Raw genomic sequence first — 72,089 nt, 5'->3', positions numbered from 1 at the left:
ATGGTCTGTGCTTACTCAGTGGAATGAGTGTGCCTTGGCGGCTACTTTCAGAGAGGGTCTCTCTGATGCCATTAAGGATGTTATGGTGGGGTTCCCTGTGCCTGCGGGTCTGAATGAGTCCATGACAATGGCCATTCAGATCGATAGGCGTCTGCGGGAGCGCAAACCAGTGCACCATCTGGCGGTGTCCACTGAGAAGACGCCAGAAAGCATGCAGTGTGATAGAATTCTGTCCAGAAGCGAGAGGCAGAATTTTAGACGGAAAAATGGGTTGTGTTTCTATTGTGGGGATTCTACTCATGTTATATCAGCATGCTCTAAACGTACTAAAAAGCTTGATAAATCTGTTTCCATTGGCACTTTACAGTCTAAATTTATTTTGTCTGTGACCCTGATTTGCTCTTTGTCATCTATTACTACTGACGCCTATATCGACTCTGGCGCCGCTTTGAGTCTTATGGATTGGTCCTTTGCCAATCGTTGTGGGTATGATTTAGAGCCTTTGGAAACTCTTATTCCTCTGAAGGGGATTGACTCCACCCCATTGGCTAATAATAAACCACAATACTGGACACAAGTGACTATGTGTATTAATCCGGATCACCAGGAGACTATTCGTTTTCTAGTGCTGTATAATCTACATGAGGATTTGGTGCTGGGATTGCCATGGCTGCAGTCTCACAACCCAGTCCTTGACTGGAGAGCTATGTCTGTGTTGAGCTGGGGATGTAAGGGGACGCATGGGGACGTACCTTTGGTGTCCATTTCATCATCTATCCCCTCTGAAATCCCTGAGTTCCTGTCTGACTATCGTGACGTCTTTGAAGAACCCAAGCTTGGTTCACTACCTCCGCACCGTGAGTGCGATTGTGCTATAGATTTAATTCCGGGTAGTAAATACCCAAAGGGTCGTTTATTTAATCTGTCTGTGCCTGAACATACTGCTATGCGAGAATATATAAAGGAGTCCTTGGAAAAGGGACATATTCGTCCATCGTCATCTCCCTTAGGAGCCGGTTTTTTCTTTGTGTCAAAAAAAGACGGCTCTTTGAGACCATGTATTGATTATCGGCTTTTGAATAAAATCACGGTTAAATATCAATACCCATTGCCGTTGCTGACTGATTTGTTTGCTCGCATAAAGGGGGCCAAGTGGTTCTCTAAGATTGATCTCCGTGGGGCGTATAATTTGGTGCGGATCAGGCAGGGGGATGAGTGGAAAACCGCATTTAATACGCCCGAGGGCCACTTTGAGTATTTGGTGATGCCTTTTGGTCTTTCTAATGCCCCTTCAGTCTTCCAGTCCTTTATGCATGATATTTTCCGCGATTTTTTGGATAAATTTATGATAGTGTATCTGGATGATATTCTGATTTTTTCGGATGACTGGGACTCTCATGTCCGGCAAGTTAAGAGGGTTTTTCAGGTTTTGCGGTCTAATTCTCTGTGTGTCAAGGGTTCTAAGTGCGTTTTTGGGGTTCAGAGAATTTCCTTTTTGGGATATATTTTTTCTCCCTCTTCCATTGAGATGGATCCTGTCAAGGTTCAAGCTATTTGTGATTGGACGCAGCCCTCTTCTCTTAAAAGTCTTCAGAAATTTTTGGGCTTTGCCAACTTTTATCGTCGATTTATTTCTGGTTTTTCGGATGTCGTTAAGCCATTGACCGATTTGACTAGACAGGGTGCTGATGTTGCTAATTGGTCCCCTGATGCTGTGGAGGCCTTTCAGGAGCTTAAGCGCTGTTTTTCTTCTGCCCCTGTGTTGCGTCAGCCTGATGTGACTCTTCCTTTTCAGGTTGAGGTCGACGCTTCTGAGATCGGAGCTGGGGCAGTGTTGTCGCAGAAAAGTTCTGACTGCGCCGTGATGAGGCCTTGTGCCTTCTTTTCCCGTAAATTTTCGCCCGCTGAGCGGAATTATGATGTTGGGAATCGGGAGCTTTTGGCCATGAAGTGGGCGTTTGAGGAGTGGCGCCATTGGCTCGAGGGGGCCAGACATCAGGTGGTGGTATTGACTGACCACAAAAATTTGATTTATCTTGAGACCGCCAGGCGCCTGAATCCTAGACAGGCGCGCTGGTCATTATTTTTTTCTCGGTTTAATTTTGTGGTATCGTACCTACCAGGTTCTAAGAATGTTAAGGCGGATGCCCTTTCTAGGAGTTTTGAGCCTGATTCACCTGGCAACTCTGACCCCACAGGTATTCTTAAGGAGGGAGTTATCTTGTCAGCCGTTTCTCCAGACCTGCGGCGGGCCTTGCAGGAGTTTCAGGCGGATAGACCGGATCGTTGTCCGCCTGATAGGCTGTTTGTTCCTGATGATTGGACCAGTAAAGTCATCTCTGAGGTGCATTCTTCTGCGTTGGCAGGTCATCCTGGAATTTTTGGTACCAGGGATTTGGTGGCAAGATCCTTCTGGTGGCCTTCCCTGTCACGAGATGTGCGAGGCTTTGTGCAGTCTTGTGACGTTTGTGCTCGGGCCAAGCCTTGTTGTTCTCGGGCTAGTGGATTATTGTTGCCCTTGCCTATTCCTAAGAGGCCTTGGACACACATTTCGATGGATTTTATTTCAGATCTGCCTGTTTCTCAGAAGATGTCTGTCATCTGGGTGGTGTGTGACCGTTTTTCTAAGATGGTTCATTTGGTTCCCCTGCCCAAATTGCCTTCTTCTTCCGAGTTGGTGCCCCTGTTTTTTCAAAATGTTGTTCGTTTGCATGGTATTCCTGAGAATATCGTTTCTGACAGAGGAACCCAATTTGTGTCTAGATTTTGGCGGGCATTTTGTGCTAGGATGGGCATAGATTTGTCTTTTTCGTCTGCTTTTCACCCTCAGACTAATGGCCAGACCGAGCGGACTAATCAGACCCTGGAGACATATCTGAGGTGTTTTGTGTCTGCTGACCAGGATGATTGGGTTGCTTTTTTGCCATTGGCGGAGTTCGCCCTCAATAATCGGGCCAGCTCTGCCACCTTGGTTTCCCCGTTTTTCTGTAATTCGGGGTTCCATCCTCGATTTTCCTCCGGTCAGATGGAATCCTCGGATTGTCCTGGAGTGGATACGGTGGTGGAGAGATTGCATCATATCTGGGGGCAGGTGATGGACAATTTAAAGTTGTCCCAGGAGAAGACTCAGCTTTTTGCCAACCGTCACCGTCGTGTTGGTCCTCGGCTTTGTGTTGGAGATTTGGTGTGGTTGTCTTCTCGTTTTGTCCCTATGAGGGTCTCATCTCCTAAGTTTAAGCCTCGGTTCATCGGTCCGTATAAAATATTGGAGATTCTTAACCCTGTTTCCTTCCGTTTGGACCTCCCTGCATCCTTTTCTATTCATAACGTTTTTCATCGGTCGTTATTGCGCAGGTATGAGGCACCGGTTGTGCCTTCCGTTGAGCCTCCTGCTCCGGTGTTGGTTGAGGGTGAGTTGGAGTACGTTGTGGAAAAAATCCTAGACTCCCGTGTTTCCAGACGGAGACTCCAGTATCTGGTCAAGTGGAAGGGATATGGCCAGGAGGATAATTCTTGGGTCACTGCATCTGATGTTCATGCCTCTGATCTGGTTCGTGCCTTTCATAGGGCCCATCCTGATCGCCCTGGTGGTTCTGGTGAGGGTTCGGTGCCCCCTCCTTGAGGGGGGGGTACTGTTGTGAATTTGGATTCTGGGCTCCCCCGGTGGCTACTGGTGGAATTGAACTTGTGACATCATCTTCCCTGTTCACCTGTTCTGATTAGATCTGGGTGTCGCTATATGGCTTCTCTGTTAGATGCTTGCCGGTCAACAATGTTATCAGAAGCCTCTCTGTGCTTGTTCCTGCTCCCAGACATCTACTAGATAAGTTGGGCATTCGTCCATGTTTTGTTTTTGTATTTTGGTTCCAGTTCACAGCTGCAGTTTCGTTACTGTGTCTGGAAAGCTCTTGTTGATCAGGAATTGCCACTCTGGTATTATGAGTTAATGCCAGAGTCCTAAAGTAATTTCTGGATGTGTTTTGTTAGGGTTTTCTACTGACCATGAAAGTATGCTTTCTGTCTTCTGCTATCTAGAAAGCGGACCTCAAATTTGCTAAAACTATTTTCCTGCTGCGTTTGTTGTTTCATCTCATATCACCGCCAATATATGTGGGGGGCTTCTGTCTCCTTTTTTTTGGGCATTTCTCTAGAGGTGAGTCAGGTCTTATATTTCCCTCTGCTAGCATTATTTAGTTCTCCGGCCGGCGCTGGGCATATAGGGATAAAAAGTAGGACATGCTACCTGGCTACTTCTAGATGATGCGGTAGGTTTAGTTCATGGTCAGTATAGTTACATCTTCCAAGAGCTTGTTCCTATAGAGGCTTATGCTAGTTCTCTGGCCATGGAGATCATGACAGGGAATGTAGTGGTCTGGGTCAATGTACCAGCAGACTCATCTAGCACTGGCTGGGCAATGGGCAGGATGAGGAGGAAACACAGATATAGGTCCAAATAATAAAGTGGACTAAATGCAGTTCAAAATTGGTAACAGGACTAACCAGGTGGCATTGCTTTGTTCAGTGGAGGACAACTGTAATGAGAGGCTGACACAGTGAGTAGGCCCAAATAAGTAACTAGGCTAAATACAGTTCAAAAATGGTAACAGGACTAACCAGGTGGCATTGCTTTGTTCAGTGGAGGACAACTGTAATGAGAGGCTGACACAGTGAGTAGGCCCAAATAAGTAACTAGGCTAAATGCAGTTCAAAATTGGTAGCAATAGTAAACAGGCGGCACTGCTTTGTTCAGTGGAGGAGAACAGCAAGGAGCGGCAGACACCGTTAGTAGGCCCACCCAAACTAGTAGCCCAAATGCAGTTTAAAATTCTAAATACAGGTTGAAAGCCTGAAGAGTGAAGCTCAGGAGAAAAGCACAGGAGAACACCAAGGCGCGGCAGACACCGTTAGTAGGCCATGTATATACTAAGAGAAAAAGGTAGGCCTTATAAACGGGAGTCACCACTAGTAAAAATAAATAAATACAGCTTTATTAAACATATATGCAGGAAACAAAACACACTAAAAGCATTTAAAACAACAGAGGGATAAACAATACCCCCATGTTAACACAAAGCCTGTAATAAGGCAAAGAACCGCACCTCCCTATGCAGGGTATGATTCACATGTCAGTAGTACAATAATACCTGAATGGCACAAATATATGATTACACCCTGGCCAGTCTCAAAAGATAATCCTATAAAGCACCATAAATAAACAATACCATCAATGCCACAAGGGACGTATTAATATGCAGGGCAGATAGATACCCGTGTGGGGCGTAAAGGGCAAAATCACAGGTTTAGTACAAACTAATATAAACCAATATACCGGTGGGTATACTAACCCATATACATCTGGCATGCAACAAAACGCCTGGAATAGAAAACAGCCAAAGACTGTCATGTCCCCGGAGTGCCTATGTGATGCAGGGTCAGGCCAGGTGGCTACGACATGTGTGCCCTGTAAGAGAAAGAGGTGCGGACAGAGGCACCCAACGCGTGTCGCCACTGAGCAGTGGCTTCGTCAGGGGAGGAGGAGAACAGCAAGGAGCGGCAGACACCGTTAGTAGGCCCACCCAAACTAGTAGCCCAAATGCAGTTTAAAATTCTAAATACAGACCGAAAGCCTGAAGAGTGAAGCTCAGGAGAAAAGCACAGGAGAACACCAAGGCGCGGCAGACACCGTTAGTAGGCCCAACCAAACTAGTAGCCCAAATGCAGTTTATTATCTGATATAGGCCGAAAGCCTGAAGATTGAAGCTCAGCTTTGTAAAGTGGAGGAGAACACCAAGCAGCAGCAGACACCGTTACTAGGCCCCAACCAAACTAGTAGGCCAACTGCAGTGTTACATTAACAACTACTTAATGAGAGCCTGAAGGTTGAAGCTCAAGAAAACCAAACAGGAGAAAACCCCGGAGCGGCAGACACCGTAACTAGGCCCCAACCAAACTAGTAGGCCAACTGCAGTGTTACATTAACAACTACTTAATGAGAGCCTGAAGGTTGAAGCTCAGGCAAGTAAACCTGGAGAACACCTTGGAGCGGCAGACACCGTTAGTAGGCCCCACCCAAACTAGTAGCCCAAATGCAGTTTAATATTTAAAATGTAGGATGAAAGCCTGAAGATTGAAGCTCAGGAAAACCAAACAGGAGGAAACCCAGGAGCGGCAGACACCGTTACTAGGCCCCAACCAAACTAGTAGGCCAACTGCAGTGTTACATTAACAACTACTTAATGAGAGCCTGAAGGTTGAAGCTCAGGCAAGTAAACCTGGAGAACACCTTGGAGCGGCAGACACCGTTAGTAGGCCCCACCCAAACTAGTAGCCCAAATGCAGTTTAATATTTAAAATGTAGGACGAAAGCCTGAAGAATTAAGCTCAGGAAAACCAAACAGGAGAAAACCCAGGAGCGGCAGACACCGTTACTAGGCCCCAACCAAACTAGTAGGCCAACTGCAGTGTTACATTAACAACTGGTACTTAATGAGAGCCTGAAGAGTGAAGCTCAGGAGAAAAGCGCAGGAGGACACCAAGGCGCGGCAGACACCGTTACTAGGCCCACCCAAACTAGAAGCCCAAATGCAGTTTTAAATTCTAAATACAGGCCGAAAGCCTGAAGATTGCTCAACTTTTTCAGTGGAGGACAGCGGGATTGAGTGGTGCAGACAGACAAAGGTAGTATGTGTTAAATAAAAAAGTTGGCTCTATGCAGTTTTAAATTGGTTACAGGGGTACACAGGCAGCATTGGTGTGGTCGGCGGAGGATGATTGCAAGGTGGGACCGTAGACAGACTTCCTAGGCCTAAAATAAAAAAGTTGGCTCTATGCAGTTTTAAATTGGTTACAGGGGTACACAGGCAGCATTGGTGTGGTCGGCGGAGGACGATTGCAAGGTGGGACCGCAGACAGACTTCCTAGACCTAAAATAAAAAAGCAGGCTCTATGCAGTTTAAATTAGGATACAGGGGTACACAGGCAGCATTGGTGTGGTCGGCGGAGGACGATTGCAAGGTGGGACCGCAGACAGACTTCCTAGACCTAAAATAAAAAAGCAGGCTCTATGCAGTTTAAATTAGGCTACAGGGGTACACAGGCAGCATTGGTGTGGTTGGCGGAGGACGATTGCAAGGTGGGACCGCAGAAAGACTTCCTAGGCCTAAAATAAAAAAGATGGCTCTATGCAGTTTTAAAATGGTTACAGGGGTACACAGGCAGCATTGGTGTCATCAGCGGAGGACGATTGCACCGAGGGGCAGACACAGTTAATAGGGCCCAAAAAGTAATAGGCAAAATGCAGTTAAAAATTGGTTACAGGAGTACGCAGGCGGCCTAGCTTTGTTCAGTGGAGGACAACTGTAAGGAGAGTCAGACAGAGTTAGTAGGCCAAAATAATAAAGTGAGGTTAATGTCTGGCAAAAAAAAATTTCACAAATCAACAGGTGGCATACCTAGGTACAGGGGTGGGCTCCTCTGCTGACTTGCAGACAGTGGTAGCTGGCGCAAAGTATTAAGTGGTGTAAATGTAGGACAGGGCCCCTGAATATTTTTACTGGCATCAATCATGTCAACAAATGTCAACAAATTGGTATTGGCAGTGCCATTGAAGGATTTAACAGCACAGACTAAACAGTGGTGGAGTAGTGAGAGGTAATTTTGCAAGTGGTAGAGCAGTTTGAGCTTGGGGCGGAACACTCTCTCGTGGGCGGCGGTACTGGCCCAGGGCCCCTCATGTTACGACGGTGTGTCTGACGTTGGGTGTGCACCACCACCGCCAGAGACACTTCATTGTACTATGTAGGGACCCTGTGCCAGTGCCGTCGCCCAAAAGTGGGCACACCCACCTGTTCAGCCAAACGGCACTCGCACGGGTGCTTGCGCCAAGTGGTGCCCACGGCCCCGTGGGGGGAGTCAGCCCATTTAGGGACGTGTAAAAATGGCCTATAGTGGACATACAGCAGCTTGAAATGGAGAAATTGGAGCATTCAGTAAGACGAGTCCAAAAGCAAGATCTTTTTACAGGAAAGCTAGGTGTCAGCAGGGGAAGGTGGGGCAAAATAATTAGAAATCATGATTGGTTCATTTTATTGAAGGTTACAAGGTAGAAGGTGTATGTTAACTTGTTGTGAATATAAATCTCCCGTTTTATGTGTGGGTGAGTGCTGAATAAATCAGGCCCACTGTATTACAGTATAGTTTCTGTGGCAGAAAATGTCTGACAGATACCACAGACAGGACTGGCACAGATGCACAGATTTGGCAATATTATTCTCCCTTTTTTTATATGGGAGAAAGGAAGGAGCAACAGGATTTGTGCTTTGAAAAAAGCAGTTGGTTTGCACAGCGGCGTACAAACAGCAATGCAGCTGCCTTCTAGGGCAGCAAAATAAGCTACAGAGCTGATGAAGAAAAATCTAGCCTCCACTGTCCCTGCAAAGAAAAGGTGGTGTTGGACAGTGGAAATTGCTACAGCACAAGCGGTTTGGGGGTTAATGTACCCTGCCTAACACTATCCCTGCTTCTGACGAAGCGGCAGCAACCTCTCCCTATGCTCAGCTCGGCAGCAGTAAGATGGCGGTCGGCGGGAACGCCCCTTTATAACCCCTGTGACGCCGCAGAAAGCCAATCACTGTAACGCCCTTCTCTAAGATGGTGGGGACTGAGACCTATGTCATCACGCTGCCCACACTCTGCGTCCATCTTCATTGGCTGAGAAATGGCGCTGAATGCGTCATATGAACCGCGACTTTGGCGCGAAGATCGCGTACTGCATGGTTGATCCCACACTGGGATCGGGTCGGGCTTCATGAAACCCGACTTTGCCAAATGTCAGCGACTTATGAAAATGACCGATCCATTTCGCTCAACCCTAAAGCCAGTGCAAGAGGATGGTAAAGATGCACTGGTAAGAAAAACACATGTCCTGAAGCAACGCCTGCCAAAATAAGTAAATGGTAAGCACAGAAGTCACAATGCCATAGAGGTAATACCTCATTAAAATCAATGGGGTCAGACGCAATGGTCTGACACTGTGACTAAAGTGCTCGAATGCATACAGATAGGATTTTCATGTAAGCAAGAAAAACCCAAGGTGGACAATAATAGATACAAGTGGCTATATAATGATAATACCTTGGGACATGATGAAGGAGGATGCAGGCGTGCAAGCAGGATACAGGAGCCCCATGTTAAAGAAGTTGTCCACTACTTGGACAACTCCTTGTCATAGCCCACACTTGGCCCCAAATAAATTAAAAGCAAACTTATACTCACCTACCATGTGGGCGCCATTCCCGCGGTGTTGGCCCTCACTCTACCCGGGTCTCAAGTGCTGTTGTTGTGACACGTGACCCCAGCACCCAGTCAGCGCTGGCATCACTGTCTCCGCCTTCTGTCAATTGAACTTGAAGAGGAAGTCAAAGAGCAGCTGCTGCCCAGACTTCCTATACGTGTTCAATTAGTCTGAAGGTGGGGAAGTGACGCCATGTGTCACAACAAAAGCACAGGAGATCAAGGGAGAGCGAGTGCCGAAACCACGGTAACAGCACCGGCACGAGAGGTGAGTATAAGCATTTTTATGTTATTGTGGCCAAAAATTTAGGTCAAGAAGGGGTTGTCCTAGTAGTGCCTAGTAGTACCACTACTGCAGAACATACCGGAGATTACACTACAGTTATAAAAAGTGACTTACAGCTGATGTTCTTTCTGATGAAAACATTCACTTTTCCCGTCTTTTCCACCTGGCCCAGACCGACACAACTTCTCCAGCCAGGACTCAGCTGCAGAGGTTACAACAATGACACATATGATTTCTCTCTTTTCCAGCACCGGTCCCATCTATTCCCTGCCTGCACAAACTCCTCATCCTACTGATAATGCCACCTTTGACAGTCACAAAACTCTGAGTGCCCCAAAAACAATAATGCTTTTTAAGCGCCCACATAACATTTAATATTGTCCCGAGTCCCCAAAATGTACAGCTCCTCTATACACAGTATGAGTGACCCACAGCTCCACTATACACCGTATATTTCCCCTACAGCTCCCCTAAATACAGTATGAGTGGCCCACAGCTCCACTATACACAGTATTATGGGCCCACATGTTCCCTATGCACAGTATGATGAGTCCACAGCTCCTCTATGCACAGTATGAAGGTCCTACAGCTGCCCTATACATAGCAGGGTGGGTCCACAGCTGCCCTATACACAGTCTGATGGGCCCACTGCTCCATCAAACACAATATAATGACCCCCACAGTAGCCCCAATACTATATATTGGCCCTCACACTTTATATTAGCCTCTATAGTAGTCTCCAGTAGTCTGGACTACCCCTTTAAAGGAAGCCTGACAGGTGATGCAAGCTGCTCAAACTATGTGCAGCATGTATCATGCCCCAGCTGTAATATTTCACCAGGTATGTTTGTCTCGATAAAGCTGAGGCGTTTCAGAGAAAAACATACTAATAGCCGCTAGCCGCTGGGGAGCGATCAGCACTATGCACTAATCCTACAGACAGGTCCCTGGCGGCTTCTTCCCACCCGCAGACAGTGCGGCGCTGTGCACTAGTCCTACAGACAGGTCCCTGGCAGCTTCTCCCCACCCGCTGACAGTGCGGTGCTGTGCACTAGTCCTACAGACGGGTCCCTGGCGGCTTCTCCCCACCCGCTGACAGTGCGGCGCTGTGTACTAGTCCTACAGACAGATGCCTGGCAGCTTCTCCCCGCCCGGTGACAGTGCGATGCTGTGCACTAGTCCTACAGTCAGGTCCCTGGCGGCTTCTCCCCGCCGGTGACAGTGACTGACAAATGTCATCCTACGTGAGCGTATAACAGAGACACGTCAGTCACTGTCAGCAGCTGGAGAGAAGCCACCAGAGACCTGTCTGTAGGACTAGTGCACAGCGCTGCTCGCTCCCCAGCAGCTATTAGTATGATTTTCACTGAAATGTCGCAGCTTTTGGGTATGTGCAGAAGTTCAGGAATTGGCAGGCAGCAAATGTCCGTTTCCTCGGGTCTCGGTGCACGCATAGTGGACATGGCATTTCTTGGAATCCCATCCACTATGCTGTAACATCTGGAGGACGCTGCAGGTTGGACACTGCACAAGTACACAGTGTCCAACATGCAGCATTTACTGACCGTGGGAACAAACCTGGCTGGGACACTAGAGCCGCTGCAAGCGGTCTGTATCACTGGTCAGGAGATCTTTAATAACTTTATAATAATAATAATAAGTTGCTTACTATAGCAGTATTAAATATAACACAACTCATGTTGTGGATACTGTATGGGGGCTTGTTATACTCACAGGCTGGGCTTATAATAAGACCCCTGGCTGTAAGAATAATAAGCCCCCTACCTCCCTTTCAGCCCCCCAAACAGCACATATGATGTAGTGCATGTAGTGCAAAACAGTAAACACTAATAATAAGGCCCCTGCCCCGTCCTCCCTCCACCACTCCTTTAGCTCCCACCCTACCCCATCTTATCTAATCTTATCTTACATACAGCTCTATCAGTAGAAAAATAAAAAAGTTATAGCTCTCAGAATAATGCAAAAATAATATTTTTTTTAATAAAAGTTTTTATTGCGTAAAAGAACCAACAAGCAAAGAAACTGTATAAATGAGGCATAACTGTAATCGCACTGACCTGAAGAATAAACCTGCTTTATCAATTTACCACACGCAGAACGACATTAAAAAAATACTAATTCCTGAATTGTTGGTTTTTGTTCATTCTGCCTCACAAAAATCGGAATAGAAATCTATTAAAATATGTAATGTGCCAAATATGGTTCTAATAAAAACATCAACTTGTCCCACGAAAAACAAGCCATCAAATGAATCTGTCAGCAGAAATGTGGAAAAATTATATTTTAGTCTGTGACAGCAGCCAAACATAAAAACCCAATATAAATCTGCTATCGCTGTAATCGCACCGATCAGGAGAATAAAGTCATCTTGTCACTTATACTACACGAGGAATGGTGTAAAAAATAAATCAAGCCATTTCTTCGCCTACTGTTTTGTTCATTCTGCCTCCCACAGATCACAGTAGGGCTCAGCTCCCATTTATCCTGTGCACTGCACTGAGCCCTTACACCGGGGTTTTCGTGTAAAGCTCTGAAATACATCAGTCAGATGGAATCTATGATGGATGATTCCCTACAATGAGGCAGATGGAGGCACTGTGGACACTGTCTGGCCTATGATCCAGTGGTGTCCGTCTTTTTAAGTGTGCATAAAAGTGCCATCAGCCAAAGTTTTGTACACCTCTGAAAAGAAGTACTCCGCTTATTAGAGGCCAGATGAAGTCCAGAGTAATTCTGCTTCCTCTTTAAAGTGAATGGATCCCTCAGGGGTTTCATCTGAGTTACGTCACTCAGAGATTTAGATGGAAACACAAATGTAAGCGTAGAGCTCCGAATAAATGTGATCCCAAAAGTTATGTAAAATGTTCCCAACAAAAGCGTCAAATCAATCCACAAAAAAAGTCCCCACTCAGTTCCTTAATCTCTCAATGGAAATATAGGAGGCTACCACATTACTGGTAGTACAAAGGCTTTTGAAAAGCAAAATGGCTCCTCGTCACACAGAAGAAATCCAGCAAATTCTGCACTCCCAAATATAAAATGCCCCTTCCTTTCTGAGCTCTGTGGTCCCAAAAAAAATGATTTTGTAAATTTTGTTGGAAACATGAGAAATCTCTGGTCAACTTTTAACCTTTTTAACTTCCTAACAAAAAAAGTGTCCAAAATTGTGCTTATGTTAAGTAGACATGTGGGAAATGTAATTTATTAACTATTTTATATGACATAACTCTCTGATTTAAGGTCATCATGTGTATAATGGCACTGCTGATCACAGTATTACCTGTATACTACAGGTGCATCATACAAAATTAGAATATCATCAAAAAGTTAATTTTCTCCTAAAAGCTTGTCGGCAGAGGGAAGCATGAAGTGCTTTACAATTTCCTGGTAGACGGCTGCGCTGACTTTGGTCCTCATAAAACACAGTGGACCTATACCAGGAGATGACCAGTTTCCCAAAGCGATCATTGATTGTGGATACTTCACACTAGACCTTGGAAAGAAAAGGTCCCAGAGTCTGGAGGAAGAGTGGAAAGGCACTAAATCCAAGCTGCTTGGGCCACCACTCACCATATTTCCCCATCGCTCATGATAGCTCAATGAGTTGTAATGGAGGAGGGAGAAAAGTGTAACTATAGTCACCGGTAGCCTCCGGTAAATATAATTATTTTACATAGCAAAGCAATATAGCTTTAAATGCTATGATTTAAAAAAAAAACTGGCCTCCTCCACCCCTCAATAGCCAGCCATCACTCTCCATATTTCCCCGTCATCCAGGACAGCTCAATGAGTTGTTATGGAGGAGGGGGAAAAGTGTAACTATAGTCACCGGTAGCCACCGGTAAATATAATTAATTTACATAGCAAAGCAATGTAGCTTTAAATGCTATGATTTAAAAAAAAAAAAAACTGGCCTCCTCCACCCCTCAATAGCCAGCCATCACTCGCCATATTTCCCCGTCACCCAGAACAGCTCAATGAGTTGTTATGGAGGAGGGGGAAAAGTGTAACTATAGTCACCGGTAGCCTCCGGTAAATATAATTATTTTACATAGCAAAGCAATGTAGCTTTAAATGCTATTATTTAAAAAAAAAAAAAACAACTGGCCTCCTCCACCCCTTAATAGCCAGCCATCACTCACCATATTTCCCTGTCACCCAGAACAGCTCAATGAGTTGTTATGGAGGAGGGGGAAAAGTGTAACTATAGTCACCGGTAACCTCCGGTAAATATAATTATTTTACATAGCAAAGCAATGTAGCTTTAAATGCTATTATTAAAAAAAAAAACAACTGGCCTCCTCCACCCCTTAATAGCCAGCCATCACTCACCATATTTCCCCGTCATCCAGGACAGCTCAATGAGTTGTTATGGAGGAGGGGGTAAAGTGTAACTATAGTCACCGGTAGCCACCGGTAAATATAATTATTTTACATAGCAAAGCAATGTAGCTTTAAATGCTATGATTTAAAAAAAAAAAACTGGCCTCCTCCACCCCTTAATAGCCAGCCATCACTCACCATATTTCCCCGTCATCCAGGACAGCTCAATGAGTTGTTATGGAGGAGGGGGAAAAGTGTAACTATAGTCACCGGTAGCCACTGGTAAATATAATTATTTTACATAGCTAAGCAATATAGCTTTAAATGCTATGATTTAAAAAAAAAAAAAAAAACTGGCCTCCTCCACCCCTTAACCCCTTAATCCCATATGACGTACTATCCCGTCAAGGTGACCTGGGACTTAATTCCCAGTGACGGGATAGTACGTCATACGCGATCGGCCGCGCTCACGGGGGGAGCGCCGCCGATCGCGGCCGGGTGTCAGCTGCATATCGCAGCTGACATCCGGCACTATGTGCCAGGAGCGGTCACGGACTGTTGTACTGTTTGGGTACATCAGGGGCTCTGCAAATGCAACGTGACGCCTGCAGACCAATCCATTTAAGTCTGCATTCCAAATGGCGCTCCTTCCCTTCCGAGCTCTGTCATGCGCCCAAACAGTGGTTCCCCCCACATATGGGGTATCAGCGTACTCAGGACAAATTGGACAACAACTTTTGGGGTCCAATTTATCCTGATACCCTTGTGAAAATACAAAACTGGGGGCTAAAAAATCATTTTTGTGAAAAAAAAAAAAGAATTTTTATTTTCATGGCTCTGCGTTATAAACTGTAGTGAAACACTTGGGGGTTCAAAGTTCTCACAACATATCTAGATAAGTTCCTTAGGGGGTCTACTTTTCAAAATGGTGTCACTTGTGGGGGGGTTTAATGTTTAGGCAATTCAGGGGCTCTCCAAACGCAACATGGCATCCCTGTTGTGAATTCTGTTTTTGGCTCCCTCTGGTGGCTACTGGTGGTACTGGCTTACTTTTGTCTTTTATTTCCAGTGCACCTGTTCCCATCAGGAATTGGGAGTTTCCTATTTAGTCTGGCTTTTCAGTCATTCTAGTGCCAGCAATCAATGTTACCAGAGTACCTCTGTTGCTTGCTACCTGCTCCAAGTCTGCAATTCAGCTAAGTTGGATCTTCTGCATTTTTTGTGTTTATTTGTCCAGCACGCATTTATATACTCTTGCTGCTGGAAGCTCTAGTGATCTGAAATTACTACTCCGGTGTCATGAGTTGATATCGGAGTTAAAGTAATTTCAGGATGGCTTGTTAGGGTTTTGAGGTGACCGCGAAGTCCTCTTTTGTATTTTCTGCTATCTAGTCAGAGGGCCTCTCTTTGCTGAACCTATATTCATACTACGTATGTGTTTTCCTCTTACCTACCCGTTATTATATGTGGGGGGCTACTATCACTTTTGGGGTTTCCCTGGAGGCAAGCCAGGTCTGTGTATTCCTCTACTAGGGGTAGCTAGATCTCCGGCTGGTGCGAGACGTCTAGGGATAAAACGTAGGCACGCCCCCCGGCTATTATTAGTTGTGTGTTAGGTTCAGTATCGCGGTCATCTGAGATTCCATCATCCTAGAGCTAGTCCGTTTTTCCCTAAGTCCCTGCCATTGGGACTCATGATACATCCCATCTTAATTCCAGTCAATTTTGCATTGAAAAGTAAAATAGCGCTCCTTCCCTTCTGAGCTCTGCTATGTGCCCAAACAGTGGTTTACCCCCACATATGGGGTATCGTCGTACTCAGGACAAATTGCACAACAACTTTTGTGGTCTAATTTCTTCTCTTACCCTTGGGGAAATAAAAAAAATGGGGGCGAAAAGATCATTTTTGTGAAAAAATATGATTTTTTATTTTTACGGCTCTGCATTATAAACCTCTGTGAAGCACTTGTTGGGTCAAAGTGCTCAACACACATCTAGATAAGTTCCGTAAGGGGTCTACTTTCCAAAATGGTGTCACTTGTGGGGGGTTTCAATGTTTAGGCACATCATGGGCTCTCCAAACGCAACATGGCGTCCCATCTCAATTCCAGTCAATTTTGCATTGAAAAGTCAAATGGCGCTCCTTTCTTCCGAGCTCTGCCATGTGCCCAAACAGTGGTTTACCCCCACATATGGGGTATCAGCGTATTCAGCACAAATTGTGCTACAACTTTCGTGGTCTATTTTCTCCTGTTACCCTTGGTAAAATAAAACAAATTGGAGCTGAAATAAATTTTGTGTGAAAAAAAGTTAAATGTTCATTTTTATTTAAACATTCCAAAAATTCCTGTGAAACACCTGAAGGGTTAATAAACTTCTTGAAAGTGGTTTTGAGTACCTTGAGGGGTGCAGTTTTTAGAATGGTGTCACACTTGGGTATTTTCTATCATATAGACCCCTCAAAATGACTTCAAATGAGATGTGGTCCCTAAAAAAAAATGGTGTTGTAAAAATGAGAAATTGCTGGTCAACTTTTAACCCTTATAACTCCGTCACAAAAAAAAATTTTGGTTCCAAAATTGTGCTGATGTAAAGTAGACATGTGGGAAATGTTAGTTATTAAGTATTTTGCATGCCATATGTCTGTGATTTAAGGGCATAAAAATTCAAAGTTGGAAAATTGCAAAATTTTCAAACTTTTCACCAAATATTCGTTTTTTTCACAAATAAACGCAAGTTATAGCAAATAAATTTTTACCATTATCATGAAGAACAATATGTCATGAGAAAACAGTGTCAGAATCGCCAAGATCCGTTAAAGCGTTCCAGAGTTATAACCTCATAAAGGGACAGTGGTCAGAATTGTAAAAATTGGCCCGATCATTAAAGTGCAAACCACCCTCGGGCTTAAGGGGTTAATAGCCAGCCATCACTCACCATATTTCCCCGTCATCCAGGACAGCTCAATGAGTTGTTATGGAGGAGGGGGAAAAGTGTAACTATAGTCACCAGTAGCCTCCAGGAAATATAATTAATTTACATAGCAAAGCAATGTAGCTTTAAATGCTATGAATTTACAAAAAAAAAAAAACTGGCCTCCTCCACCCCTTAATAGCCAGCCATCACTCGCCATATTTCCCCATCACCCAGAACAGCTCAATGAGTTGTTATGGAGGAGGGGGAAAAGTGTAACTATGGTCACCGGTAGCCACCGGTAAATATAATTATTTTACATAGCAAAGCAATATAGCTTTAAATGCTATGATTAAAAAAAAAAAAAAAAACTGGCCTCCTCCCACCCCTTAATAGCCAGCCATCACTCACCATATTTCCCTGTCACCCAGAACAGCTCAATGAGTTGTTATGGAGGAGGGGGAAAAGTGTAACTATAGTCACCGGTAGCCACCGGTAAATATAATTATTTTACATAGCAAAGCAATATTGCTTTAAATGCTATGATTTAAAAAAAAAAAAAAAAAAAAAAAAAAAAAAACTGGCCTCCTTCCACCCCTTAATAGCCAGCCATCACTCACCATATTTCCCTGTCACCCAGAACAGCTCAATGAGTTGTTATGGAGGAGGGGGAAAAGTGTAACTATAGTCACCGGTAGCCACCGGTAAATATAATTATTTTACATAGCAAAGCAATATAGCTTTAAATGCTATGATTTAAAAAAAAAAAACAAAAAAAAAACTGGCCTCCTTCCACCCCTTAATAGCCAGCCATCACTCACCATATTTCCCTGTCACCCAGAACAGCTCAATGAGTTGTTATGGAGGAGGGGGAAAAGTGTAACTATAGTCACCGGTAGCCACCGGTAAATATAATTATTTTACATAGCAAAGCAATATAGCTTTAAATGCTATGATTTAAAAAAAAAAAAAAAAAAAACTGGCCTCCTTCCACCCCTTAATAGCCAGCCATCACTCACCATATTTCCCTGTCACCCAGAACAGCTCAATGAGCTGTTATGGAGGAGGGGGAAAAGTGTAACTATAGTCACCGGTAGCCACCGGTAAATATAATTATTTTACATAGCAAAGCAATATAGCTTTAAATGCTATGATTTAAAAAAAAAAAAAAAAAAAAAACTGGCCTCCTTCCACCCCTTAATAGCCAGCCATCACTCACCATATTTCCCTGTCACCCAGAACAGCTCAATGAGCTGTTATGGAGGAGGGGGAAAAGTGTAACTATAGTCACCGGTATCCACCGGTAAATATAATTATTTTACATAGCAAAGCAATATAGCTTTTAATGCTATGATTAAAAAAACAAAAAATTCTCCTCTCCAGCCTCTCATCTCCTCTCCTCCCTCTCATCTCCTCTCCTCCCCAGCCTCTCATCTCCTCTCCTCTCCAGCCTCTCAGCTTCTCTCCAGCCTCTCATCTCCTTTCCTCTCCAGCCTCTCATCCCCTCTCCAGCCTCTCATCTCCTCTCCAGCCTCTCATCTCCTCTCCTCCCCAGCCTCTTATCTCCTCTCCTCTCCAGCCTCTCATCTTCTCTCCAGCCTCGCATCTCCTCTCCTCTCCAGCCTCTCCTCTCCTCCCCTCTCCAACCTCTCCTCTCCTCCCCTCTCCAGCCTCTCCTTCCCTCTCCAACCTCTCCTCTCCTCTCCAGCCTCTCCTCTCCTCTCCAGCCTCACCTCTCATCTCCTCTCCAGCCTCTCATCTCCTCTCATCGCCTCTCCTCTCCAGCCTCTCATCTCCTCTCCAGCCTCTCATCTCCTCTCCAGCCTCTTATCTCCTCTCCAGCCTCTCATCTCCTCTCCTCTCCAGCCTCTCATCTCCTCTCATCTCCTCTCCTCCCTCTCATCTCCTCTCCTCTCCAGCCTCTCATCTCCTCTCCAGCCTCTCATCTCCTCTCCTCCCCAGCCTCTCATCTCCTCTCCTCTCCAGCCTCTCATCTTCTCTCCAGCCTCTCCTCTCCTCTCCTCTCCAGCCTCTCCTCTCCTCCCCTCTCCAACCTCTCCTCTCCTCCCCTCTCCAACCTCTCCTCCCCTCCAACCTCTCCTCTCCTCTCCAGCCTCTCCTCTCCTCTCCAGCCTCACCTCTCATCTCCTCTCCAGCCTCTCATCTCCTCTCATCTCCTATCCTCTCCAGCCTCTCATCTCCTCTCCAGCCTCTCATCTGCTCTCCAGCCTCTTATCTCCTCTCCTCTCCAGCCTCTCCTCTCCTCTCCAGCCTCTCATCTCCTCTCATCTCCTCTCCTCTCCAGCCTGTCATCTGTTCTCCTCTCCAGCCTCTCCTCTCCAGCTTCTCATCTCCTCTCCTCTCCAGCCTCTCATCTCCTCGCCTCTCCAGCCTCTTCTCTCCAGCCTCTCATCTCCTCTCCAGCCTCTCATCTCCTCTCATCTCCTCTCCTCTCCAGCCTCTCCTCTCCAGCCTCTCGTCTCCTCTCCAGCCTCTCATCTCCTATCATTACTTATCCTGTCCAGCCTCTCATCTACTCTCCTCTCCAGCCTCTCATCTCCTCTCCAGCCTCTCATCTCCTCTCCAGCCTCTCATCTCCTCTCCTCTCCAGCCTCTCATCTCCTCTCCTCTCCAGCCTCTCATCTCCTCTCCTCTCCAGCCTCTCATCTCCTCTTCAGCCTCTCATCTCCTCTCCTCTCCAGCCTCTGATCTCCTCTCCTATCCAGTCTCTCCTCTCCTTTCTAGCCTCTCATCTCCTCTCCTCTCCAGCCTCTCCTCTCCAGCCTCTCCTCTACTCTCCTCTCCAGCCTCTCATCTCCTCTCCTCTCCAGCCTCTAATCTCCTCTCCAGCCTCTCATCTCCTCTCCAGCCTCTCCTCTCCAGCCTCTCCTCTCCAATCCAGCCTCTCATCTCCTCTTCTCTCCAGCCTCTCATCTCCTCTCCTCTCCAGCCTCTCATCTCTTCTCATCTCCCCTCCTCCCTTTCATCTCCTCTCCTCTCCAGCCTCTCATCTCTTCTCTCCAGCCTCTCAGCTCCTCTCCAGCCTCTCATCGCTTCTCATCTCCAGCCTCTCATCTCCTCTCCTCCCCAGCCTCTCATCTCCTCTCCTCTCCAGCCTCTCATCTTCTCTCCAGCCTTTCATCTCCTCTCCTCTCCAGCCTCTCTTCTCTCCAGCCTATCCTCTCCTCCACTCTCCAGCCTCTCCTGTCCTCCCCTCTCCAGCCTCTCTTCTCCTCTCCAGCCTCTCATCTCCTCTCTTCTCCAGCCTCTCTTCTCATCTCCTCTCCTCTCCAGCCTCTCATCTCCTCTCATATCCTCTTCTCTCCAGCCTCTCATCTCCTCTCCAGCCTCTCATCTCCTCTCATCTCCTCTCCTCTCCAGCCTCTCATCTCCTCGCCTCTCCTCTCCAGCCTCTCATCTCCTCTCCAGCCTCTCATCTCCTATCATTACTTATCCTGTCCAGCCTCTCATCTCCTCTCCTCTCCAGCCTCTCATCTCCTCTCCTATCCAGTCTCTCCTCTCCTTTCTAGCCTCTCATCTCCTCTCCTCTCCAGCCTCTCCTCTCCAGCCTCTCCTCTACTCTCCTCTCCAGCCTCTCATCTCCTCTCCTCTCCAGCCTCTAATCTCCTCTCCTCTCCAGCCTCTCATCTCCTCTCCAGCCTCTCCTCTCCAGCCTCTCCTCTCCAGCCTCTCCTCTCCACTCCAGCCTCTCATCTCCTCTTCTCTCCAGCCTCTCATCTCCTCTCCTCTCCAGCCTCTCATCTCTTCTCATCTCCCCTCCTCCCTTTCATCTCCTCTCCTCTCCAGCCTCTCATCTCTTCTCTCCAGCCTCTCAGCTCCTCTCCAGCCTCTCATCGCTTCTCATCTCCAGCCTCTCATCTCCTCTCCTCCCCAGCCTCTCATCTCCTCTCCTCTCCAGCCTCTCATCTTCTCTCCAGCCTTTCATCTCCTCTCCTCTCCAGCCTCTCTTCTCTCCAGCCTATCCTCGCCTCCACTCTCCAGCCTCTCCTGTCCTCCCCTCTCCAGCCTCTCTTCTCCTCTCCAGCCTCTCATCTCCTCTCTTCACCAGCCTCTCTTCTCATCTCCTCTCCTCTCCAGCCTCTCATCTCCTCTCATATCCTCTTCTCTCCAGCCTCTCATCTCCTCTCCAGCCTCTCATCTCCTCTCCAGCCTCTCATCTCCTCTCCAGCCTCTCATCTCCTCTCCAGCCTCTCATCTCCTCTCCTCCTTAGCCTCTCATCTCCTCTCCCATCCAGCCTCTCGTTTCCTCTCCTCTCCAGCCTCTCATCTCCTCTCCTCTCCAACCTCACCTCTCATCTCTCCAGCCTCTACTCTCCTCTTCAGCCTCTCCTCTCTTCTCCACTCCAGCCTCTCATCTCCTCTCCAGCCTCTCATCTCCTCTCCAGCCTCTCATCTCCTCTCATCTCCTCTCCTCTCCAGCCTCTCATCTCCTCTCCTTTCAAGCCTCTCATCTCCTCTCCTGCCTCTCATTTCCTCTCCTCTCCAGCGTCTCCTTTACAGCCTCTCATCTCCTCTCCAGCCTCTCCTCTCCTGCCTCTCTTCTCCAGCTTCTCATCTTTTCTCCTCCCCAGCCTCTCATCTCCTCTCCAGCCTCTCATCTCTTCTCCAGCCTATCATTTCCTCTCCAGCCTCTCATCTCCTCTCCTCTCCAGCCTCTACTCTCCAGCCTTTCCTCTCCAGCCTCTCATCTCCTCTCCTCTCCAGCCTCTCATCTCCTCTCATCTTCTCTCCTCTCATCTCCAGCCTCTCATCTCCTCTCCAGCCTCTCATCTCCTCTCCTCTCCAGCCTCTCATCTCTCATCTCCTCTCCTCTCCAGCCTCTCATCTCATCTCCTCTCCAGCCTCTCATCTCTCATCTCCTCTCCTTTCCAGCCTCTCATCTCCTCTCCAGCCTCTCATCTCCTCTCCAGCCTCTCATCTCCTCTCCATCCTCTCATCTCCTCTCCTCTCCAGCCTCTCATCTACTCTCCTCCCTAGCCTCTCATCTCCTCTCCTCTCCAGCCTCTCATTTCCTCTCCTCTCCAGCCTCTCCTCTCATCTCCTCTCCTCTCCAGCCTCTCATCTCCTCTTGTCTCCTCTCCAGCCTCTCGTCTCCTCTCCAGCCTCTCGTCTCCTCTCCAGCCTCTCATCTCCTCTCCTCCCCAGCCTCTCATCTCCTCTCCCATCCAGCCTCTCATCTCCTCTCCTCTACAGCCTCTCATCTCCTCTCCTCTCCAGCCTCTACTCTCATCTCTCCAGCCTCTAATCTCCTCTCTAGCCTCTCCTCTCCTCTCCAGCCTCTCATCTGCTCTCCAGCCTCTCATCTCCTCTCCTCTCCAGCCTCTCATCTCCTCTCCTCTTCAGCCTCTCATCTCCTCTCAAGCCATTCATTTCCTCTCCTCTCCAGCCTCTCCTCTCCAGCCTCTCCTCTCCTCTTCAGACTCTCATCTCCTCTCCTCCCCAGCGTCATCATCTCCTCTCCTCTCCAGCCTCTCATCTCCTCTCCTTTCCAGCCTCTCATCTCCTCTCCAGTCTCTCATCTCCTCTCCAGCCTCTCATCTCCTCTCCTCTACAGCCTCTAATCATCTCTCCTCTCCAGCCTCTCATCTCCTCTCCAGCCTCTCATCTCCTCTCCACTCCAGCGTCTCTTCTCCAGACTCTCCTCTCGTATCCAGCCTCTCATCTCCTCTCCTCTCCAGCCTCTCCTCTCCAGCCTTTCCTCTCCTCTCCAGCCCCTCATCTCCTTCCTCTCCGGCCTCTCATCTCCTCTCCTCTCCAGCCTCTCATCTCCTCTCATCTCCTCACCTCCCTCTCATATCCAGCCTCTCATCTCTTCTCCAGCCTCTCATCTCCTCTCCAGCCTCTCATCTCCTCTCCTCTCCAGCCTTCCATCTCCTATCCTCCCCAGCCTCTCATCTCCTCTCCTCTCCAGCCTCTCATCTCCTCTCCTCTCCAGCCTCTCATCTCCTCTCTTCTCCTTTCCAGCCTCTCCTCTCCTCCCTCTCCTCTCCAGCCTCTCATCTCCTCTCACCTCCTCTCCTCTCCAGCCTCTCCTCTCCTCCCCAGCCTCTCATCTCCTCTCCTCTCCAGCCTCTCATTTCCTCTCATCTCCTCTCCTCTCCAGCCTGTCATCTCCTCTCCTCTCCAGCCTCTCCTCTCCTCTCCAGCTTCTCATCTCCTCTCCTCTCCAGCTTCTCATCTCCTCTCCTCTCCAGCCTCTCATCTCCTCTCCTCTCCAGCCTCTCATCTCCTCGCCTCTCCAGCCTCTCCTCTCCAGCCTCTCATCTCCTCTCCAGCCTCTCATCTCCTCTCATCTCCTCTCCTCTCCAGCCTCTCATCTCCTCGCCTCTCCTCTCCAGCCTCTCATCTACTCTCCTCTCCAGTCTCTCATCTCCTCTCCAGCCTCTCATTTCCTCTCCTCTCCAGCCTCTCATCTCCTCTCCAGCCTCTCATCTCCTCTCCTCTCCAGCCTCTCATCTCCTCTCCTCTCCAGCCTCTCATCTCCTCTCCTCTCCAGCCTCTCATCTCCTCTCCAGCCTCTCATCTCCTCTCCTCTCCAGCCTCTCATCTCCTCTCCTCTCCAGTCTCTCCTCTCCTTTCTAGCCTCTCATCTCCTCACCTCTCCAGCCTCTCCTCTCCAGCCTCTCCTCTACTCTCCTCTCCAGCCTCTCATCTCCTCTCCAGCCTCTCATCTCCTCTCCTCTCCAGCCTCTCATCTCCTCTCCAGCCTCTCATCTCCTCTCCAGCCTCTCCTCTCCAGCCTCTCCTCTCCACTCCAGCCTCTCATCTCCTCTCCTCTCCAGCCTCTCATCTCCTCTCCTCTCCAGCCTCTCATCTCTTCTCATCTCCCCTCTTCCCTTTAAACTCCTCTCCAGCCTCTCATCTCCTCTCCAGCCTCTCATCTCTTCTCTCCAGCCTCTCAGCTCCTCTCCAGCCTCTCATCTCCTCTCCTCTCCAGCCTTTCATCTCCTCTCCTCCCCAGCCTCTCATCTCCTCTCCTCTCCAGTCTCTCATCTTCTCTCCAGCCTTTCATCTCCTCTCCTCTCCAGCCTCTCTTCTCCTCTCCAGCCTCTCCTCTCCTCCCCTCTCCAGCCTCTCCTCCCCTCTCCAGCCTCTCTTCTCCTCTCCAGCCTCTCATCTCCTCTCCTCTCCAGCCTCTCTTCTCATCTCCTCTCCTCTCCAGCCTCTCATCTCCTCTCATCTCCTCTTCTCTCCAGACTCTCATCTCCTCTCCAGCCTCTCATCTCCTCTCCTCTCCAGCCTCTCCTCTCATCTCTCCAGCTACTACTCTCCTCTCCAGCCTCTCTTCTCTTCTCCACTCCAGCCTCTCATCTCCTCTCCAGCCTCTCATCTCCTCTCCAGCCTCTCATCTCCTCTCATCTCCTCTCCTCTCCAGCCTCTCAACTCCTCTCCTTTCCATGTTCTCATCTCCTCTCCAGCCTCTCATTTCCTCTCCTCTCCAGCGTCTCCTTTCCAGCCTCTCATCTCCTCTCCAGCCTCTCCTCTCCAGCCTCTCCTCTCCAGCCTCTCATCTTTTCTCCTCCCCCAGCCTCTCATCTCCTCTCCTCTCCAGCCTCTCATCTCTTCTCCAGCCTCTCATCTCCTCTCCTCTCCAGCCCCTCATCTCCTCTCCAGCCTCTCATTTCCTCTCCTCTCCAGCCTCTCATCTCCTCTCCAGCCTCTCATCTCCTCTCCTCTCCAGCCTCTCATCTCCTCTCCTCTCCAGCCTCTCATCTCCTCTCCAGCCTCTCATCTCCTCTCCAGCCTCTCATCTCCTCTCCAGCCTCTCATCTCCTCTCCTCTCCAGTCTCTCCTCTCCTTTCTAGCCTCTCATCTCCTCACCTCTCCAGCCTCTCCTCTCCAGCCTCTCCTCTACTCTCCTCTCCAGCCTCTCATCTCCTCTCCAGCCTCTCATCTCCTCTCCTCTTCAGCCTCTCATCTCCTCTCCAGCCTCTCATCTCCTCTCCAGCCTCTCCTCTCCAGCCTCTCCTCTCCACTCCAGCCTCTCATCTCCTCTCCTCTCCAGCCTCTCATCTCTTCTCATCTCCCCTCTTCCCTTTAAACTCTTCTCCAATCCAGCCTCTCATCTCCTCTCCAGCCTCTCATCTCTTCTCTCCAGCCTCTCAGCTCCTCTCCAGCCTCTCATCTCCTCTCCTCTCCAGCCTCTCATCTCCTCTCCTCCCCAGCCTCTCATCTCCTCTCCTCTCCGGTCTCTCATCTTCTCTCCAGCCTTTCATCTCCTCTCCTCTCCAGCCTCTCTTCTCCTCTCCAGCCTCTCCTCTCCTCCCCTCTCCAGCCTCTCTTCTCCTCTCCAGCCTCTCATCTCCTCTCCTCTCCAGCCTCTCTTCTCATCTCCTCTCCTCTCCAGCCTCTCCTCTCCAGCCTCTCATCTCCTCTCCAGCCTCTCATCTCCTCTCCAGCCTCTCATCTCCTCTCCCATCCAGCCTCTCATCTCCTCTCCTCTCCAGCCTCTCATCTCCTCTCCTCTCCAGCCTCTCCTCTCATCTCTCCAGCTACTACTCTCCTCTCCAGCCTCTCTTCTCTTCTCCACTCCAGCCTCTCATCTCCTCTCCAGCCTCTCATCTCTTCTCCAGCCTCTCATCTCCTCTCATCTCCTCTCCTCTCCAGCCTCTCAACTACTCTCCTTTCCATCCTCTCATCTCCTCTCCAGCCTCTCATTTCCTCTCCTCTCCAGCGTCTCCTTTCCAGCCTCTCATCTCCTCTCCAGCCTCTCCTCTCCAGCCTCTCATCTTTTCTCCTCCCCCAGCCTCTCATCTCCTCTCCTCTCCAGCTTCTCATCTCCTCTCCTCTCCAGCCTCTCATCTCCTCTCCTCTCCAGCCTCTCCTCTCCAGCCTTTCCTCTCCTCTCCAGCCTCTCCTCTCCTCTCCAGCCTCTCATCTCCTCTCATCTCCAGCCTCTCATCTCCTCTCATCTCCTCTCCTCCCTCTCATCTCCAGCCTCTCATCTCTTCTCCAGCCTCTCATCTCCTCTCCAGCCTCTCCTCTCCAGCCTCTCCTCTCCACTCCAGCCTCTCATCTCCTCTCCTCTCCAGCCTCTCATCTCTTCTCATCTCCCCTCTTCCCTTTAAACTCTTCTCCAATCCAGCCTCTCATCTCCTCTCCAGCCTCTCATCTCTTCTCTCCAGCCTCTCAGCTCCTCTCCAGCCTCTCATCTCCTCTCCTCTCCAGCCTCTCATCTCCTCTCCTCCCCAGCCTCTCATCTCCTCTCCTCTCCGGTCTCTCATCTTCTCTCCAGCCTTTCATCTCCTCTCCTCTCCAGCCTCTCTTCTCCTCTCCAGCCTCTCCTCTCCTCCCCTCTCCAGCCTCTCTTCTCCTCTCCAGCCTCTCATCTCCTCTCCTCTCCAGCCTCTCTTCTCATCTCCTCTCCTCTCCAGCCTCTCCTCTCCAGCCTCTCATCTCCTCTCCAGCCTCTCATCTCCTCTCCAGCCTCTCATCTCCTCTCCCATCCAGCCTCTCATCTCCTCTCCTCTCCAGCCTCTCATCTCCTCTCCTCTCCAGCCTCTCCTCTCATCTCTCCAGCTACTACTCTCCTCTCCAGCCTCTCTTCTCTTCTCCACTCCAGCCTCTCATCTCCTCTCCAGTCTCTCATCTCTTCTCCAGCCTCTCATCTCCTCTCATCTCCTCTCCTCTCCAGCCTCTCAACTACTCTCCTTTCCATCCTCTCATCTCCTCTCCAGCCTCTCATTTCCTCTCCTCTCCAGCGTCTCCTTTCCAGCCTCTCATCTCCTCTCCAGCCTCTCCTCTCCAGCCTCTCATCTTTTCTCCTCCCCCAGCCTCTCATCTCCTCTCCTCTCCAGCTTCTCATCTCCTCTCCTCTCCAGCCTCTCATCTCCTCTCCTCTCCAGCCTCTCCTCTCCAGCCTTTCCTCTCCTCTCCAGCCTCTCCTCTCCTCTCCAGCCTCTCATCTCCTCTCATCTCCAGCCTCTCATCTCCTCTCATCTCCTCTCCTCCCTCTCATCTCCAGCCTCTCATCTCTTCTCCAGCCTCTCATCTCCTCTCCTCTCCAGCCTCTCATCTCCTCTCCTCCCCAGACTCTCATCTCCTCTCCTATCCAGCCTCTCATCTCCTCTACTCTCCATCCTCTCATCTCCTCTCCAGCCTGTCATCTCCTCTCTTCTCCTTTCCAGCCTCTCCTCTCCTCCCTCTCCTCTTCAGCCTCTCATTTCCTCTCCTCTCCAGCCTCTCCTTTCCAGCCTCTCATCTCCTCTCCAGCCTCTCATCTCCTCTCCTTTCCAGCCTCTCATCTACTCTCCAGCCTCTCCTCTCCTCTCCAGCCTCTCATCTCCTCTCCTCTCCAGCCTCTCCTCTCCTCTCCAGCCTCTCCTCTCCTCTCCAGCCTCTCATCATCTCTCCTCTCCAGCCTCTCATCTCCTCTCCAGCCTTTCATCTCCTCTCCTCTCCAGCCTCTCTTCTCCACCCTCTCCTCTTGTATCCAGCCTCTCATCTCCTCTCCTCTCCAGCCTCTCCTGTCCAGCCTCTCCTCTCCAGCCTTTCCTCTCCTCTCCAGCCTCTCATCTCCTCTCCTCTCCAGCCTCTCATCTCCTCTCCTCTCCAGCCTCTCATCTCCTCCCATCTCCTCTCCTCCCTCTCATCTCCAGCCTCTCATCTCTTCTCCAGCCTCTTATCTCCTCTCCAGCCTCTCATCTCCTCTCCTCCCCAGCCTCTCATCTCCTCTCCTCCCCAGCCTCTCATCTCCTCTCCTATCCAGCCTCTCATCTCCTCTCCTCTCCAGCCTCTCATCTCCTCTCCAGCCTGTCATCTCCTCTCTTCTCCTTTCCAGCCTCTCCTCTCCTCCCTCTCCAGCCTCTCCAGCCTCTAATCTCCTCTTCAGCCTCTCCTCTCATCTCCTCTCCAGCCTCTCATCTCCTCTCATATCCTCTCCTCTCCAGCCTCTCATCTCCTCTCCACCCTCTCATCTGCTCTCTTCTCCAGCCTCTCATCTCCTCTCCTCCCGAGCCTCTCATCTCCTCTCCTGCCTCTCATCTCCTCCCCTCTCCAGCCTCTCATCTCCTCTCCTCTCCAGCCTCTCATCTCCTCTCCTCTCCAGCCTCTCATCTCCTCTTCAGCCTCTCCTTTCCAGCCTCTCTTCTCCTCTCCTCTCCAGCCTCTCATCTCCTCTCCTTACCAGACTCATCTCATCTTTTCAGCCTCTCATCTCCTCTCCTTACCAGACTCATCTCATCTCCTCTCCAGCCTCTCATTTCCTCTCCTTACCAAACTCTCATCTCCTCTCCTTACCAGCCTCCCCTCACCAGCCTCCCATCATCAGCCTCCTCTCACCAGTATACAGCACATCCTCCCCTGTCACCAGCCTCCTCTCACCAGTAAACAGCAGCAGCCTCCCATCACCAGCCTCCTCTCACCAGTATACCGCACATCCTCCCCTGTCACCAGACTTCTCTCACCAGTATACCGCACATCCTCCCCTGTCACCTGCTTCCTCTCACCAGTAGGGATCAGCAGCGTCCGGATGTTCTTCTTAGGGCTTAGGAAGACAGCTTGCTCTGGTGGTATTAAAGAGCTGGTGGATGGTTTGGGGTTTTCCAGCTGATGTTGGTAAATGAAAACCCTGTGAATAAGGCCTGGTGGTCTGCTGAGAGGGCTGCGTTGTTAGCCTCTGCTGCTTCCAGAATTTGGAGATTGAATGGTCTGGAGCCGCGCTGGATGTTACTTGGCTATAAGAGAAAAAGAAAGCACAAGGTGATTACATGAGAATAGTATATAGTAAAGTTCAGGAAGGCTGGAGGCCCTCTACATACTGTAAGCCAACCAATGATCGGCAGATTTAGTCACTTTCTCCCGATCATTTAACATGTATGGAGAATTCTCATCTCTCCACCGACAAATTTGACCTCAGATTCATTACTTTCATAAACAAAATATTAGTGGTTTAAGCCTCATTCCAGTATAGTATTGAGCCTAAGACCAGCCCCCTTCATTCTTATTAGTAACATTACAAATTTGGAAAAAGAGATTAAATCTATGTGAAACTATCAATCTATGAGTCTGTATAAAACATCTCCTCTAATACTTACTGGCACAGGAACATGTGGCGGACACATTCTAAGGGATTCCACCGCATCCCAGTCAATACGCTGGAAAAACCTATGGGCTCTGATGTTACCATTGACTCCAAGACGCCTGGCAGGATCTTCCCGGAGGAGCTGCAAAAGAAGAAAAAAAATTACATTTATATAACAACTTAAAATTGAAATAAAAAAATAAACTTTTTTTTAATTTATATATTAGTGTTTATATTCTGAAATCTACAATATGACATATGATAGGTAATGCATACCATTGCTACATCCCTAAAATATATTGAACTCGTAAACCCTTGATCTACCTTGAGATTGGGACATTTATCTTCCATCAACAGAGCTGGATATAATAGTAATTTACAGCTAACATTACAGCATAAAAGTAATCACTTATATCATATACTGACCTTTTTAATGATGTTTTTCGCCTCTTCGCTGGAAGCATTGAATAGTCCTCGATGGTATTTGGACCTGCTGGTAATCATGATGTTCAAAATGATGCCAAATGCGTACCAGTCTACTCCAGCATTGTACTCCTCTGCAGCCAGCATCTCGGGAGCAATGAAGCCCGGTGTCCCAGCGTATTCGGTGGCTGTCCGGTCTCCATAGATGTTTTCAAGGGCCAGTCCGAAGTCGGCAATCTTTACATGGCCCGTCGCAGCCACCAAGATGTTGGAAGGCTTGAGATCTCTGTGAAGAAGAAGACAAATGGATTGTTATCGGGGTCCATTCTATAATTATCAGTAATGCTGTGTAGAGTTATAAGCCCACTGGTGTTGGAGGATTAGATGTATTTCTAGTTACCGGTGGACGATGCCCTTAGAATGCAGGTATTGAATTCCGCACACAAGTTCGGCGGTGTAGAATCTGGCAGAAAGAAAAGAGTAGAGACTAATTAGTGAATGAGAAAGTCAGAAATATATACTGCTAAATAGACTAGACAGGCAAAACTTTTCAGTGTTTTATACTTATATTTATTATATGCATATATTTATTATTATTATTTTAGTTTTATTTTATTTTTTTTGTTATGATCCAGTAGGGAATTCGCACATATTGTACTAATCATAGTTCACCTGGACCTGCTCAACTGAATATTAGTAACACGGATATTAATGGCCAATCCCAATAATAAGGAAAAAATTGCCCTTAAAAGTGTAACATATCCACCGATCACTTTTTATCTTCTCCTACAAAAAAAATAACTGTTTCTGTCTAATTAAATTTATCTAATTTATTTTTGGGTCTTACTTATGGAGAACTTCCTGGTATATGGGACGTATCCATTACCTGAGTAGTGTAATTACCGATCATAGTATAAGTAAAAGACATCCCATATATCCACTCCAGAGCTCCATGTGTTAATAGTAAGCTGTGAAACAGATTTGTGTGTGATTATATACTAATAATCAAAGAGGTTGTCCACTACTTTAACATTGATGGCCTATTCTTAGAATATGTCTGAGCGGTGGGGGTCTGACACCCAGCACCCCATGGATCAGCTCTTCGTGGCCGGAAATGATCAGTGATGGAGCTGCACAGCGCAGGTCCCTCTACTGTATAGTGTCCGCAGTCGGGTACTGCACATCTACCACCTACTGATCTGAAGAGGGGGCAGATGTACACAGCCATGGCTCCTATAAAGTATATGAAGCTGTGCTCCGCAGTTCCCTAACTGGTCAGTTTCCGCCACCACCGACACCGTGAACAGCTGATTGACGCTGTGCCGGGTGTTTCGCGACCACCAATCAGATGTTAATGACCTACCATCACATCACTAAGTGAATGGGGATGAGCTGCAATACCATACACAACCTGTGGACAGTTGTGGTGTAGTGGAAAAAGAGCTATTTTTTCCTAAGTGTGTTCCCAATAACAGCCCTGTGAATGGAAGATAAGAATTTATCCGAACCTTAGTGCTAGCACAATCTAATCAATCTAGTCAGTCTCGGTTAGAAAATGCATAGCTGTATTGCTTAGACTATGACTACTGTACCGTGCACTTGGGATGTTAAGAGGCCCCGTCCTCATCAGGAGATGGTGGAATTCGCCACAGGTGACATACTCCATCCCAAGAAGAACAAGCTCCTGTCAGACAAGACGTAGAAATCAGTTTCAATGATAAAATCCTTGTAGCCTCCATACATTTACTAACACTCAATAATCAGTTATTTCGTCTGTATAGTGATAGACATTTTGATGAGAATGAAATTTGGATTTTCCTTAGATCCCATAGGTTTTGTGATCGATCTCTATTCCCCTCTCTCATGAAGATATACTTACATAATAATAGCAATAATGACACTTTATTCTTTTTACTATGTGTTTATTGGTTATTCTAAGTATGCACATATAGAAATATATTTACATATGAAGGGTGTGATCACTTTTCATTGTTATGTTGACTTCTGCATTTCTCACCATTGTGAAGTGCTCATTAAGAATGACATCTATAGGGGTGGACAAATGACTTCAGATTTTGGGAGCCAGTTGGACCACTCCAAGATTTTCCATGGACTTCAATCGAGAAACCCCAAAAGTTACCCATCAGCATCATATTTGTAGGCACATTGCCTGGTTCCCAGGGTTTGTCCAGTGTTCCCACAGTAGGTGACAGCTACACATACAAGGAGCATGACGTTAACATGTTTTCAATGCTGAAATGTTAACAACACCATATGTAAATGTGCATATAGATGAGTGCACTTTATGATTTATCCAATATTATGAACCGGTCACAATTTTACCTTGGTCTGAAAGGCGAATGTGCCATGAAGAAGGAAGGGGCTGCCAGATGCAAGTTGTAACACACGCCGCTCCACCATCGCGCGCTCCTCTCCTTCAGCTAGCAGGTTCCTCTTTGTGATGACTTTAACAGCAAATTGCTGGCGGGTGTATCTATCTTCCGCCAGCACCACCTAGAAAACAATGGTCATTAGTTGGTGACCTTCACTATAGGGGTTGTCCAGCCTTGTGGTACAAGTCAACCATCACTGTATGTGACTACAGACTAGAGAGGATTCTCCAATGTTGGAAGTGGGTGGTCATTTATTCAGCCTCGCACAATTCACTTGTATATCTTGCATATCTTCATTTATGTTCCCGCCGTTCCTAGCACCGGCACTGGCATCAGAGAATGTTGACAGCACGCACATTGCTCTCTGTGTGAATTCACAAGTCTGCAGTCATATAAAGTGACTAGTAACTAGAATTACCCATTAAAGGTAGGAAGATAAAGGATTATTTCCACAGTAGCCATGAATGATTGAATCAGGAATATCTCCAACTACAGAGCTGGTCGACATTATTTCTGTCAGCCATGAAAAGCTGAAATGAGAATCATTATGAAGAGCCTGTGTGGGGATGCACAACTGTACTTAGATGTTGGTGGTATCAAAGTCCACGGTGCAGGTCTAAAAGTGTTGCATTTCCTATGCTGAATGCATTTTTTACCTGGGTACCACCAGCAGCACCCACCATAGAGCCATTTACCTATCTTTACTGCCTGATTATACACTTATTATTGTAACCCAGTTATTATCCTGGTTGTGGCTTGCGGGCAGCTTTGTAACTGAGCCAAGATGAGGGTTTGGTGGAGCAGGCCACTTCCTAAGCATAATTAAAGGGGTTATGAGATACATCAAATATCCTGTATATATATCTACTTTTACTAATGTGACTGACAGCGACTCTGCACTGATGCACTGGCTGAGCGGCTGTCAGTCAGCGCCAGGACTTATAGCCCTTGTGAACTGTGTACTGAGAGATGGCTAAAGCCGCACCTCTATGACTGAAAGCTGGAAGCTCCTGAGAGGAATAAGGTTTATTTCCTCCTGACTGCCGTGCTTTCACTGCAAATGGGTTTAAAGCTGCAGAATAATGCCATATCTGCAGGTTAATAGCATTTTTCACACGACAGGTTTACTTTAAATAGTTTTGTATAACTAATTGCATTCTGTGTCCATGTAGGCTGATAAAGCTGTAAACGTGAGAGTGTGATGAGCACTGCCCTCTGAGGCAAGTAGATTATTTCGCAGCCGTTATGCTGAATGGAAGCAGTCCCGATTCTGCTTAAGCTATTTAAAAAAAGTTTCCATTGACAAACCAAAAAAAATTATTGTTTTTCTAATACCTATTTGTTTATGTACAGTTCCACATTAGAGAGGCTGACCTCCTTTTTTCATAATATGCCACAAGGGGTTGTGGCATGAACAAAATATATTTAGTCAACAGATCATGAACTAAAAATAAACTCCACAATTGGATGTGTTTAAAAAATGTGTTCTTGTGCTGAGATAATGTTATAAATGTGCCCGTGCTGTGTACTGTGTAATGGCTGTGTCTGACCTTACAGGAACATGGTCTGATCATATCACAGCTCTTGGGCGGGGGAAGCAAAAGAGAGTATACACACAGGACAGCAGGGGATCACAGCTGATTCTTTTATGCAAAATATTGTTTAAAAACAGGTAAAGAAATGTTTTACCTCACAAAAAGAAACAGCTGTGATCCCTTGCTATAATGTCCAGGAGTCCAGTTGCCACAGAGGCATTGCCTCCCTCACAAGGGGTGATGTCATGCCTGGAAGCAAGGAGGGATCCGCTTAGCAGGTAACACAGCATGCAACACCTTTCCTGACTCCAGACCAGAAGGGGGAGCTCTAAACCCAGTTTCAGGGGAGCTCCCCTATAGGTTCTGGCCTGCGGGCGTTGTTAGTCAGTTAGTCTTAGTGTGTGAGTCTGAGAGGAAAGAAGAGGAGGCAAGTGAGGAGAACCTGAAGGATTGGAGCTGCGACTGAGCTCACTCTGGGACTGAGCACCAAAGATCAGACACTGGAGTCCATGGTTGTGTGGGAACTGCAGGCCCAGCAACTAAAACCAGAGGGCAAGAGATTTCAAGTCTCCTGGCCCCAGCTGACACCCTGAGGCAAAGCAGCATACTACAGCCCAGAGTCACCACGACGGAGTGACACCTGGAACAGGCTCAAGCTGCCTTCCATGCGGGGAATGGTCTATTTCATGGACAGACAGTAATAGGGACTTATGGAGAGCTTAAGGCATCAAAGACCTAGGGAGCAGCGCAGAGGGAAGGCCTCCAAATCCACCTGGTTAGGTGCATCCTGAAATGCTTCCAAGCTGCCCGGACCTCCATTATCACCTTTCACCAGTGCTCCGGACTGCACCTGCAGAAACCTCAGTCCTTGCGTGCTCCAGTCATTTCCTACCCCCTCATTCCTGCACCACAACGTCCACCATCCCTCATATACTGCTCTGGTAGCCCTGGGGCCCCGCTCCACCTGTGGGGAGCCGAACCATCTCAGCTGCAACACCACCGGCCCCAGCGGTCCCCTTAAGCAGCTTCGGCCATCAATAGCCAAACACCACAGGTGGGGTCACGTGAAATCCCTTCCAAACATTCCCTCATCACTTTGATTGCGCACCCAGGGCAATGGACCGGGTCACTGCTGCTGTGACCACCCCTTAAAGAATTGTCCGACCCGGTTCGAAGTACACCACAGCCCTAGCAGGTGTCGCATCTATCTATCTATCTATCTATCTATCTATCTATCTATCTATCTATCTATCTATCTATCTATCTACTCTCTTATGCTTCCTTCCCTGCCCAGGAGATGTGGTGTATCCGACCTGTTCAGCATATGTATAAGATTATTTCGGGATAGGAACAATTTTACATCCAATTGTGGAACTTATCATTACTATTCATTTTTTCTATTTGTGTATTTCTCTATTAGCATTTGAAATAGTGTATAGATTCCTGTGTAGCCATGAAAGGTAATGTCTGTTGGCAAACACCACAAGGGGGAGCTCTCTGTAAAAGGATGTATACAAACACTAAGAAAGAATAACCAATCCTAAATGCGCTAAAAATATATTTTTTTATTTAAACAATATAAAATATACAATAATGGTCATATAAATATATACCAATAAATAAAGCACAAGAGGGGATACATAGAAACAGGGACAGGAATAGATGTAAGAACACCTGGATATAGCAAAGCAATATGTAAATATAACACAAGTATCAGTTGCCTATTCCCAGAGGAATGTCAAGTGCCTATACATACAAAATGTCCATATATTTATAAATAATGTACATGTGCTGTAAACATAACCAAGGACCAAGGTGGACGAAGCTTTCGGAGCGAAACGCGCGTCGGGTGTTGTGGGCACCTAGATTCCTACACTCTGTGGTAAATATGCTTTGCTGTACTTGACTTTTTTATGTATTGCCTATACCTGGTTTGATTAGCAGGACTTATGGCCCGGAATATGTGACACTCAGTCTTATTATCCTTGGTCCCTGTTATATACAGGGCTACTCTTTGTGTCTAATTCAACTGTGTGGCTTATTATGTTTACAGCACATGCACTTTATTTATAAATATACGGACACTTTGTATGCTTCTATTAATTGGACAATACCATAGAGATCAGTCATTGTTCAGCAATCAGGGAAATGTTTGAGACTTCACCACTGCCGCAAGGTAAGCAACGATCACTGGATAGTCAGGGGTTATATATAAACCTTGGTGATATATTTTTAATCTAATCCCTGCTGTTATAGTTATTTTTAGTTATTATTATTTTTTAATCCTGGACAATATTTTTAATAAAGGTCATTCTCAGCACACACACATACAGTATATTTGCACATACCTATGTACATGCAGATGTACAATAAGTACAGTGCCTTGAAAAAATGTTCATACCCTGTGAACTTTCAACATTTTTTAAAAAGTTTTTCACAAAGCTGCAAGTATTTGTGACATGTAAAGGTAATGATATATGGTTTTCTTAATGTTTAAAAATACGATTCTGAAAATTATGATGTGCATTTGTATTCAGCCCCCCTAATTCTTTGTAGGATCACCTTTCTATGCAATTACTTCTGCAAATCTTTTGGACTATATCTCTACCAGCTTTGATCATCTAGAAGCTGAACCTTTTGGCCGTTCGTCTTTGCAAACGCGCTCTAACTCAGTGATATTGGATGGAGAGCATGTGGGAACAGCAGCTATCAAGTATTGCCACAGTTTATTGATGGGATTTATGTCTGGACTGTGACTGGGCCATTCTAAACCATCCCATTGTAGCTCTGGCAGTATGTTTAGGGTTGTTATTCTGCTGGAAGGTGAACATTCGCCTCAGTCTCATGTTTTTGCGGCCTTTAACAGGTTTTCTTCCAGGATTCTACTGTATTTAGCTTCATCCATCTTCTGATTAACTCTGGCCAGGTTCCCTATACCTGATAAATAAAAAGATCTCCGCAGCATAATGCCATCACCACCATGTTTGACGGTGTGGATGGTGTTTTCAAGGTGATCTGCAGTATATGTTTTCCTCCACAAATAGTGTTTTACACTTAGTCAAAAAAGCTCAACTTTGGTGTCATCTGACCAGAGCACCTTCTTCCACATTCAATGTAGGGGACACCACTAGCATGTGGATGAAGGTGCCCTGGTCACATATTTGTATGTAGAGTTTCTACAGCACCTCTCACTTCTGCATGATGTTGTGTATACAGGTGTCTGTCCCACACTTGCACAGCTAACAGGATCATGCTCCTGTATTGAAAAATACATGCTGTAATTTACTGACCATGCAAGTTTCCAAGGTGCAGGCACCTGTGGGGAAAACATCAGTAGCGCCTCCAACTTCCTAGAGGCTCCAGAAAAACACTTTTACCCACTGTAGACTACCAGAAAACACTATTGCATTGATATAAGTAGGTGTATTTACCAAAATATATTTGCAAAGAAAAAAAGGCTAGCTGGCACTGAAAGTACTCAAGTTAAGACACCACAGCTGCGGACATCAGCCATAGAGGTAAAATGGATACTGCTTGTATAGAAGATAGGGAGGTGCTGTTCAGCGGGTGGCAACACATCCAAATGTAATATGAGAGAAAAAGAAAAAGCAGCACTCACCCGTTTTCTTCTAGTGTGGAAATTCTTTAATCCATAAAACTGATAATTCACACAACAATGCGGTGCAGGTTAGGGCATTGGTGAGGAGAGGGAGTGAGTCTTCACCCGCTAACCTGCACCGCATTGTTGTGTGAATTATCAGTTTTATGGATTAAAGAATTTCCACACTAGAAGAAAACGGGTGAGTGCTGCTTTTTCTTCTTTCTTTTTCTCTCATATTACATTGATATAAGTAGCAATACATTTGGAAACTGCCCTGCATTTGCCTCTCATAGAAACATTAGAATCTGAGGCTCTAAGATGTTATTATCAGTGTTAGGCCAGCGTCACACTCGGCGTAAGACAATACGGTCCGTTTTTTACGTCCGTACTACGGCCGTAATACGGAGAAATGTTCACAAAATAGTGATCCGTAGTCAGGGTGTGTCAGCGTATTTTGCGCATGGCATCCTCCGTATGTAATCCGTATGGCATCCGTACTGCGAGATTTTCTCGCAGGCTTGCAAAACCGACATCTAATGGATTTATGTGCTCAAATGTTAGGGAAAACATTTATACAGTATATATATATATATATATATATATATATATATATATATATATATATTTCAAAAGGTAAAGCACGTAAAAAAGCTAAGCACTGGCACTGAACCGGGCGTGTAATTTTTTTTAAATAATGTCCGCAAGAGAGTCTCTCTTAAGCTGGGGGCTTTTTATGAAGCGATTCTTGAGAAGACCAGGGTGGTGCTATGCAGTGGGTATGACACATCCAATAAAGATTGCATAAAAAGAGAAGAAAATTGCAGCACTCACCCCGTTTGTTTCTTCAGTTCTTTATTTGAATATACATATCCACGATGGGATGTGGCACAAAAACGGCTTGGGCTTGTGAGGGGAGCAGGGATGTGCAGAGACGAGACGGACGACGGCCGTTTCACGCGTTTGCGCTTCTACGGGTCCATGTCATGGACCCGTAGAAGCGCAAACGCGTGAAACGGCCGTCGTCCGTCTCGTCTCTGCACATCCCTGCTCCCCTCACAAGCCCAAGCCGTTTTTGTGCCACATCCCATCGTGGATATGTATATTCAAATAAAGAACTGAAGAAACAAACGGGGTGAGTGCTGCAATTTTCTTCTCTTTTTATGCAATATATATATATATATATATATATATATATATGTCATTGAGACACATATATATATATTCTGTATTTAGATTTCATTCAGCGCGATCTATGTGAACAGCCGGTAATTCAATTGCCGGCTTCTCATTTCTCCTGCACAAACCCGACATGATATGAGACATGGTTTACATACAGTAAACCATCTCATATCCCCTTTTTTTTTGCATATTCCACACTACTAATGTTAGTAGTGTGTATGTGCAAAATTTCAGCGCTGTAGCTGAAAGGAAAGCAGTGATCTATACTTACATTGAGTCGTGGTGATGCGCCCTCTGGTGGATGTTCTCATGAACTGCAGCCTGGGAACTTTTTCCCACGCTCCAGGTCATATGAGGACATCCACCAGGGGGCGCATCACCGCGACTGAAGGAAATGTAGGTCAATGACCTACATTTCATTCATTCTCCGGGGAATTACAGGCACGAGCACAGCTGCCTTTGCAGGGCTCCTGCTTGTAAATTATTTTAACCCCTTCCTATGGATTACCTCGTGGGACGTGACGGTTCAACAGAGGGTATGTATCTTGTGCGTTTATTATTTTGCCAAGCGAGGGTGTTGCTGATGGATTGAGCGAGCAATAAATTATTAAAACAACCTGTTTGTTTCTTTCATTAAAATACTTTTTAATCATGTGTGTGTGTGTGTTTTTTAACCCTTTCCTACAATTGGATTAATAATGGATAGGTGTCATAATTGACGCCTCTCCATTATTAATCTGGCTTAATGTCACCTTACAATTGCAAGGTGGCATTAACCCTTCATTACCCCATATCCCACCGCTACAGGGAGTGGGAAGAGAGTGGCCAAGTGCCAGAATAGGCGCATCTTCCAGATGTGCCTTTTCTGGGGTGGCTGGGGGCAGATGTTTGTAGCCACGGGGGGGCCAATAACCATGGACCCTCTCCTGGCTATTAATATCTGCCCTCAGTCACTGGCTTTACCATTCTGGCGGAGAAAATTGTGCGGGAGCCCACGCCAATTTTTTCCGCCATTTAACCCTTTATTTTAGCAGCTACAGCGCTGAAATTTTGCACATACACACTACTAACATTAGTAATGTGGAATATGCAAAAAAAAAGGGGATATGAGATGGCTTACTGTATGAAAACCATGTCTCATATCCTGTCGGGTTTGTGCAGGAGAAATGAAAAGCCGGCAATTGAATTACCGACTTTTCACTAACACCGCTGCGTATTTCTCGCAAGTCACACTGCTGGTCAGTGTGGAATCCGTATTTTTCTCGCCCCCATAGACTTTCATTGGCGATTTTTTTGCGCAATACGGTGACAAACGCAGCATGCTGCGATTTTGTACGGCCGTAGAAAGCCGTATATTACGGATCCGTAATATACGGCTAATAGGAGCAGCCCCATTGAGAATAATTGTGCCGTTTATTTTGCGAGTTTTACGGACGTAGTTTATGCGCTCATACGTCCGTAAAACTCGCCAGTGTGACGCCGGCCTTATGCCGTACTTCACTCATGACCTTACATTGTACGGAAACAATATACAATCTGCTCTCCTAATGTGGTAGGTTCTTACCTTTCCAAAACTTCCCCGGCCAAGCACCTGATGGAAATGTAATCTCTTGATGTTGTCAGAGACTCTGCTGCCGGGGAGGGATGGCCTCTCACCACTGTCTCCTAAAAGGGGACCAGAAATAAAACAAGAAATTAGAAAAAAATATTTACTGTCCATTTATAACATGTTAGTTATTTTATAACCTTAGCAGAGAATTCAGTATTGGTCAGCATTGGAGTATGCATTTTTGTAAAAAATATTATTTTATGTTGTTAACAGAAAAACTGACTATAATTTACTATTCACTTTAGCACAAAGGGTTATTTATTTTCTTACAAAATGGAGACTCAGTGTCATTTATGTGCAGAATAATCCTGGTAGCACAGTGATTGTCCTATATTATGCGTCCTGCCTTAGAAAGCAATTGCAGCTCAACTCTAATATTGTCCTAGAACAATCTTAAAGGGTGTAAGATAAGTGGGTGTAAGGTTCCATTGTATAGGCGCTCTACCTGGTGCTTCCCGCTACCTCCTATGCTGAGATCGGCGTTCCTTTCCTCCTGCTTCCAAGATGGCTGCCGTAGAGGCATAGAGAAAGCAATGACAAATCTAAACCTCTCCTGCCTTTCCTGTCCCATCTCACAGCCCAAAAAAGACAGGGAAGAAGTGGTTTAGACTTCAGAATGTGGCGCCCATCTTGGAGGTAGGATAAACAGAATGCAGATCCAAGCAATGGAGGTAGTGGGAGGCAAAAGGAGGGCGCCAAGAAGGATGGCTGCACATTTATAAAGTGTAGTCACTTTTTAGTCTCAGGCTGGAAGGTCGCTTTAACATACATGTCTTCCTACAATCAGTTACTAAGTAGCAAAGAGAGGATTTTTTTAACAAACATAAAAAAAAAAATATTCAGATTGATGCGTCCTAGTCACGACAAATTTTTGCCATTCTGCCAAGTCAGATGAACCCCGGTATGACATTCACCTCTATATTGTCCCCTTTAATTAATGTCCAATAACAATATGTGACTTATCCCAATTAATATCAATCTAGAAAAAACACCAAAACCTTTCATTGATATAATCACTGTCCCTAGAGCTTCCTTTACATTAACTAAAAAACATGACACCTGCGTACGTCGCTAACGTTTCCTCCTGAGTCCCAGACTGAAACTCCCTTATTCCTGTACAACCCCGTATATATGGTCAATAGGTAGCGCAAAGAGCAGCGTGGACTAGGAAATTCATGTCCTGTGGCCCCAGAAAGGGGGAAAGGCAGGGACATAGCCTCATCCACCATCACCCTCTCTGGAGCTTAATCCACCTAATACATTCTGGGTCACATCTACCCAATATTTCCCATAAATAAGCCCATTCCATGACACCAAATGCTATTGCCGCATCTAATGACAAGATGCCTCCAGCACCTTCATTATCTGGATGGAAGACAATAATGGAAAATAAAGCAGACGTATATTCGAGTCTAGATTCCGGAGACCGATCTCGTTGGTTTCTTATGTATTAATTTACCCACTATCTTTGCCCCCTATTAGCTAACACCTTGGCTGTTATTGTATCTCTGCATTGGATAGACTGTACACCTACATGATTCTAGTAATAACGGATCTTCACTCACTGTAGGAATAACGGTAATGATAGCGGTCTACATTTTATTAGGTAATGTACCTCTTCCTGAGCTTTATTAATAATATTTTATAGCTGCAGGAACAAAACCTGCTTAAGGCTATGTGCACACAATCAGGATTTGCAGCAGAAAATTCTACTGAAAATCTTGGTGTTGGCAGGAAAAACGCTGCATAAAATACACGTGTATTTGGCGAGTTTTTTACAGATTTTTGTCATGTATTTTTATTGTTTTCCTTACATATAGGTGAACTACAAAACAAAAGCACTGCAAACAGTGACATTCCGCAGACTTGAATCTGCATCAAATCTGCAAGAAAAAAATAAGCAACGTGGGTATGAGACTTCAGAAATCTCATTCACTTTGCTGGTACTATGAAACAGTGTGTATCTTCTGCAACAAATACGTGCAAAAAATACACAACAAAAATGCAAAGTGTCCTAAGATCAATCATTCTAAACCATCTACCTGAGCACGTAAGTCATTAAATGATAAAGTTACACAATCTGTTGCCTTATTCCAAAGAAATCCACGTTTTTAACAATATGCAAATGAGGCCTAAAGAAGAACTGCTCCCATCAAAATTTTCATCCACTTATTACATTGCTATCATTATATTACATTTCACTGTGTAATAACAATTGCTCATTTTGCCTTTCTACCCAGATAATTTTTCTCTTTTCTATTAGGTCTATGATATCGTGTGCTTACTACTGACTAGTTGAATCCTTCTAAGCTCTATATAGAAGCAGGAGGTCTCTTCTCTGCATGAGCCATAAGTGAATGCAAATGTGCCTAGCAGGGGGAGGTGACAGCTAGGTCAGGAGTTGAATCGGGGGATGATTTATGCAGGGAAAAAAAGACATCCTGTTTCTATGTAAAGCAGAGAAAAGAGAAGAATTAGCTGGGTAGAAAGTAAAAAATAAGCAATTGTATATACACAGTGCTATATAATATGATGACTGCAGTATATAAAAAGGATTAAAACTTTGAGGGAGTATTTCTTTAAGTGCTCAAAGCATGACATAGCATTTACTGATAGCCACTGCCCATGGAAAGGTAGAAGACAGACAGATGCATTGCTGAGCATGAAAAATAAGCTCCAGAGGCCGTCTCTGTGGAAGCCCTCTGTCATGCCCAGACCACATAATGCCTTATTTATCTACTAATAGAAAGGTGGAATTTCTCTGGAATAAGGCAACTGATCATGAATAACATGGTATCAATGCAGTAATAGACAGTTTTGGAGGGTTGATCTTGATGACACATTGCCTTTGAGAACCAACTCCATTTCACTAACATCTATGGCTGTATCCAAGGCTATCCTGTCCTCTTCTGTAAGTTTTTGAAATGGTATAATATATAGTATATAAGGTTTTTAATTGTACTAAATCAAAATTACTTTTGGACTTAAACTTTCTTATAGCATTCTCCATAGGCCTGAGCATTTTGAATAGAATCATCCATTATTTTCACCTTTCTACACATAATATCGTTCACTGTTAACTTGTTATTGTGTTTGATCATTAATGTAGATAACATTTTACTTCTTCTTTCTCACTCTTCATAAATCATTCCAAAAGAAGAATGGGGATTGGGTCTCTTTCAAGAGTGACTCCTTAAGAACATCCAGAGCTTTTTCCAACTGTGCATTTTCCACAGACAGAAACTCCTGACATCAGTCCTCTGATTCTTTTGCTTTCTTTTTGGCTTGCCGAAAATGATTGTTAATGCTCATTTTAGTTCCACACTATAAATTCATTTGTATATCTACTATTACTTCTGAGGGGTTGTTCTTTTTAAAGCAACAGTTTCAGCCTTCTCATCCAATCAAAGACAGCATGCCATTTCATTTCAAACCCCTCTAACATTTAAGGGGTATTCCCATGTCCAAGATCATATTCCAACAAGTAGTAGGTGTAATAATAATAATAATACTAGCAAATACCTCCAATAAGAAGTGTAGTATAGTTCTTCTGATTCGCTATGAAGCTTTCTCCATGTAGGACACTGTAGTAGCTTAGATATCCATAGTTATGACCACTCATATAGTGACAGTTAGTTAGCTGTGGTCGTAACCATGGATACCTGAGCTACTACAATGCCCTGCACATGGGGAAAGCGACATAGTAAAGCAGAAGAACTATACTACATATTTCATTGGCGATATTTGCTAATATTATTATTACACCTACTACATATTGGGATAGGATCTTGCAGATGGGAATACCTCCTAAAATTAGATTATTTTCACCATGTCAAAGTAATAAATAAAATAAAATATCACTCCTCTTTTAATACCTCCTCCCACTCCACTTTCCGTATAACCCCTTCAAACCATCTCCCACTCTTAGCTCCCCAACTACACATGTAAGGCTGGGGTCACAGGAGCTTTTATTCTCTTGTGAGAGAATTGGATCATTTATGCTAATGACACTCAGTTCAAATTCTGACCAGAGTTATAGCCGAGTGTCAGTTTACTGTGATCCGATTCTCTTGTCTGAGAAAATCATATCACAGATGCGGAGAAGAAGGAGATTTAATTTCTCCATCTTCTTTGTTGTCTATATCCGTGTAAATCAAACAGCTCTCGGATGACATCTGAGTGCAGTCTGATGTTTTACACCCACCCATAGACTTGATTGGGTGAGTACGATCCGATTTCTGTAGCCACTTGCGGAATGCTGTAATCATTCTTTCATGCCGAACCGTCATAAGAAAAAAATTGCAGATCTCCACTGTCCCATAGTATAACATTGGGCTGAGTGTTATCTGATAAAACATTGTATAGCACTCGGCCATGTTATAGGCTCGTGTGAGCGAGGCCTTAGAGAGCTCCTAGACCAGACATCCACCCAGCCCCAAATACCCTGCCTTAAATAAATGAATCTTCCATAATCAATTGTAAGGGAGCAGATCTCGCTGCTTACACCTCAAAAGCCCCTTAGATTATCAACTGACTCAGTATGTAAGAAAGAAAACTTCTACCTGATGAATTACTCTTCATTTCTGCTGAACAGTAAAGAATATTTCAGGCTATCCTGTCGCCAATAACAATACCAGAGAATAAAGTCATAGACATTTTAACCCCTTCATGACCGTGGGATTTTTCGTTTTTCCGTGTTCGTTTTTTGCTCCCCTCCTTCCCAGAGCCATAACTTTTTTATTTTTCCGTCAATTTGGCCATGTGAGGGCTTATTTTTTGAGGGACGAGTTGTACTTTTGAACAACTTCATTGGTTTTACCATGTCGTGTACTAGAAAACAGGAAAAAAAATCCAAGTGCAGTGAAATTGCAAAAAAAGTGCAGTCCCACACTTGTTTTTTGTTTGGCTTTTTTGCTAGGTTCACCAAATGCTAAAACTGACCTGTCATTATGATTCTCCAGGTCAGTACGAGTTCATAGACACCTAATATGACTAGGTTATTTTTTACCTAAGTGGTGAAAAAAAATTCCAAACTTTGCAAAAAAAAAAAAAAAATTGCGCCATTTTCCGATACTCGTAGCGTCTCCATTTTTCGTGATCTGGGGTCGGTTGAGGGCTTATTTTTTGTGTGCCGAGCTGGCGTTTTTAATGATAGCATTTTGGTGCAGATACGTTCTTTTGATCGCCTGTTATTGCATTTTAATGCAATATCGCGGCGACCAAAAAAACGTAATTCTGGCGTTTTCGATTTTTTTTCTCGTTACGCTGTTTATCGATCAGGTTAATGCTTTCTTTTATTGATAGACCAAGCGATTCTGAACGCGGCGATACCAAATATGTGTAGGTTTGATTTTTTTTATTGATTTATTTTGATTGGGGCGAAAGGGGTGATTTAAAGTTTTATGTTTTTTTATTTTTTTCACATTTTTTTTTACTTTTTTTTAAACTTTTGCCATGCTTCTATAGCCTTCATAGGAGGCTAGAAGCAGGCACAGCGCGATCGCCTCTGCTGCATAACAGCAATCATCAGATCGCTGCTATGCAGCAGAAATGGATGTGTGCTGTGAGCGCCAACCACAGGGTGGCGCTCACAGCTACCGAGGATCAGTAACCATAGAGGTCTCAAGGACCTCTATGGTTACCTTCCTGATGCATCGCCGACCCCCGATCATGTGACGGGGGTCGGCGATGACGTCATTTAAGGCCGCCCGGCCGGATGCGGTACTTAAATGCCGCTGTCTGCGTTTGACAGTGGCATTTAACTAGTTAATAGGCGCGGGCAGATCGCGATTCTGCCCGCGCCTATTGCGGGCACATGTCAGCTGTTCAAAACAGCTGACATGTCCCGGCTTTGATGCGGGCTCACCGCGGACGGTATAGTAAGTCTGATGTCGGTAAGGGGTTAATGAGGGATTTGTTTTGGAAAGGAAAAGTAGCAAGAATAAAAAGTGATATTTTGCAATTGAAACTTGATAATTCAGGTTTGTCTCTGACCAATCGGCATATTTTCTATTTGAATTAATACCAACATAATACTGAGCACATATAAATGACAAATACAGAGGCGCACAGCTCAACGATGAGTACCAACAAAAAAACTGGTGTTTTAAAGTCTCATAAATCGTATATTTTATTTCAATATATAATTGACTACATTAATAAATAATAAACAATGCAGAGCACCCTTGGAGGACCACTACTCACAAATGTATATAAATATAATAAGTAGATAAAAATGTTTGTACAAGAATCCCATAAGGTATATCTCTATGCATCCAAAAGGAACCACATATCATCAAAGTTAAGACTGTGTGCACTTCAAGTGATGAGACAACGAGGATAGGTGTTGTGCGGACCAAAAGCCCCAACGCGCGTTTCACACTAGCTTCGCCAGGGAGCTTGACACGCCTGATATGAGTACAGTCTTCTACATTTGATGATATGCAGATCTTTTTGGATGCATAGGGATATACCTTATAGACTTTGGGATTCTTGTACAAAAATGTTTTATCTGCTTACAATATTTATATACGTTTGTGTGTAGTGGTTCTCCTAGGGTGCTCTGCATTGTTTATTATTTCTTAATGTTGTGAATTATATATTGAAATAAAATACATGATTTATGGGATGTTTTAGTACCAGTTTTATGTTGGTATTCATATTTGCTATTTGGTCTCACATTTGGCACAGATAAGAGGGGGAGTGACGGAAGGATGGACGGACGGTTTACTGCGTTGTGATTTAGAATGGTGAGCTGTGATGTAGATTGTCCAACTTTGGTATGTTAGAAACTGGGCTAATTCAGAGTATTGATCACAAAGGTAAAAATTGATTGATGTAATACTGAATCCAAATGAATACGGTTTAGAAATCACAGGCTATCTTACATTTACTCCTTTCTGGGATCATTTTAAATTCTGAGAATAAGTAATATCATTGGATATTTAGACTGGGAAAAAAGTAACATATGTAATGAAGCTCGTTATGTAACAGTGAAAATTGAAGACATTTCATGCACTAACAAGTGAGTTTGGAATATTCTACATATCTGCAGTTGAGAAATGCACTAAATTATAGAGAAATAGAACTTTTTATAAAATATAGTTCAAACATGATATATATGATCATACAAGATCAGGTGAATGGCTTTGTGTTGAGCGACTATAACCTTATTATAAATTAATAGCAAAGCAATCAAAAGTTGTGGTGCAGCGATAAATGTATGGAGAATATAGGAGATAATAGATTAAAGCAAATATTTGAAATCTGATGCAAGTTTCCATTAATGCCTCACATATAATGTCACTTTTTTTTCTTCTGCATAGGTTACATCGTACTCCATATTTTTTATGTAAAATAGGCAAAAGTAAAAACTCGCAGTGTCCTAGATGTACAAATATCGGGTGGAGAACTGCTTAATTCCATCTGGCGAAAGTCCAAAGTTAGTAAGACAGTGGATGGAAATTCAATGGTGCATTAAATAATGTTTAAATGCATTTATAAACTGACCCTAAAAATTATTTTTTAGGAGATGAAGACGTTTGGGTTTTAAGGGAGGAAGTAATAAGATCTTATTAATACGTATTTTGTTATAAACTGTGTTTGTAATTATGAGGAAATGGAGGGTAAAAGAACCAGCGCAATTATATTTATTGAGAGAAACTAGTGAAAATGGTCTATGATAATAACAATCAGTGGCGTAACTTGAAACTCATGGCCCCGATGCGAAAGCTCCAACGGGACCCCCAAATATTTTAAATCTTTAATAGCAATAGTCTTTGTATATAGGCCAAAGGGAATTTTAGGGCCCCCTAGGGTCCTAGTGCGATTGCAACCCCTGCATCTGTTGTACTTACGCCCCTGATAACAATCAGACAACTGTATATGAGCCTATCTGGGAAGAATGGACAGGTGGAATGAGCAATGCTAGTGAAGGGATGAGTGTTTTTTTTTCCTTTTATCCTCCCCGACTGTTAGGGGGGTGCAGGTGGGATTTGCTTTGGTTCTAGGGAGGAGGAATGATGGAATAATATGTGAGGGATAATATTTGTTACATTTTGTTTCTCTTAAACAGATGATTGAAGAGAATGGATATTTATTGTATATTATGGAATATAAATAAATGTTATATAAGGATGAGCGGACCCGTGCAGATTTGGGTTCACGTACCCTACACCTGAAGTTTATTCCAAAGCTCAGTTCAGGTACCAGAACTTTATCCGAACTTGAACCAGAACCTGAAACCCACCGAAAACAATGGTGACCCGAACTTTTGAGCTTAAAAATTCTCTCGCTCTATTTCAACATAATACGTGTGTGTGTGTGTGTGTGCGTGCGTGCGTGCGTGCGTGCGTGAGTGTGTGTGTGTGTGTGTGTGTGTGTGTGTGTGTGTGTGTGTGAAAAAGTGTTTGCCCCTTTCTGATTTCCTATTCTTTTGCATGTTGGTCACACTTAAATGTTTCAGATCACCAGACCAATTTAAATTTTACCAAAATGCCAAATGCGACGTTTCAACCACAAAAGGAAAAAGACCTTTTGTGGTTGAAAATTTGCATTTGGCAAATAAAGGAACTGTTTTTGTACATTTCACCTGGACTGGATGCTGTCCTTCATTTGCTTTTTTGGTATGTATATTTTCCATGGGGTCCAGTGGAATTAGGACGTGCATCTGTGTGTCTGTTGTGCTGTCAACTATTTGCTATTTTTATTCAATTAAAATTTTAGACAAAGATAACACAAGTAACCATAAAAAATGTGACCAATCACAAGCCGCGACGTCATCTAAGGTCTTTCAAGCGCTCATTCTTAGGAACGGAGGCTGCCGGTTACAACCAGGGCGCGTCAGAGGGTGAGTATATCCCTATTTTTTATTTTAATTCTTTATTTTACACATGAATATGGTTCCGATACCGATTCCCGATACCACAAAAGTATCGGAACTCGGTATCGGAATTCCGATACCGCAAGTATCGGCCGATACTTGCGGTATCGGAATGCTCAACACTACTTGTGTTATCTTTGTCAAATATTTAATTTTGTTTGGTGATCTGAAATATTTAAGTGTGACAAACATGCAAAATATTAGGAAACAGTCATCATCAGACTGAGGACCGTACAGGAACCACAGCACTGAAGAGAAGCAGGAAGCATCATGTATAAACAAATACATCCAGGTACCTTATATTTGTCCTTGATTGAAGTCATTCCTATCCATTTTTCTCTCCATGTAGTAGAGAACCCATCATGAGATTTCACACCCAGAGCTCAGGTCTGCAGATTTCACTCTTCTCTGTCTTCAGCAGCACATCCCAACACTGTGCCCTTTAAACTAAAAGTATCATTATACTGCCCCATATATAAAAATGTCTCCCATACTGTGCCCCTGAATAAATAATTGCATGTGCTTCCTGTACAAAATTCCCCCCCCTCACTGCCCCTCTGAAAAATGTCCTGCGCACACAGCCGATCTGAAAAATGTCCCCACGCACTGTCCCTCTGCAAAATGGCCACAGCTCAATGACGCTCTGCAAAATATCCCTCCCACTGCCCCTGTGCAAAATGTCACCCCGAAAACTGCCCCTCTGCAAAAAATACTCACACACTGCCCCTCTCCAAAATATCCTTCCGCACTCTGCCCCTGTGAATGAAGTACCTTTCCACTAACACTGCCTCTCACATAACTGTGCCCCCATCACAATTCTCACCCACATTATGTGCAATCACTGTAACATTAACCCCTTCCTTCCTCATCCACAATTATATATATATGTAATATTTGGCTCCCTGATGGAGCACTTGCTATTGGCGGCTTCGTCTCTTCTCCTCTGTGGCTCGGTGCTTCGGTGTCGGCAGTAGTGTGATGATGTCAGCATAGTGCACCGCTGCACATCAGGGCTGGGACTGAAGAAGCTGCTCTACCCCAGTCCTGGTGACAACGTTCAAATATATTTGAGTCTGAAAGACGCAAATGCAGTTGAATATAAGAAGGGAGATGCGTATCCTGGACAGCTCCATGGGCTGCAGTAATACTTTGGTGGGCCGCATGTGGTCTGGGGCCGTATGTTGTACAGACCTGATCGAAAACAACACTACACTGTATAACACCTGCACCGGATTGTGCAGCTGCTGCAGCGCGGATCCCTCTGTCAGTCACATAGTGAAGAAAGAATCCAGCACTCATCGAGATGCAGAAAAATAATATCAGATTTATTAGCAAAGCAATCCAAAAATAGTGACATTTTTGGTCCAAGGACCTTCATCAGAATATAAGTATACAATAAACAAACAGAAAAAGTTACCACCTTACAAATCCGAGTATGTTTCAGTGAATTTTACAGTAAAATACAATAATAATGAAATTTACAGTGAGATTTACAGTAATATATTCATATGTACATAATAATCGCTGAGAAAGGAGAAACAACATGGAGGAAAACATGCACAAATAAACATCTGTATAAGACTTGATGTCATATTTACAAAAATTAGATTATGACAAAAAATGTGCAAAAATATGCAAGGGTCTCTGAAACAATGCACACGGCATTTCAAGGGTATGTACAGAAAGTAAATCTTCACTAAGCACATGGAGTGGTAGCCTATTTTGGCATCGTATTTCTATACACAGTGACGTACATCCTATCTATATACTGGCAGTCACAGTTTCCCCTGTAACTAGGGTCAATATACCAGCACCAGTTAGAAGGGACATAAGATTTTTAAAAAAGTATTTTAAGAGGTTTGCCTTAACTTTACTCCAATAGATGTGTTTGGGACACGTGTATATGTCCAATTACTATTACATAGGTATGGCAGGTCCTCCACCTCCACTTGTTAGTTCAGCTTTCCTCACATAATGCAGAGCTCTCCAGTCCACACAATGGTCGCTGATGGAGGCGCATGTGACCAGCATGCCATATTATAGACTGGAGATCTGGGCAGTCTGTAAGGAAAGCTGCAGTAACAAGAGCAGGTGGAGAATCTGTCATACCCATGTAATAACAAATGCCACAAAATCATGTCCCCAACACATCTGTTAAAGTAAAGGTAAAATGGTCAACCTTACTAACTAATTCTGCAGCCTGCAATTATTTTAATGAAACTCAATTGCAATTTTTTTTATCCTTTTAGGCAAGAAAAAAACAACAGTTTCAAAACTTTGACAACCCATATGTAAAATAAATTTTTTTAAAAGACACAGGAAATAAGAAATTAATAAAAAACACTGACTATCCAAATTGCTGTTACAAGACCTAATCCCAACAAAAATATGTATCTGATATATAAAAATATTTGATACTGATAGGTGAACAAATTTTAACATATGTTTTATTGGTTCCTTGAATTCCTAAACAAAAATATTAAAACAGACACATAAATCCTTTATTTACTACTAATATTGCCAGAAAAAAATATAAGATATTAAAATAATGTAAAATTTAGACTTTATGTTTCACAAAAAAATATGCAAAAAATTATTTAAATATCTGAACAATAACATTTTTTACAGATTTTTAATCCATGTGTATGAAAAAGAAAAAGGGCCTTGACAAGTATGGGGAAAAATGGCCTGATCATGTAGTAGTTTAACAAAGGCCTGAATATATAAAGAAATGGACTGGGGAACAGATCTATAACAGTCCAGCTTCAGATATTGCTCATGTATCGCACCCTCAACCTGTCAGATTTAAAAGATGTGCCATTAATATGTGTAAAGTGACAACATTGCCCTGATCTGTAAGTGTATACATGAGAAGCTACACTTCACGGGGCTGCTTGTGGTAAATTGATGTATAGCATGATTTACCTGCGCCCTTGGTTTTATTCTGCTCTTCATCTCCTTTCTTGACTGAAGAGTTTCTTGTGATGAGTCAAGGATTTGTCTTCTCCTCTTGGCTCCACTTCTTCCAGCTAGGACCTCCTGATGATATTCCTGTTCTTCTTTCTGGCCTTGGGAGACGATCTCCAAATCTGAGCCTTTTCTCTTCTCTCCTCTCCTGTGGCTCTTCTTGATGGACGGCTTCTCATCCTCCGATGAGTCCAAAACAGTTCTTCTCCTTTTCTTCCCTCTCGCACTAAAGACCTCCTCTTTTCTCTCCATATTGTCGCTTTTCTGAAGGCAGCTCCTCCTCATCTGCATCCAAGCCAACTGTCGCTCTCCAACTGCCACCAGGCAATATTCCAATGTCCGCATGCCACTGGTCATGTGATCAGTAATTGACCATAAGCAGTAATACATATGAATTATCCAGATACTTTTGTTTTTTTTAATTTTCTTCTTATATCACAAAATATTAGGCCAAGCTCTCCCTTGGAGGTTTACGTTAGATTTTCTGATGCCTTTTTTTCTATAAAAAGACTCTAATATCCAAATCTTTTTCACATTTTCAGGTTAGGAATTGAACATATTTCATAGCAATCTCTATAGTATGAGTTACATGTAGTGGAAATGTTGGAGAAACAGTTCTAGTTACTAGAATTATTTCTTAGAAAGCCCACATATTGAGTTTTCTGTTTTGCAAACACTTTTTGCCACCATTTTCATTCTGATGCTGTTTTGCAGTCTTTAGGGTATGTGCACATGTTCATTATTTGAGCAGAGAAATTCTGCAAATACAAGACGGATGGCAGGTGAAATGCTGCCTAAAATATACATGTTTTTGATGGGTTTTTTTTCGTTTGCGTGAAAAACACTACAAAAACACTTAAAGAATTGAGATGCGGCAGATTTGAAACGTTTTCAAATCTGCAAGGAAAAAATACGCAGAATGTACATGAGATTTCAGAATTCTCATTCACTTTGTACATTAAAACACTGCGTTTTTCCATGGAAAGAACGTCCAGAAATAACTCTGGAAAAATGTGGCAAAAATGCAACCTGTGAACATGCCCTTGGCTTCTAGTCCATCAAATATAAGGTAAGTCTGAACTTGAGATGCCGCTGTGGCTACTCATTGTGGTTTTAATACTATAGGAAATGGCAAGGTAACGAGCACGCTTTTTTATTAGTGTATATAGGGAAATACAGCACTCCTAGACCGGACGCAAGGATTTTATTTGGCTAATACCAATATAATTGAGGGTCTCTAATTTCTACATACTTTCTTCACATATATGCATTACTATTTTCTTGCGATTTTTTTGTATTATCGGTATATAGACTGGAGTTATTTGTAACTTAAGTACACATTTGGTGCATACAGATTGTTTTTTCTGGTAAAACCTAGATTAGCTATTGCTAATGTCTCAGCATATTGTAATTTTTTTTTGCAATTTTTTTGGTAGTTTTCTACTAAACAATAATGGGGATTATTTGCTCATACTTGATGATATTTGCTTTTCCATGGTACTCGCTTATTCACTATATCCTAGAGTATACATTTTTGTCGGGTATGTATTTTGGATGTCTTTTTATGTCACATTACACAGGTCTACAAAAAAAAATATTTCAAGTGCCAAAGATTTTTGAATGGTATTTTGAGTATTTTGAGGGTGCTGAATTAAAAAATCTAATGACTTTTGATGAATCGGTTCAAGCTTTCCACATAATTCATCTATGAAAATAATGCATTCCCCCAATGTGACTTGTGTGTGATAACAAATGCAATAGCTTTTGGTCTTTGGGCCCTTTAACAATATTCTGAATCAGCACCATAAACTTAAATATTAATCCGTTCAGACATTATTGACACCATAATCTCTGTATACCAGTGTATTATTTTTCACAGTACGTTTATAATGATCATATTGACTGAAATGTCACATTTTTGCATGACAGTGGGCCGTATCATTTAATAAATTCTGCTATAGCTCGATATTGGAGAGCAGGATTTCCTTTTCATTAATAGAGATGAGCGAACCTTTCAAGGTTCGGTTTGATTCTTTGATTGTTTAGATGTTTGCCAAACATGTTCGCGTAACTGTTTGACGAATGTATTTGAATCCCATTAGATTCAATGGGAGGCCAAATTAAACATATAAACACACCTTAAGGAGTCACAAAAAGCTTCCCAAACAGCTAAAAATAGGGAAAGACACCATGAACATTTGCTTCAATTGACACACACTAGAAATTTGCAAATGGCACAGCAACAGTCAGCCATGGGCCATGCATGAGATATCAGGGTCTGGCCCAGAACTTACAGCTTGGAAATGAAGTTTCAATGAGGACCTGGTGGTTAAGGGAGCCATGTAAGCCTTCTTAGCTGGGAGACCTGATACCTCATGCAACACCTCCAATTTTTTTTTTATTCCAGCCACACTTAGATGGCACAAACATCAGTTTCACACAGTACTATTGGTAGTAAAATGTAAGGAAAGTAACACTGGTAGCTGACTGATCAATTGACCCACAGTAGAGCCTTTTATAATGGCACAGAAGCAGTCAGCCATAGCCCGTGCATGAGGCATAAGGGTCTGGTGCAGCATTTACAGCTTGGAATTAAAGTTTCAATGAAGACCTGGTGGTTAACCCCTTTCTGCCAGCTGACGGAATAGTACGTCAGCTGGCAGAACCCCCGCTTTAAGGTGGGCTCCAGCGGCGAGCCCACCTTAAAGCCGCGACATGTCAGCTGTTTTGTACAGCTGACATGTGCGCGCAATGAGCACGAGTGGAATCGCGATCCTCCCGCGCCCATTAACTAGTTAAATGCCGCTGTCAAACGCAGACAGCGGCATTTAACTACCGCATCCGGCCGGGCGGCCGGATATGACGTCATCGCCGACCCCCGTCACATGATCGGAGGTCGGCGATGCTTCTAAATGGTAACCATAGAGGTCCTTGAGACCTCTATGGTTACTGATCCTCGGCAGCTGTGAGCGCCACCCTGTGGTCGGCGCTCACAGCACACCTGTAATTCTGCTGTGTAGCAGCGATCTTATGATCGCTGCTACATATCAGAGCCGATCGGGTTGTGCCTGCTTCTAGCCTCCCATGGAGGCTATAGAAGCATGGCAAAAGTGAAAAAAAAAAGTAAAAAAAATGTGAAAAAAATAACAAATATATAAAAGTTTAAATCACCCCCCTTTCGCCCCAATCAAAATAAATCAATTAAAAAAAAATCAAACCTACACATATTTGGTATCGCCGCGTTCAGAATCGCCCCATCTATCAATAAAAAAAAGCATTAACCTGATCGCTAAATGGCGTAATGAGAAAAAAAATCGAAACGCCAGAATTACGTTTTTTTGGTCGCCGCAATATTGCATTAAAATGCAATAACGGGCGATCAAAAGAACGTATCTGCACCAAAATGCTATCATTAAAAACGCCAGCTCGGCACGCAAACAATAAGCCCACAGCTGACCACAGATCACGAAAAATGGAGACGCTACGAGTATCGGAAAATGTCGCAATTTTTTTTTTTTTTGCAAAGTTTGGAATTTTTTGTCACCACTTAGGTGAAAAATAACCTAGTCATGTTAGGTGTCTATGAACTCGTACTGTCCTGGAGAATCATAATGGCAGGTCAGTTTTAGCATTTAGTGAACCTACCAAAATAGCGAAGCAAAAAACAAGTGTGGGATTGCACTTTTTTTGCAATTTCACTGCACTTGGAATTTTTTTCCTGTTTTCTAGTACACGACATGGTAAAACCAATGCTGTCGTTCAAAAGTACAACTCGTCCCGCAAAAAATAAGCCCTCATATGGCCAAATTGACAGAAAAATAAAAAAGTTATGGCTCTGGGAAGGAGGGGAGCGAAAAATGAAAATGAAAAAACGGAAAAAGCTCCGGGGGTGAAGGGGTTAAGAGAGTGGTGTAAGCCTTCTTAACTGGGAGACCTGATACCTGACACAACACCTCCAATTTTTTTTATTATTCCAGCCACACTCATATTTCATTATGTTAATGATTTCTTCCAGGCTACGGGGTCTGCAGTGCCTGTAATTGGAATTATACTCTTCATTATACTATCACCCCCTCCCATACGTCACACTGACCTGTGATGTGCAGTTGTGCGCCGGAATACTGTGTGTGTGCCCTGCATTTGCTCGACAATCTGTACCTTTTTCTTCTCTCTATGGTCAGTATATTCAGTGTTCTTGTGCTCTGGAGCCTGCGCACGGGAGCGCTGTATACACAGAGCCAATGTGAGGGATTCAGGCACCACAATTGCACATAGCAGGTCAGTGTGATGTGCATGGGAGGGGGGTGATAGTATAATGAAGAGTGGAGGCAGGGATATCTTCCAAGCACTGCATGCCCCAAAGCCTGGAAGAAATCATTACCATAATGAAATAAAAGTCTATTTCTTCACATCTAGATGCAACTATAAGGCATACAGGTAAGACTAGATTAACGTTTCTATTACATGTATGCCCATAGTAATAGCTGAAAAGTATCGCGGGGGTGACATATCCCCTTTAATTTTCAATATTTGAATGAGACATGAGTTGTTGCCTTCAAGAGTCTATGGATGACTAGGTGACTCTTCTTATAATTTTTCCTGGGATTGCCTGGCCTGGCTTAATTTTTTCATGAGGCTCTCCACTTGATGCCGTGAAGGGTGTATAAATGACCCTGCTTGTCACTTTTGCCTTCAAGGAACTATGGATGACTGGATGACCCTTATAATTAAATCCTGGCTTTGCACTGTGTACAAAGCCTTTATGAGTGTAGAAGTGCCACAACTACACTTTCTTAATTTTATAAAGAGACACTGCACTTGGTGCCTTGAAGGGTATATGCATGATATTGGCTGTATTTTTGGCAGGCTTTGCACTGTGTGCTGAGCTTTTATGAGTGTAGAAGTACCACAACTACATTTTGTTCACAATGTTTGAATGAGGTGGATGACCCTAATTATAATTTTTTTCCTGGCTTTGCACTTTGTTCAAAGCTTTTATGAGTGTAGGAGTACATCAACTACACTTTCAAAAAAAATGTATCAGGCCCTCCAGTTGTTGTCTTAAGAGTATATGGATGTGTCTGATTATAATTTTTTCCTGGCTTTTCACTGTTTGCAGAGCTGTTATCAGTGTAGGAATACCACAAATACACTTTGTTCACAATATTCAAATGAGGTACTCCAGTTGGTGCCTTCAAGGGTGGGTGTATGGATGACCTTGCTTGTGTTTTGTCAGGCTTTGCACTGCACATAACTTTTATGAGCGTAGGAGTACCACAACTATAGTTTTTTCACAATATTTGAATGAGGTACTCCAGTTGGTGCCTTCAAAGCTGTATGGATGACCTTGCTTGTAATTTTTGTCAGGCTTTGCACTTAGTGCATAGCCTTCATGAGTGCAGGAGTACCACTATAATGACAATTTGAAAATAATGTGTATGAGGCCCTCCTTTATGTCTAATTCAGGGTGTATCTGAGTTCCTTTTCCATCACATTTTTGGTAGTTCTTGCTTATTTCATAAATTACACTCACATTTCCAATTTTTAAATAAAAAATTCAATTTTAGTTTATTTAAATTATTTAAAAAATATATAATTTTAAATGTTGCCTTATATACAAGTCATTATACAGGAAAGAATGTTTCTTAATATTATTATTTCCTGTAAACTCCAATTTGTCATCAATTTTGAATGTTTTATAGTCAGTCCTTACAGTGGAGTAGAAGTGTGACACCATTGTTCTCAGCAACCACCTATGAGTGAGAGATGCTTCCAGGGGTTTTCCCCATGCTTTTATTCTTACAATCAAACCTTTTCCACCCATTTCAACATTTTCACAGCCCCCCAGACCTACTTGTAGGGTCTGTCAGAAAAATGCTCAGATTTCCCATTTACTCCCATTATACTCGTTACTGGAAACGAACATCCGAGCATTAGGAATTGCTTGGTTCAATTAATTAGCATCCGATCATTTTAGTGCTTGCTCATCTCTATATAAATGTCATAAAATCAGACTATGGGGTGCTTAGACAGTTGGGTCCTCGCTTTGGTTGTTAGGAAATACAAGCAAAGCTAAGCACTTCAGTATTACACTTTCTAGAAGAATGGGATTGTTAGAGAAGTAGAGGAGGAACATTGCTCTAGAGTCTCTTGACAAACATCAGAACTTAACAAGAGCACTTCCATTTCATACATTCATAAATATTCATTAGATATGCCATATATTTGTGATAAATATGGATCTCGGAGGGACCTCTGAGACCTGCATCTATCTAAAAAAAAGCATTCAAGCCTTTTTTGAAGCCATTGACGGTTCTGGATATGAATAGCTCCTGAGGTAGCCTATTCCATAGAAAAATATATCTTAAGGTAAAGAAGACCTCTCTCCTCTGGAGACTTAACTTTTCTATTTCTGGGAAAAGAGAGCGCCCCTTTGTCATTTGAGTGGGTTTTAAATGAAACCGTTTTTGCACTTTGAATCAGACCCTATTCAAGTAGTAGTCATTGACCACAACATTCTGAGTCCACTGTTTTAGGCAGTTTTCAAACCTTACTTTCTAAGCCTATAGACTTTAATTTACCCATTAGATATCTGTGTGGTACGGTATCAAGTGCATTTGCAAAGTTTAAAAATACGATATCCTCAGCTACCCCTCTGTCCAGGTTTCTACTCTTTTCATAAAAAACTTATCATGTTAGTTTGCCATCTTTTGTCTTTCAGAAATCTGTGCTGACGATCAATTCTCATATTATTTTCTGTCATATACTCCTGTATTTAATCCTTTAGAAGCCCCTTGAACATTTTTCCAACAGTGAATGCTAAAGAAGATGAAAACCGACTAACAAATGGAATAAATGAGTGAATAAAAGGCTATTGATAAATCACTCATAATATAGCTGTTAAGTGTTAATACAAAATCCATACAAGTAGGGGTTTAATATAAATCAATACAAAATTTTATTAGAAAATAGTAGACAAAAACAAGGCATTGAAGTGAGCAAATAACAACAGCTAAAAAAGCCAGTTAGGGTTGAGCGACTTTTACTTTTTTAGGGTCGAGTCGGGTTTCGCGAAACCCGACTATCTCAAAAGTCGAGTCGAGTGAAATCGGCCGATTATCGCGAAAAGTCGGGGATCGACTGAAACACGAAACCCAATGCAAGTCAATGGGGAAGCATAGTCGGCAGTGAGTGGAGGCCAGGAAAACACCTACAGTGCCCATTTTAATGGCAAAAGCATCCATTCTTGTTACTGAAGCTTGTCAATCTTAATCTATATATATAATTGTCTAAGGGTCTTTCCGTCTGTCTGTCTGTCTGTCTGTCCTGGAAATCCCACGTCTCTGATTGGTCGAGGCCGCCAGGCCTCGACCAATCAGAGACGGGCACAGTATCGATGTAGATGTCATAATGGTTGCCATGGCGACGATGATGTCATAAAGGTTGCCTCGACCAATCAGCGACAGGCACAGTCTGCCACGAATTCTGGAATCATCATTGTCCATATACTACGGGGACATGCATATTCTAGAATACCCGATGCGTTAGAATCGGGCCACAATCTAGTTTACTTTATAATAATAGTTAGGCATTGGAAATTGGGTGTCATTTGCCTAAAGTTGTGGGGGATAGGGCTGGTTCAAGTTTTTAGTGGGCCCAGGAAACGTGGTCAACGTCATGGCGGTGGAGCAGGGAGAGGCAAGTATTTCAACTTTGCAAGTGCTGTGATCCTGAGCAAGCGGGGGGGCACTCGTTCGCATTGCCACTGGCACAGGGCCCCTTAAAGTACGGCGGTGTGTTTGTACGGCGGGGGCACCTCCCACCGGCAGCGACACTTTTGCGTACTATGAGGGGCCCTGTGCCAGTGACGTCGCCAACGCGTATGCCCCCCCAGCTGATGAAGGAACGTGCACTTTCATCTGCACCTTCCTCTTTGTCCCCGTGTAAGGTGGTATAGTATGCGGGAAGGGGAACCTGACTTTCAGCAGGGTCAGATTCTGGCTGTGTAGCGTGCAAGGGGAATGTAGTGGTCTGGGTCAATGTACCAGCAGACTCATCTAGCACTGGCTGGGCAATGGGCAGGATGAGGAGGAAACACAGATATAGGTCCAAATAATAAAGTGGACTAAATGCAGTTCAAAATTGGTAACAGGACTAACCAGGTGGCATTGCTTTGTTCAGTGGAGGACAACTGTAATGAGAGGCTGACACAGTGAGTAGGCCCAAATAAGTAACTAGGCTAAATGCAGTTCAAAAATGGTAACAGGACTAACCAGGTGGCATTGCTTTGTTCAGTGGAGGACAACTGTAATGAGAGGCTGACACAGTGAGTAGGCCCAAATAAGTAACTAGGCTAAATGCAGTTCAAAATTGGTAGCAATAGTAAACAGGCGGCACTGCTTTGTTCAGTGGAGGAGAACAGCAAGGAGCGGCAGACACCGTTAGTAGGCCCACCCAAACTAGTAGCCCAAATGCAGTTTAAAATTCTAAATACAGGTTGAAAGCCTGAAGAGTGAAGCTCAGGAGAAAAGCACAGGAGAACACCAAGGCGCGGCAGACACCGTTAGTAGGCCATGTATATACTAAGAGAAAAAGGTAGGCCTTATAAACGGGAGTCACCGCTAGTAAAAATAAATAAATACAGCTTTATTAAACATATATGCAGGAAACAAAACACACTAAAAGCATTTAAAACAACAGAGGGATAAACAATACCCCCATGTTAACACAAAGCCTGTAATAAGGCAAAGAACCGCACCTCCCTATGCAGGGTATGATTCACATGTCAGTAGTACAATAATACCTGAATGGCACAAATATATGATTACACCCTGGCCAGTCTCAAAAGATAATCCTATAAAGCACCATAAATAAACAATACCATCAATGCCACAAGGGACGTATTAATATGCAGGGCAGATAGATACCCGTGTGGGGCGTAAAGGGCAAAATCACAGGTTTAGTACAAACTAATATAAACCAATATACCGGTGGGTATACTAACCCATATACATCTGGCATGCAACAAAACGCCTGGAATAGAAAACAGCCAAAGACTGTCATGTCCCCGGAGTGCCTATGTGATGCAGGGTCAGGCCAGGTGGCTACGACATGTGTGCCCTGTAAGAGAAAGAGGTGCGGACAGAGGCACCCAACGCGTGTCGCCACTGAGCAGTGGCTTCGTCAGGGGAGGAGGAGAACAGCAAGGAGCGGCAGACACCGTTAGTAGGCCCACCCAAACTAGTAGCCCAAATGCAGTTTAAAATTCTAAATACAGACCGAAAGCCTGAAGAGTGAAACTCAGGAGAAAAGCACAGGAGAACACCAAGGCGCGGCAGACACCGTTAGTAGGCCCAACCAAACTAGTAGCCCAAATGCAGTTTATTATCTGATATAGGCCGAAAGCCTGAAGATTGAAGCTCAGCTTTGTAAAGTGGAGGAGAACACCAAGCAGCAGCAGACACCGTTACTAGGCCCCAACCAAACTAGTAGGCCAACTGCAGTGTTACATTAACAACTACTTAATGAGAGCCTGAAGGTTGAAGCTCAAGAAAACCAAACAGGAGAAAACCCCGGAGCGGCAGACACCGTAACTAGGCCCCAACCAAACTAGTAGGCCAACTGCAGTGTTACATTAACAACTACTTAATGAGAGCCTGAAGGTTGAAGCTCAGGCAAGTAAACCTGGAGAACACCTTGGAGCGGCAGACACCGTTAGTAGGCCCCACCCAAACTAGTAGCCCAAATGCAGTTTAATATTTAAAATGTAGGATGAAAGCCTGAAGATTGAAGCTCAGGAAAACCAAACAGGAGGAAACCCAGGAGCGGCAGACACCGTTACTAGGCCCCAACCAAACTAGTAGGCCAACTGCAGTGTTACATTAACAACTACTTAATGAGAGCCTGAAGAGTGAACCTCAGGAGAAAAGCGCAGGAGAACATCAAGGCGCGGCAGACACTATTACTAGGCCCCAACCAAACTAGTTGGCCAACTGCAGTGTTACATTAACAACTACTGAATGAGAGCCTGAAGGTTGAAGCTCAAGAAAACCAAACAGGAGAAAACCCAGGAGCGGCAGACACCGTTACTAGGCCCCAACCAAACTAGTAGGCCAACGGCAGTGTTACATTAACAACTACTTAATGAGAGCCTGAAGGTTGAAGCTCAGGCAAGTAAACCTGGAGAACACCTTGGAGCGGCAGACACCGTTAGTAGGCCCCACCCAAACTAGTAGCCCAAATGCAGTTTAATATTTAAAATGTAGGACGAAAGCCTGAAGAATTAAGCTCAGGAAAACCAAACAGGAGAAAACCCAGGAGCGGCAGACACCGTTACTAGGCCCCAACCAAACTAGTAGGCCAACTGCAGTGTTACATTAACAACTGGTACTTAATGAGAGCCTGAAGAGTGAAGCTCAGGAGAATAGCGCAGGAGGACACCAAGGCGCGGCAGACACCGTTACTAGGCCCACCCAAACTAGAAGCCCAAATGCAGTTTTAAATTCTAAGTACAGGCCGAAAGCCTGAAGATTGAAGCTCAACTTTTTCAGTGGAGGACAGCGGGATTGAGTGGTGCAGACAGACAAAGGTAGTATGTGTTAAATAAAAAAGTTGGCTCTATGCAGTTTTAAATTGGTTACAGGGGTACACAGGCAGCATTGGTGTGGTCGGCGGAGGATGATTGCAAGGTGGGACTGTAGACAGACTTCCTAGGCCTAAAATAAAAAAGTTGGCTCTATGCAGTTTTAAATTGGTTACAGGGGTACACAGGCAGCATTGGTGTGGTTGGCGGAGGACGATTGCAAGGTGGGACCGCAGACAGACTTCCTAGACCTAAAATAAAAAAGCAGGCTCTATGCAGTTTAAATTAGGATACAGGGGTACACAGGCAGCATTGGTGTGGTCGGCGGAGGACGATTGCAAGGTGGGACCGCAGACAGACTTCCTAGACCTAAAATAAAAAAGCAGGCTCTATGCAGTTTAAATTAGGCTACAGGGGTACACAGGCAGCATTGGTGTGGTTGGCGGAGGACGATTGCAAGGTGGGACCGCAGAAAGACTTCCTAGGCCTAAAATAAAAAAGTTGGCTCTATGCAGTTTTAAAATGGTTACAGGGGTACACAGGCAGCATTGGTGTCATCAGCGGAGGACGATTGCACCGAGGGGCAGACACAGTTAATAGGGCCCAAAAAGTAATAGGCAAAATGCAGTTAAAAATTGGTTACAGGAGTACGCAGGCGGCCTAGCTTTGTTCAGTGGAGGACAACTGTAAGGAGAGTCAGACAGAGTTAGTAGGCCAAAATAATAAAGTGAGGTTAATGTCTGGCAAAAAAAAATTTCACAAATCAACAGGTGGCATACCTAGGTACAGGGGTGGGCTCCTCTGCTGACTTGCAGACAGTGGTAGCTGGCGCAAAGTATTAAGTGGTGTAAATGTAGGACAGGGCCCCTGAATATTTTTACTAGCATCAATCATGTCAACAAATGTCAACAAATTGGTATTGGCAGTGCCATTGAAGGATTTAACAGCACAGACTAAACAGTGGTGGAGTAGTGAGAGGTAATTTTGCAAGTGGTAGAGCAGTTTGAGCTTGGGGCGGAACACTCTCTCGTGGGCGGCGGTACTGGCCCAGGGCCCCTCATGTTACGACGGTGTGTCTGACGTTGGGTGTGCACCACCACCGCCAGAGACACTTCATTGTACTATGTAGGGACCCTGTGCCAGTGCCGTCGCCCAAAAGTGGGCACACCCACCTGTTCAGCCAAACGGCACTCGCACGGGTGCTTGCGCCAAGTGGTGCCCACGGCCCCGTGGGGGGAGTCAGCCCATTTAGGGACGTGTAAAAATGGCCTATAGTGGACATACAGCAGCTTGAAATGGAGAAATTGGAGCATTCAGTAAGACGAGTCCAAAAGCAAGATCTTTTTACAGGAAAGCTAGGTGTCAGCAGGGGAAGGTGGGGCAAAATAATTAGAAATCATGATTGGTTCATTTTATTGAAGGTTACAAGGTAGAAGGTGTATGTTAACTTGTTGTGAATATAAATCTCCCGTTTTATGTGTGGGTGAGTGCTGAATAAATCAGGCCCACTGTATTACAGTATAGTTTCTGTGGCAGAAAATGTCTGACAGATACCACAGACAGGACTGGCACAGATGCACAGATTTGGCAATATTATTCTCCCTTTTTTTATATGGGAGAAAGGAAGGAGCAACAGGATTTGTGCTTTGAAAAAAGCAGTTGGTTTGCACAGCGGCGTACAAACAGCAATGCAGCTGCCTTCTAGGGCAGCACAATAAGCTACAGAGCTGATGAAGAAAAATCTAGCCTCCACTGTCCCTGCAAAGAAAAGGTGGTGTTGGACAGTGGAAATTGCTACAGCACAAGCGGTTTGGGGGTTAATGTACCCTGCCTAACACTATCCCTGCTTCTGACGAAGCGGCAGCAACCTCTCCCTATGCTCAGCTCGGCAGCAGTAAGATGGCGGTCGGCGGGAACGCCCCTTTATAACCCCTGTGATGCCGCAGAAAGCCAATCACTGTAACGCCCTTCTCTAAGATGGTGGGGACTGAGACCTATGTCATCACGCTGCCCACACTCTGCGTCCATCTTCATTGGCTGAGAAATGGCGCTGAATGCGTCATATGAACCGCGACTTTGGCGCGAAGATCGCGTACTGCATGGTTGATCCCACACTGGGATCGGGTCGGGCTTCATGAAACCCGACTTCGCCAAATGTCAGCGACTTATGAAAATGACCGATCCATTTCGCTCAACCCTAAAGCCAGTGCAAGAGGATGGTAAAGATGCACTGGTAAGAAAAACACATGTCCTGAAGCAACGCCTGCCAAAATAAGTAAATGGTAAGCACAGAAGTCACAATGCCATAGAGGTAATACCTCATTAAAATCAATGGGGTCAGACGCAATGGTCTGACACTGTGACTAAAGTGCTCGAATGCATACAGATAGGATTTTCATGTAAGCAAGAAAAACCCAAGGTGGACAATAATAGATACAAGTGGCTATATAATGATAATACCTTGGGACATGATGAAGGAGGATGCAGGCGTGCAAGCAGGATACAGGAGCCCCATGTTAAAGAAGTTGTCCACTACTTGGACAACTCCTTGTCATAGCCCACACTTGGCCCCAAATAAATTAAAAGCAAACTTATAGTCACCTACCATGTGGGCGCCATTCCCGCGGTGTTGGCCCTCACTCTACCCGGGTCTCAAGTGCTGTTGTTGTGACACGTGACCCCAGCACCCAGTCAGCGCTGGCATCACTGTCTCCGCCTTCTGTCAATTGAACTTGAAGAGGAAGTCAAAGAGCAGCTGCTGCCCAGACTTCCTATACGTGTTCAATTAGTCTGAAGGTGGGGAAGTGACGCCATGTGTCACAACAAAAGCACAGGAGATCAAGGGAGAGCGAGTGCCGAAACCACGGTAACAGCACCGGCACAAGAGGTGAGTATAAGCATTTTTATGTTATTGTGGCCAAAAATTTAGGTCAAGAAGGGGTTGTCCTAGTAGTGCCTAGTAGTACCACTACTGCAGAACATACCGGAGATTACACTACAGTTATAAAAAGTGACTTACAGCTGATGTTCTTTCTGATGAAAACATTCACTTTTCCCGTCTTTTCCACCTGGCCCAGACCGACACAACTTCTCCAGCCAGGACTCAGCTGCAGAGGTTACAAAAATGACACATATGATTTCTCTCTTTTCCAGCACCGGTCCCATCTATTCCTGCCTGCACAAACTCCTCATCCTACTGATAATGCCACCTTTGACAGTCACAAAACTCTGAGTGCCCCAAAAACAATAATGCTTTTTAAGCGCCCACATAACATTTAATATTGTCCCGAGTCCCCAAAATGTACAGCTCCTCTATACACAGTATGAGTGACCCACAGCTCCACTATACACCGTATATTTCCCCTACAGCTCCCCTAAATACAGTATGAGTGGCCCACAGCTCCACTATACACAGTATTATGGGCCCACATGTTCCCTATGCACAGTATGATGAGTCCACAGCTCCTCTATGCACAGTATGAAGGTCCTACAGCTGCCCTATACATAGCAGGGTGGGTCCACAGCTGCCCTATACACAGTCTGATGGGCCCACTGCTCCATCAAACACAATATAATGACCCCCACAGTAGCCCCAATACTATATATTGGCCCTCACACTTTATATTAGCCTCTATAGTAGTCTCCACACTGTATGATCACCCCTAAACTGTAGAATGGCACTCATATTAGCTCTCACACTGTATAATGGCACCACAGTAGTCCTCACACTTTATATTGGCTCCCACACTGTATGAGTGCCTCTCACAGTAGTCCCCATATTAGCGTCCAAGCTGTGTGATAGCCCCCTCATCAACTCCCAAACTGTATAATGGCCCCAACAGTAGTCCTCAGTGTGTAATTGCCCCCACACTATATAAGGACCCCCTGAAATTGTATTCACATTGGACTAATTGGATTGTGAATATAATGTAATTCTTGTTCTGAGTTCTAATTATATTAACATTTAATAAAGTCCCCTGAGTCCCCCATGTATGTACAGTAATAATGGCCCAAGAGTCCCCTATGTACAGTAATAATGGCCCATGAGTCCCCCGTGTACAGTAATAATGGCTCCGGGATCAGTGATGTGAGCAGGTGGTCATGTGACCGCAGGTATGCAACTTGCAGTCTGTGTTGACTACTCTCTTTCATTTTCTCTCAATTCTTTTTTATTGAAAGACGCCAAATGTATCTAGGCGGCACGTGCAAATTGCAAACATGCGCCGGCATGACCGCCTGATCACACCTGATCGGACTCATGGCAGCAGGCGCACTGCACCTTGTCATGATTTGGCAGTCTGCAGTCACATAGGTTGACTGCAGACTTTTATCACAAGCCTGGACTACCCCTTTAAAGGAAGCCTGACAGGTGATGCAAGCTGCTCAAACTATGTGCAGCATGTATCATGCCCCAGCTGTAATATTTCACCAGGTATGTTTGTCTCGATAAAGCTGAGGCGTTTCAGAGAAAAACATACTAATAGCCGCTAGCCGCTGGGGAGCGATCAGCACTATGCACTAATCCTACAGACAGGTCCCTGGCGGCTTCTTCCCACCCGCTGACAGTGCGTTGCTGTGCACTAGTCCTATAGACAGGTCCCTGGCAGCTTCTCCCCACCCGCTGACAGTGCGGTGCTGTGCACTAGTCCTACAGACGGGTCCCTGGCGGCTTCTCCCCACCCGCTGACAGTGCGGCGCTGTGCACTAGTCCTACAGACGGGTCCCTGGCGGCTTCTCCCCACCCGCTGACAGTGCGGCGCTGTGTACTAGTCCTACAGACAGGTGCCTGGCAGCTTCTCCCCGCCCGGTGACAGTGCGATGCTGTGCACTAGTCCTACAGTCAGGTCCCTGGCGGCTTCTCCCCGCCGGTGACAGTGACTGACAAATGTCATCCTACGTGGGCGTATAACAGAGACACGTCAGTCACTGTCAGCAGCTGGAGAGAAGCCACCAGAGACCTGTCTGTAGGACTAGTGCACAGCGCTGCTCGCTCCCCAGCAGCTATTAGTATGATTTTCACTGAAATGTCGCAGCTTTTGGGTATGTGCAGAAGTTCAGGAATTGGCAGGCAGCACATGTCCGTTTCCTCGGGTCTCGGTGCACGCATAGTGGACATGGCATTTCTTGGAATCCCATCCACTATGCTGTAACATCTGGAGGACGCTGCAGGTTGGACGCTGCACAAGTACACAGTGTCCAACCTGCAGCATTTACTGACCGTGGGAACAAACCTGGCTGGGACACTAGAGCCGCTGCAAGCGGTCTGTATCACTGGTCAGGAGAGCTTTAATAACTTTATAATAATAATAATAATAATAATAAGTTGCTTACTATAACAGTATTAAATATAACACAACTCATGTCGTGGATACTGTATGGGGGCTTGTTATACTCACAGGCTGGGCTTATAATAAGACCCCTGGCTGTAAGAATAATAAGCCCCCTACCTCCCTTTCAGCCCCCCAAACAGCACATATGATGTAGTGCATGTAGTGCAAAACAGTAAACACTAATAATAAGGCCCCTGCCCCGTCCTCCCTCCACCACTCCTTTAGCTCCCACCCTACCCCATCTTATCTAATCTTATCTTACATACAGCTCTATCAGTAGAAAAATAAAAAAGTTATAGCTCTCAGAATAATGCAAAAATAATATTTTTTTTAATAAAAGTTTTTATTGCGTAAAAGAACCAACAAGCAAAGAAACTGTATAAATGAGGCATAACTGTAATCGCACTGACCTGAAGAATAAACCTGCTTTATCAATTTACCACACGCAGAACGACATTAAAAAAATACTAATTCCTGAATTGTTGGTTTTTGTTCATTCTGCCTCACAAAAATCGGAATAGAAATCTATTAAAATATGTAATGTGCCAAATATGGTTCTAATAAAAACATCAACTTGTCCCACGAAAAACAAGCCATCAAATGAATCTGTCAGCAGAAATGTGGAAAAATTATATCTATCTAAATATGGTGATGTAAAAACTTGGTTTTGCAAAAAAGGCATCTTTTAGTCTGTGACAGCAGCCAAACATAAAAACCCAATATAAATCTGCTATCGCTGTAATCGCACCGACCAGCAGAATAAAGTCATCTTGTCACTTATACTACACGAGGAACGGTGTAAAAAATAAATCAAGCCATTTCTTCGCCTACTGTTTTGTTCATTCTGCCTCCCACAGATCACAGAAGGGCTCAGCTCACATTTATCCTGTGCACTGCACTGAGCCCTTACACCGGGGTTTTCGTGTAAAGCTCTGAAATACATCAGTCAGATGGAATCTATGATGGATGATTCCCTACAATGAGGCAGATGGAGGCACTGTGGACACTGTCTGGCCTATGATCCAGTGGTGTCCGTCTTTTTAAGTGTGCATAAAAGTGCCATCAGCCAAAGTTTTGTACACCTCTGAAAAGAAGTACTCCGCTTATTAGAGGCCAGATGAAGTCCAGAGTAATTCTGCTTCCTCTTTAAAGTGAATGGATCCCTCAGGGGTTTCATCTGAGTTACGTCACTCAGAGATTTAGATGGAAACACAAATGTAAGCGTAGAGCTCCGAATAAATGTGATCCCAAAAGTTATGTAAAATGTTCCCAACAAAAGCGTCAAATCAATCCACAAAAAAAGTCCCCACTCAGTTCCTTAATCTCTCAATGGAAATATAGGAGGCTACCACATTACTGGTAGTACAAAGGCTTTTGAAAAGCAAAATGGCTCCTCGTCACACAGAAGAAATCCAGCAAATTCTGCACTCCCAAATATAAAATGCCCCTTCCTTTCTGAGCTCTGTGGTCCCAAAAAAAAATGATTTTGTAAATTTTGTTAGAAACATGAGAAATCTCTGGTCAACTTTTAACCTTTTTAACTTCCTAACAAAAAAAGTGTCCAAAATTGTGCTTATGTTAAGTAGACATGTGGGAAATGTAATTTATTAACTATTTTATATGACATAACTCTCTGATTTAAGGTCATCATGTGTATAATGGCACTGCTGATCACAGTATTACCTGTATACTACAGGTGCATCATACAAAATTAGAATATCATCAAAAAGTTAATTTTCTCCTAAAAGCTTGTCGGCAGAGGGAAGCATGAAGTGCTTTACAATTTCCTGGTAGAAGGCTGCGCTGACTTTGGTCCTCATAAAACACAGTGGACCTATACCAGGAGATGACCAGTTTCCCAAAACGATCATTGATTGTGGATACTTCACACTAGACCTTGGAAAGAAAAGGTCCCAGAGTCTGGAGGAAGAGTGGAAAGGCACTAAATCCAAGCTGCTTGGGCCACCACTCACCATATTTCCCCATCGCTCATGATAGCTCAATGAATTGTAATGGAGGAGGGAGAAAAGTGTAACTATAGTCACCGGTAGCCTCCGGTAAATATAATTATTTTACATAGCAAAGCAATATAGCTTTAAATGCTATGATTTAAAAAAAAAACTGGCCTCCTCCACCCCTTAATAGCCAGCCATCACTCTCCATATTTCCCCGTCACCCAGAACAGCTCAATGAGTTGTTATGGAGGAGGGGGAAAAGTGTAACTATAGTCACCGGTAGCCTCCGGTAAATATAATTATTTTACATAGCAAAGCAATGTAGCTTTAAATGCTATTATTTAAAAAAAAAAAAAACAACTGGCCTCCTCCACCCCTTAATAGCCAGCCATCACTCACCATATTTCCCTGTCACCCAGAACAGCTCAATGAGTTGTTATGGAGGAGGGGGAAAAGTGTAACTATAGTCACCGGTAGCCTCCGGTAAATATAATTATTTTACATAGCAAAGCAATGTAGCTTTAAATGCTATGATTTAAAAAAAAAACAACTGGCCTCCTCCACCCCTTAATAGCCAGCCATCACTCACCATATTTCCCCGTCATCCAGGACAGCTCAATGAGTTGTTATGGAGGAGGGGGAAAAGTGTAACTATAGTCACCGGTAGCCACTGGTAAATATAATTATTTTACATAGCTAAGCAATATAGCTTTAAATGCTATGATTTAAAAAAAAAAAAAAACTGGCCTCCTCCACCCCTTAACCCCTTAATCCCATATGACGTACTATCCCGTCAAGGTGACCTGGGACTTAATTCCCAGTGACGGGATAGTACGTCATACGCGATCGGCCGCGCTCACGGGGGGAGCGCCGCCGATCGCGGCCGGGTGTCAGCTGCATATCGCAGCTGACATCCGGCACTATGTGCCAGGAGCAGTCACGGACTGTTGTACTGTAAACCTACAAAAAACCTGCTAAGTTGCAAGATCAGGAACCAAGTATAGATAAAAGTTCACAACCAAGCAGAAGAGGTAACCAAAACACGTAATTTTATTGAGATAACCTATACAAAATAATGTAATACTACATACGGACAAAATTGGTGAAAGTGAGGACGTGCAACTAGTGCCACCAGCAAAAACCAGGTGTTGATGAATGGCTGGAGGCAGACACAACACATACAGGCAACCAAGCTCCACACCTACGCTGGGGAGTGCCCAAGATTGAGACCCATGGCACACAGTGATGTAGCTAAATAACTGGGACCTCCAGGTAGAAAAAGTAAAAGTTAAAATAACTCATAAAGCCATGGAGTAGACCCCTTAACCATAGTGTGAGATCACACATGTAGTATGAGATGACAAAATCACTACGCCAGGTCAAAGGCAGGGCATAAAGGTGTAACTGGAACCGGTACCTCCACGTCTAAGGGAAAATGTATGCATGCTAAGGATGGTAAGAGACATTACCTTGAGACATGGTAGTAACCGGGCACCAGCGTGGTGTGGGCGGAAAGGAACCTCGACGTACGTTTCGCCTTACCAGGCTTTGTCAGGAGGCGTCACAACGGACTGTTGTACTGTTTGGGTACATCAGGGGCTCTGCAAATGCAACGTGACGCCTGCAGACCAATCCATTTAAGTCTGCATTCCAAATGGCGCTCCTTCCCTTCCGAGCTCTGTCATGCGCCCAAACAGTGGTTCCCCCCACATATGGGGTATCAGCGTACTCAGGACAAATTGGACAACAACTTTTGGGGTCCAATTTATCCTGATACCCTTGTGAAAATACAAAACTGGGGGCTAAAAAATCATTTTTGTGAAAAAAAAAAAAGAATTTTTATTTTCATGGCTCTGCGTTATAAACTGTAGTGAAACACTTGGGGGTTCAAAGTTCTCATAACACATCTAGATAAGTTCCTTAGGGGGTCTACTTTTCAAAATGGTGTCACTTGTGGGGGGGTTTAATGTTTAGGCAATTCAGGGGCTCTCCAAACGCAACATGGCATCCCTGTTGTGAATTCTGTTTTTGGCTCCCTCTGGTGGCTACTGGTGGTACTGGCTTACTTTTGTCTTTTATTTCCAGTGCACCTGTTCCCATCAGGAATTGGGAGTTTCCTATTTAGTCTGGCTTTTCAGTCATTCTAGTGCCAGCAATCAATGTTACCAGAGTACCTCTGTTGCTTGCTACCTGCTCCAAGTCTGCAATTCAGCTAAGTTGGATCTTCTGCATTTTTTGTGTTTATTTGTCCAGCACGCATTTATATACTCTTGCTGCTGGAAGCTCTAGTGATCTGAAATTACTACTCCGGTGTCATGAGTTGATATCGGAGTTAAAGTAATTTCAGGATGGCTTGTTAGGGTTTTGAGGTGACCGCGAAGTCCTCTTTTGTATTTTCTGCTATCTAGTCAGAGGGCCTCTCTTTGCTGAACCTATATTCATACTACGTATGTGTTTTCCTCTTACCTACCCGTTATTATATGTGGGGGGCTACTATCACTTTTGGGGTTTCCCTGGAGGCAAGCCAGGTCTGTGTATTCCTCTACTAGGGGTAGCTAGATCTCCGGCTGGTGCGAGACGTCTAGGGATAAAACGTAGGCACGCCCCCCGGCTATTATTAGTTGTGTGTTAGGTTCAGTATCGCGGTCATCTGAGATTCCATCATCCTAGAGCTAGTCCGTTTTTCCCTAAGTCCCTGCCATTGGGACTCATGATACATCCCATCTTAATTCCAGTCAATTTTGCATTGAAAAGTAA

Source organism: Ranitomeya variabilis, chromosome 3, assembly GCF_051348905.1.
Source record: "Ranitomeya variabilis isolate aRanVar5 chromosome 3, aRanVar5.hap1, whole genome shotgun sequence".
Lineage (NCBI taxonomy): Eukaryota > Metazoa > Chordata > Amphibia > Anura > Dendrobatidae > Ranitomeya > Ranitomeya variabilis.
Note: the sequence above shows the minus strand (reverse complement) of the source record.